Below are 72,089 nucleotides of genomic sequence, written 5' to 3'. Positions count from 1 at the left end.
CCATTCGGCGGCAGTATAGCACATTTTTGCAAATAAACTGTGTATGGGATCGCAGCTGTGATTGCATTAGTGTACAAACCAGGCCCTGTAACATTCACATTTCCTGCGCAGCATTTTCTCAGAATGATCTCTGGAAAATCAGGACTATCCTCAGAAGTTGGTTACAAACTGAAACATTATTTCTATAAATGTATTTGTTTTGCCCCCTACATAATCAGCACATGTGGCTAAATGTAATAGCCTCCAAGTTCCGGAGGTGTGTGAATTTTGTGAGAGTATGCCTGTTTTTTTTAAAGCAGCATTCATTTGTAAATGATTGCTGCTTAAAAAAAACAGGTAGACTCGCACAAGGACCTTATTCAGATACAGTTGCAGTTTTGCGATTTTAACAGAACTGCAACTGGCTGCGATCGCATGCGGGGGGGCGCCCAGCACAGGGGAAGGCTGCCCAGAATGCAAATACTCAGCAGCGATGCAATCGCAATGCAATGCAATTGCAATCGCATCACTGAGTTGTGGCTCCTACCTCCACAGTCTGGCTGTGAAGGCAGGCGCAGGGCGGCCATGTTTTCACTTGCAGCATCCGTGTGTAACGTCACGCGGCCACCCCCAAAAACAGCACCACCCTCCCCCCCGTTTTCCCCGCTATGCCGAGTCAATGCCCACCCACCGCCTGCTGCTGTCAATCATGTTGCGGATGCGACCGCAATATGCTAGTCCATGCATGCGCATTGCCGCCGATGCACTTTGTAGTACAGCACAGGTCAGGGAGTATATGAACGCATTGAATCTCCGTCTGCTGAATAAGGTCCAAAATTCCCGCACCTCCAGAACTCAGAGGCTATTACATTTAGACGATTGGATTTGCTAGCATACTTTATTTTTATAACATATGTGTCTAGTTATTATTAAACGTAGTGATAAGGCTGATTTTAAATCACTTCTTACTGTAATTTGCAACTAAAATTTTGTAAAGGCAGCTGAGCAATGATCAACTTCAATGGACATACAATACTATACAAGTGTGATACGGGATGTGTTCATGCGTGACACAGCTAGCCAGCTCATGCATGATGCATGTGTAGGCTTGGGGTTTTAGTACCACATAAGAAAGAAAGAAAGAAAGAAAGAAAGAAAGAAAGAAAGAAAGAAAGAAAGAAAGAAAGAAAGAAAGAAAGAAAGAAAGAAAGAAAGAAAGAAAGAAAGAAAGAAAGAAAGAAAGAAAGAAAGAAAGAAAGAAAGAAAGAAAGAAAGAAAGAAAGAAAGAAAGAAAGAAAGAAAGAAAGAAAAATATGTAAACCTGACATCAGCACTATTGCAGCAGGTACCCCCTTGAAGTACAGGGAAAAATATTACCACCAATAAAAACATCTATCTATGGAGATAGGGTTTTTGCCCTTTAATAAATAGACCCCAAAGTCTGATACAGGTTGAGTATCCCATATCCAAATATTCCGAAATACGGAATATTCCGAAATACAGACTTTTTTGACTGAGAGTGAGATAGTGAAACCTTTGTTTTTTGATGGCTCAATGTGCACAAACTTTGTTTAATACACAAAGTTATTAAAAATATTGTATTAAATGATCTTCAGGCTGTGTGTATAAGGGCCCTCATTCCGAGTCGTTCGCTCGGTAATTTTCTTCGCATCGCAGCGTTTTTCTGCTTAGTACGCATGCGCAATGTTCGCACTGCGACTGCGCAAAGTAATTTTGCTATGAAGATAGTTTTTTTACTCACGGCTTTTTCTTCGCTCCGGCGATCGTAGTGTGATTGACAGGAAATGGGTGTTACTGGGCGGAAACACGGCGTTTTATGGGCGTGTGAATAAAAACGCTACCGTTTCCGGAAAAAACGCGGGAGTGGCTGGAGAAACGGAGGAGTGTCTGGGCGAACGCTGGGTGTGTTTATGACGTCAAACCAGGAACGACAAGCACTGAACTGATCGCAGATGCCGAGTAAGTCTGAAGCTACTCTGAAACTGCTAAGTAGTTTGTAATCGCAATATTGCGAATACATCGTTCGCAACTTTAAGAAGCTAAGATTCACTCCCAGTAGGCGGCGGCTTAGCGTGTGTAACTCTGCTAAAATCGCCTTGCGAGCGAACAACTCGGAATGAGGGCCAAGGTATATATGAAACATAAATGAATTGTGTGAATGTAGACACACTTTGTTTAATGCACAAAGTTACAAAAAATATTGGCTAAAATGACCTTCAGGCTGTGTGTATAAGGTGTATATGTAACATAAATGAATTCTGTGCTTAGATTTAGGTCCCATCACCATGATATCTCATTATGGTATGCAATTATTCCAAAATACGGAAAAATACGATATCCAAAATACCTCTGGTCCCAACAGGGCCGGCTCCGGGGTTTGTGGCACCCCGGGCGGCTTAGGGGGCGTGGCTTTGTACAGGGGGCGTGGTCATTTACGCCCCCTGTACAGCTGAATTGATGTGCGGTGCGCGATGACGTCATCGCGCACCGCACAGCAAAGGTCCTCTCCACGAAGGGAAACTAGACGCGTAGCGTCTAGTTCCCTTCGTGGAGAGGGCCTTTGCTGTGCGGTGCGCGATGACGTCATCGCGCACCGCACAGTAAAGGACCTCTCCAGCAAGGGAAACTAGACGCGTACGCGTCTAGTTTCCCTTCCCAGCGGTGGCGGCCGGGGGCAGCGGGCAGCAGGGGGCACACACCAGCAGCGGATCTTGCCCTGGTGCGGCGCCCTCCGGAGGGCGCCCTGCGCCCTCCGGAAGGCGGCGCCCCGGGCAAAAGTACTGCTTGCCCGTGGCAAGATCCGCTACTGGGTCCCAAGCATTTTGGATAAGGGATACTCAACCTGTATTAAGGTCTTCTACATCACTATATAGTTCAAAACATATTGTAACTGACCTCAGCATTTGTGATGGCTGCTCTGCACTTAAAACCATCCATGCAACATTATCTTACTCACCTCTAATTACAGGCATCAATTATGATTCCAATACTTCAGACTCTAGAGGGCAGTATGTTACTTTCTATTATCTCAATCTCTTGCTCTCTCACGGTTTTCTACTCACACATTAGGCAGGGAATGTAAAATAGAATGTTTCTATTGGAAATACCTACAGTATAACTGACTATACCTTAGTGGGACTAATCAAACTCTAGAAAACCTGCACTCCTACTCAGTAGATGATCATCAGAACACATTTATATGCCATAGTAACTCACTAGTATGAAGAGAGAATTGGGAGATTGTGCGCTAATAGGGCTAACGGGCAGGAACTACATAAGAAAGCACTCTAGAACATGAAATAATTAAAAAAAAGCACTAAGAATGTTTATACATTCGGGCATAAAACCTATTTTCAAAGTTAAAATGGTTTAGAACCATTCTTAGATTTGTGTGATTTACTTCCAATAAATCTAAAATAATTCAAACTACTTCATATTTTGGGACAGAGTATTATGTTGTAGAATCTCTGCCAAAATGTAGACAACCTATGCCAAACCTATGCCAAAAAGTAGACTTTTCACCTGGAAACACAGAGTGGTTTCTGGAGTTCTTTCCTCTCCTTAACAGACTGCAAAAACTACCAGGTTACAGACACCAGGTTCAGTATGATTTACCGACGGTGATAATCCCGACAGTCACTGACCAACAGTCAAAATACCGACATTCAATATGCCAACATGTTCAAATGGCGACATAGTCAGAATACCGACATTTGAGATGCCGACATTTCAAAATACCGACATGAGTTTTCGGGGGGGGGGGGGGGATTTGTGTCAATGTGGACATAGATGGACATGGACACTGTGCAAGTGTACCGCGTCCCCTCGCATGGCTTCGGGCACGCTATTATATTCCCCTCCAGGTCCACTGGGATGGTAAAGTCTGAACAAGTCTGTTTTTGGCCAAAAATTCCTTATAAACGCATGACGGCATTTTGACATGTCAGCTTTTCAAATGTCGGCATTTTGAATATGTCGGTATAATAAATGTCGGTATTTTGACCGTGTCTGTATTTTGACTGTTGGTCAATGGCTGTCGGGATTATGACCATCGGTATTGTGTCCGTCTGTAAATCAACTGCTACCCTAGACACCATAGGGCCCAATTTCAGTAAGGATCGCATAAGCGATCCTTATTGCAGTTCCCGATTTTCACAAAACTGCGTGCATGCGCAGGACCCGTTCAGTACATCTGCAGAATGGGTCCTGCGTTCGCATCGCAGTGATGCAAATGCCTCTGCATGATTGACAGGTAGATGTCTTTGGGGAGAGGGACAGGAACGTCCGTCACTGGGGAAAACGAGGGTGCGTCACCCTTGTTTTCTGGGAGTGGTGAGGCCAAGGACTGTCGCATAAACAGTTTCCTTGGCCCCGCAAGCTGCACTGCGATGGCAAGGCTGAGTAAGCTCAGGCCTAATCAGCCTGCCAGCGCAGATGAACATCGTGACCGATGCTCATGTTCATTACAGATGCAATAGCATCGCCAGTGCTGTTTTAGCAGTGTAGGCCCCTGGGCAAAGCAGTGCACTGGGGCCCCTACCCATCCTCCAGGGGTAGGGGTGGGGGGTGCTATCAGCGGCAGCTTTGATGCCCCGCGGGCAGTAGGGAGTGTTCTCAGGGCCGGCAACAGAAATCTTGGGGCCCGTTACACTGATATCTCTGGGGCCCCCCTCCCCTCCGTCCCACTCCCTAAATATCCCTAACCTGCATGTGCCAATACAGGCATCACCAAATACAAGGCACTAGATTTGTGCATATACTGAAACACTACAATACATAGATGGAAAACACACAACAAAAGTGCACTGTGTCCGTTACTGGAGCACAAACACACTCATACACATACCTACATACATACACATCACATATACTGTATACACACACACACATACTGTGAAGCAGACATAGACTGTCCAGGAAGGACTCACTGTCACCACAGCTAGGGTGTCTCTCTCGTGTGTAGCACTGCGGGGAAGCTGCTGCAATCTTCTCCCTCCGAGTGTCACACACCAGTGGCCAGGCCGGCAGCGGGAGGTTGTGCACAGCTTCTGGACTGCTCCTCAGCGGAGGCAGGAGACAGGGAAGTGCCGGCGGGCCAGCGTCATGACGTCACAACGTTGGTGCCACGGTATGGGACCATACCAAGTGACAGGGTAAGGAGGGGGAGGCGCGGAAGGAGGTATTGCGGCTTCTGACTGGACACTTAATTTTTTAGGTGACTGGCAGCTGGGCAGGCATTCACTTCAAATAGGCAGTGCGTCCTATATTTTATTTCTCTGATTCATGGGGCCCCTCCAACCCTCGGGGCCCGGTACAGGTGTCCCCTTTGACCCCCCCTGTCGCCGGGCCTGAGTGTTCTATCTTCCGCTCAGCATGTAGAACTTGGGGCCTAATTCAGATCTGTTCGCTCGTTCGCATTTTTCGCTGCGCAGCGATCAGGTAACTACTGCGCATGCATATGCACCGCAATGTGCAGGCACGTCGTACGGGTACAAAGCAGCTCGTTGCTGTGAACTGGTTCTAGCGAAGAAAGCATTCGCACAGCCGATCGCAAGGAGATTGACAGGAAGAGGGCGTTTGTGGGTGGCAACCGACCGTTTCCTGGGAGTGTTTGGAAAAACGCAGGCGTGTCGAGGCGTTTGCAGGGCAGGTGGCTGATGTCAATTCCGGGCTCGAGTAGGCTGAAGTGATCGTAGTGGCTGAGTAAGGTAAGAGTTGCTCAGAAACTGCACAAACTGTTTTTGTACTGCTCGGCTGCACACGCGTTCGCACACTTGCAAAACTAAAATACACTCCCCTATGGGCAGCTTCTATCTGTTCGCAGCACTGCAAAAAATAGCTAGCGAGCGAACAGATCTGAATTAGGCCCTTGGAGCAGTAATTTCTGCTAATTACTCCTTTACTGCACAGATGGTGGGAGATGGGATGGGAGGGATAACACTAAACTGTGGAAGGAGGCAGTGGGCTGAGAGTTCCAGCTTTTGGAGAATACCCTCAGATAAACTGTAAGTCAGACAGAACCCAAAACATCTGGCTGGCAAGAGCAATTAACAGGCTGGGATGGGGACCACTGCTTTGAAGTCGTATATCTCAGGTTCCCCAGGGCACATTTTCAAAAATCTGCTTCCCGTGAAAAAAGGGGACACTCAGCTATCAGCCTAGTGCCCTTATAGTCCTTGGGCCCTTGGGTAACTGCCCATTGCACCCACACAAAAAGACGGAACTGGGCATCGCAAATGCAGGAAGGAGGCATACTTGCCTACCTGACCCTCTCCATGAGGGAGAAAATGCTCTGTTCCTGGACTTTCCTGGTAATGTATGATTGCCATCACCTGTGGTGAGCTAGTTAATTGATAAGAACGGTGTTTCATCACAGGTGATGGCAATCATACATTACCAGGAAAGTCCAGAAACACAACATTTTCTCTCTCATGGAGAGGGTCAGGTAGGCAAGTATGGAAGGAGGTGATATGCATTAATTGCAATTAGGGTTGCCACCTCTCCCGGATTTCCGGGGTTTCTCCAGGACTTGGTGGCAACCTTCCAGGAGGCTTTTCCCCTCTCCCAGATTCCGGGATTCTCCCGGAATAAGAGGACGCTGGGAGCATCTGATTACTTGCTAATTAATGTCCGTACTTTGCGCTCAGTTATGGCATGCAGCTGTAGTCCCAAGGCGTAATGAATAAATACATTGTTAGTGATCGCTTGGCGGCGGGCACATAAATGATGTGTCTGCATTTCAGTACTTTTGCCTCTAGTGTTTATTGTGCAGCATCCTATAGCACAGCCCTTTCCCAATCATGTGACTAGGCGGTTCTAAACATGAAACCAGTGGACGATGACGACTCATTATGTCGACCTTGCCGCGTGCACCGTGTTCCAGGTGGTTTAGCAGCATGTCCTCCGCCATGGCTCGTTTGTTCCTGCTGCCCGTCATGACCCAGGTCGATCTTCCGCAGGGGCCTGGCTTCCAAACGGGCACATAGTGGAATGTGCGCCACGGTAAGTTCCAAGTCCTGTCCCTCCTGCTGGATTCTGCCAGTAAGCCCTCAGGCCCTGTGCCTGGCAGTGCTGGTCCCCAGGGAAGTGAGTGTGGCGCTCAGCTAATGCTTTCCTGTACCTGCACACTGTCAGAGGCTGGTCACTGTGAAAGCTGCTGCTGCTGCTATGTTATATCATGTTACCAATGGCCATAAGCCGAGCTACCCTATGTTACTGATCTGCTGCTTGCTGACATTACTGCTCTGTTATCCCAGTCTGCACTACTTTCTCTTGACAATTGTCGCTTGCTCCCTGCATCCAAAACGTGGTGTATTTCTAATAAAATTTTGATATTTGATATTTACTATTTGATAAATAATAGTGATGTGCACCGGAAATTTTTCGGGATTTGTGTTTTGGTTTTGGATTCGATTCCGCGGCAGTGTTTTGGATTCGGAGGCGTTTTGGCAAAACCTCCCTTAAAATTTTTTGTCGGATTCGGGTGTGTTTTGGATTCGGGTGTTTTTTTTTCAAAAACCCCTCAAAAACAGCTTAAATCATAGAATTTGGGGGTAATGTTGATCCCATAGTATTATTAACCTCAATAACCATAATTTCCACTCATTTTCAGTCTATTCTGAACACCTCACACCTCACAATATTATTTTTAGTCCTAAAATTTGCACCGAGGTCGCTGGATGACTAAGCTAAGCGACCCAAGTGGTCGGCACAAACACCTGGCCCATCTAGGAGTGGCACTGCAGTGTCAGACAGGATGGCACTTCAAAAAATTAGCCCCAAACATCACATGATGCAAAGATAAATAAAAAATAAAAAAAGAGGTGCAAGATGGAATTGTCCTTGGGCCCTCCCACCCACCCATATGTTGTATAAACAGTAGAGATGAGCGGGTTCGGTTCCTCGGAATCCGAACCCGCCCGAACTTCATGTTTTTTTTCACGGGTCCGAGCGACTCGGATCTTCCCGCCTTGCTCGGTTAACCCGAGCGCGCCCGAACGTCATCATGACGCTGTCGGATTCTCGCGAGGCTCGGATTCTATCGCGAGACTCGGATTCTATATAAGGAGCCGCGCGTCGCCGCCATTTTCACACGTGCATTGAGATTCATAGGGAGAGGACGTGGCTGGCGTCCTCTCCATTTAGATTAGAAGAGAGAGAGTGAGATTGATTTTAAACAGAGACACTTGATTTACTGTGTCATGACTGAGGTTTTTGTGAACCCGGTGTAGTGAAGTCTGTGCGGGCGACTGGAGGATTATGTGAATACTACCACTGACCTGGTTTGGAAATGCTGTGGACTCTGGGTTTCCTCCGGTGACTGGGAAGAGGAACCGCAGCAGAGATGGCCGAATCTAGGTTCTCCTCATGCAGGATTAGGTCGGCAGACAGGAGGCATGCTGAAGGTCTCCTGAAAGACAGAACTGGAAAGGCACTGATGAATCAGTGAAGAATACCAGGTATAATTGTGCTAAAGGGCACGGGGTGCTTGGAGACACTGAGGTGCTTGCGGACACTGAGGTGCTTGCGGACACTGAGGTGCTTGCGGACACTGAGGTGCTTGGAGGCACTGAGGTGCGTGGAGGCACTGGGGTGCGTAGAGACACTGGGGTGCGTAGGGGTGCTGAGGCACGGAGGTGCTGGAAGCATGGAGGTACTGAGGCACGGAGGTGCTATGGCACGGAGGTGCTGTGGCACGGAGGTGCTGTGGCACGGAGGTACTGAGGCACGGAGGTACTGAGGCACGGAGGTACTGAGGCACTGAGGTGCTGAGTCACGGAGATGCTGAGGTGCTGGAAGCACGGAGGTACTGAGGCACGGAGGTACTGAGGCACGAAGATGCTGGAAGCACGGAGGTGCTGAGGCACGGAGGTACTGAGGCACGGAAGTACTGAGGCACGGGGGTGCTGGAAGCACGGAGGTACTGAGGCACGGAGATGCTGAGGCACGGAGGTACTGAGGCACGAAGATGCTGGAAGCACGGAGGTACTGAGGCACGGAGATGCTGGAAGCACGGAGGTGCTGAGGCACGGAGGTACTGAGGCACGAAGATGCTGGAAGCACGGAGGTGCTGAGGCACGGAGATGCTGAGGCACGGAGATGCTGAAGCACGGAGATGCTGGGAGCACGGAGGTGCTGGGAGCACGGAGGTGCTGAGGCACGGAGATGCTGAGGCACGAGGTACTGAGCCCTGGAGATCCCAACTACAACAGCAGTAAAACTGAAACACGACAGCTGTGGTTTTCAGGGGAGAACACGGAATTCAGTACTGTGCCTTTAAGACGAAACATTGTAGCTGTACCTTTACATTGAGACTCAGGGAAATGGTGAAATCCAATGGCAACACACAAGTAAACCAAACGGTAACAAGGGAGCAGAGTTTCCACAGGAACTTAGGTACAAAGGTTACCTTTAGGGAGCTCAGCTTAAGACCCACACAAGGCTGTATGTGACATAAGGAACTGGCCCAGATTACAACTCAGCCTCCTGATTTATACTTCCTGGTCCTTGATGATTGGTGGGCAGGATTAGGTGATGTCACTGTCATGTGACTACTCTAGCCAAGGCTGTGATGTAGAATGAGGCCTAGCAGGCCAAGAGAACACTGAAGCCTGGACTTCTGCAAAACACAGGATGCTTGCTTTTAGATTACTGAATTCAGCCTCACACAGGAGATCACCACAGGTGGAGCTGATTACCTATTACCTCTCAGGCAGAGAACTCAGGAAAACTGACAAGCTGTTTAACTCCGTGAGTGAAAAGACACAGGATCCAGGACAGATGGCAGGGGTAAGTCACCAAATATAAAACCTACAGTCAGGATTGTGACAGTATCCCCCTCTTCAAGGGTGGACTCCGGACACCCATCTTGAATCTTAGAGGAACTTGAGAAATTCATACAGAAGAATTTAGGACCTTCGTTGATGCAGATTCCAAAGGTTTAGGACTAAATTCTTTAACTACAGCGTTACTGAAAGTCTGTAAGTCATGGAACACAGGATCATTACTCTCAAAGAGCATGTTGGCCCACTCCAAAGCTCTTCCTCTGAATGCCAGGAACAGATATCGAGTAACGTTGGAAAGAGTTACTGCACCTAAAGGATCAGACTCCATCCGAGAGAGAAATTGTTCAACCAGAGCGGCATATTGCAATAAATCTCCATCAAAGTAAATAGGTGGAAAACCATCAGACGAAAGCTTAGAGGATGAAACTGAAGAAAGCTTTGGCTGGACGAGTAGGACTGGATTGGATCCGAGGATACTTGGATTGGCTGGAGCCAAAGGAGACGGACCAGGCTGGTCCTGGAGTATTGCTGGACCGGCTGGAACCGGGACGGACTGACCAGGCGGAGCCTGGAGTATTGCTGGACCGGCTGGAACCGGGACGGACTGACCAGGCGGAGCCTGGAGTATTGCTGGACCGGCTGGAACCGGGACGGACTGACCAGGCTGGGCCTGGAGTATTGCTGGACCGGCTGGAACCGGGACGGACTGACCAGGCAGGGCCTGGAATATTGCTGGACCGGCTGGAACCGGGACGGGCTGAGCCCTTTCTTCACAGGGCTGGGCTGAGGCAAGAGCCCCCACTTCACGGGGCTGGGCTGAGGCAAGAGCCCCCTCTTCACGGGGCTGGGCTGAGGCAAGAGCCCCCTCTTCACGGGGCTGGGCTGAGGCAAGAGCCCCCTCTTCACGGGGCTGGGCAGCACTCTGTAGAATCTCTGGCTGGGCAGCACTCTGTAGAATCTCTGGCTGGGCAGCACTCTGTAGAATCTCTGGCTGGGCAGCACTCTGTAGAATCTCTGGCTGGGCAGCACTCTGTAGACTCACTGGCTGGGCAGCACTCTGTAGACTCACTGGCTGGGCAGCACTCTGTAGACTCACTGGCTGGGCAGCACTCTGTAGACTCACTGGCTGGGCAGCACTCTGTAGACTCACTGGCTGGGCAGCACTCTGTAGACTCACTGGCTGGGCAGCACTCTGTAGACTCACTGGCTGGGCAGCACTCTGAAGACTCTCTGGGGCTGGACGCTCTGAAGACGCCCCTCCTGGGGCTGGACGCTCTGAAGACGCCCCTCCTGGGGCTGGATGCTCTGAAGACGCCCCTCCTGGGGCTGGACGCTCTGAAAACGCCCCTCCTGGGGCTGGACGCTCTGAAAACGCCCCTCCTGGGGCTGGATGCTCTGAAAACGCCCCTCCTGGGTCTGTGGACACGGACTCCTCTGTGACTGTAAATGGCTTGAACATTCTTCTCTGGACACCCAACTTGGGATAAGGTCTTTTAACCACCGGACCCCAGTCATAAATTTGAGTCTCTCTCAGAAGAGTAGCCTTCTTGATACCCCCGTCAGCAGCAGAAGAATCGGATACTGTGGATGACTTGTAGACATGAGCACTATGATACTGAGATTTGTCACTATTACCTGGCTTGCGAAGAATGCAGTCTTTAACAAAATGACCAGAATTTCCACAGTAAAGACAGAGATGTAGCTCCTTACGCCGCTGACGTTCAGCTTCAGAGAGCTTGGGCCGTGGATAGCTCTGATGAAAAACTTTCCCTTGCGCAGAGGAAGAGACTCTATTAACTGGATGGGACAAAACAGGATCAACAACGTTGGTAGTATTCCTGAGGAGATCAGGCATCACAGAGAGAATACTAGACAAAAGTTCTTGTAACTGTAGTAACATCTGGTAGAAAATCTGCAGTTGGTCAGGAGTCTTAGAGCAGAAGGTCATAGAATCTCTGGAGGACGAATTCCGCTGCAGACACTGTGCCAATCGATGCTGAGTCGACTCCAGACCTTCCAAGCGTCCTGCAATATTGCTTAGGAGGTCATGCGTCAGACTAACACTTTCGGCCGGGTCCATGTGCCAGTTCCTACTGTCATGACTGAGGTTTTTGTGAACCCGGTGTAGTGAAGTCTGTGCGGGCGACTGGAGGATTATGTGAATACTACCACTGACCTGGTTTGGAAATGCTGTGGACTCTGGGTTTCCTCCGGTGACTGGGAAGAGGAACCGCAGCAGAGATGGCCGAATCTAGGTTCTCCTCATGCAGGATTAGGTCGGCAGACAGGAGGCATGCTGAAGGTCTCCTGAAAGACAGAACTGGAAAGGCACTGATGAATCAGTGAAGAATACCAGGTATAATTGTGCTAAAGGGCACGGGGTGCTTGGAGACACTGAGGTGCTTGCGGACACTGAGGTGCTTGCGGACACTGAGGTGCTTGCGGACACTGAGGTGCTTGGAGGCACTGAGGTGCGTGGAGGCACTGGGGTGCGTAGAGACACTGGGGTGCGTAGGGGTGCTGAGGCACGGAGGTGCTGGAAGCATGGAGGTACTGAGGCACGGAGGTGCTATGGCACGGAGGTGCTGTGGCACGGAGGTGCTGTGGCACGGAGGTACTGAGGCACGGAGGTACTGAGGCACGGAGGTACTGAGGCACTGAGGTGCTGAGTCACGGAGATGCTGAGGTGCTGGAAGCACGGAGGTACTGAGGCACGGAGGTACTGAGGCACGAAGATGCTGGAAGCACGGAGGTGCTGAGGCACGGAGGTACTGAGGCACGGAAGTACTGAGGCACGGGGGTGCTGGAAGCACGGAGGTACTGAGGCACGGAGATGCTGGAAGCACGGAGATGCTGAGGCACGGAGGTACTGAGGCACGAAGATGCTGGAAGCACGGAGGTACTGAGGCACGGAGATGCTGGAAGCACGGAGGTGCTGAGGCACGGAGGTACTGAGGCACGAAGATGCTGGAAGCACGGAGGTGCTGAGGCACGGAGATGCTGAGGCACGGAGATGCTGAAGCACGGAGATGCTGGGAGCACGGAGGTGCTGGGAGCACGGAGGTGCTGAGGCACGGAGATGCTGAGGCACGAGGTACTGAGCCCTGGAGATCCCAACTACAACAGCAGTAAAACTGAAACACGACAGCTGTGGTTTTCAGGGGAGAACACGGAATTCAGTACTGTGCCTTTAAGACGAAACATTGTAGCTGTACCTTTACATTGAGACTCAGGGAAATGGTGAAATCCAATGGCAACACACAAGTAAACCAAACGGTAACAAGGGAGCAGAGTTTCCACAGGAACTTAGGTACAAAGGTTACCTTTAGGGAGCTCAGCTTAAGACCCACACAAGGCTGTATGTGACATAAGGAACTGGCCCAGATTACAACTCAGCCTCCTGATTTATACTTCCTGGTCCTTGATGATTGGTGGGCAGGATTAGGTGATGTCACTGTCATGTGACTACTCTAGCCAAGGCTGTGATGTAGAATGAGGCCTAGCAGGCCAAGAGAACACTGAAGCCTGGACTTCTGCAAAACACAGGATGCTTGCTTTTAGATTACTGAATTCAGCCTCACACAGGAGATCACCACAGGTGGAGCTGATTACCTATTACCTCTCAGGCAGAGAACTCAGGAAAACTGACAAGCTGTTTAACTCCGTGAGTGAAAAGACACAGGATCCAGGACAGATGGCAGGGGTAAGTCACCAAATATAAAACCTACAGTCAGGATTGTGACATACTGGAGCTTAGGAGTACTGTAGAGAGTGCAGAGTTTAGTAGTGACTGACCACAGTGACCACCAGACAGTGCAGTTTTATTTAATATAATCCGTTCTCTGCCTGAAAAAAACGATACACAGTGACTCAGTCACATACCATATCTGTGTGCACTGCTCAGCCCAGTGTGCTGCATCATCTATGTATATATCTGACTGTGCTCACACAGCTTATAATTGTGGGGGAGACTGGGGAGCAGTGCCAGTTATAGGTTATAGCAGGAGCCAGGAGTACATATTATTAAAATTAAACAGTGCACACTTTTGCTGCAGGAGTGCCACTGCCAGTGTGACTGACCAGTGACCTGACCACACTGACCACCAGTATAGTTAGTAGTATACTATATTGTGATTGCCTGAAAAAGTTAAACACTCGTCGTGTGACTTGTGTGGTGTTTTTTTTTTTATTCTATAAAAAACTCATTCTGCTGACAGTGTCCAGCAGGTCCGTCATTATATAATATATACCTGTCCGGCTGCAGTAGTGATATATATATATTTTTTATATCATTATTTATCATCCAGTCGCAGCAGACACAGTACGGTAGTTCACGGCTGTAGCTACCTCTGTGTCGGCACTCGGCAGTCCATCCATAATTGTATACCACCTACCCGTGGTTTTTTTTTCTTTCTTCTTTATACATACATACTACATCTCATTATCAACCAGTCTATATTAGCAGCAGACACAGTACAGTAGTCCACGGCTGTAGCTACCTCTGTGTCGGCACTCGGCAGTCCGTCCATAATTGTATACCACCTACCCGTGGTTTTTTTTTCTTTCTTCTTTATACATACATACTACATCTCTTTATCAACCAGTCTATATTAGCAGCAGACACAGTACAGTAGTCCACGGCTGTAGCTACCTCTGTGTCGGCACTCGGCAGTCCATCCATAATTGTATACCACCTACCCGTGGTTTTTTTTTCTTTCTTCTTTATACATACATACTACATCTCATTATCAACCAGTCTATATTAGCAGCAGACACAGTACAGTACGGTAGTCCACGGCTGTAGCTACCTCTGTGTCGGCACTCGGCAGTCCGTCCATAATTGTATACCACCTACCCGTGGTTTTTTTTTCTTTCTTCTTTATACATACATACTACATCTCTTTATCAACCAGTCTATATTAGCAGCAGACACAGTACAGTAGTCCACGGCTGTAGCTACCTCTGTGTCGGCACTCGGCAGTCCATCCATAATTGTATACCACCTACCCGTGTTTTTTTTTTCTTTCTTCTTTATACATACATACTACATCTCTTTATCAACCAGTCTATATTAGCAGCAGACACAGTACAGTAGTCCACGGCTGTAGCTACCTCTGTGTCGGCACTCGGCAGTCCGTCCATAATTGTATACCACCTACCCGTGGGTTTTTTTTCTTCTTTATACATACATACTACATCTCTTTATCAACCAGTCTATATTAGCAGCAGACACAGTACAGTAGTCCACGGCTGTAGCTACCTCTGTGTCGGCACTCGGCAGTCCATCCATAATTGTATACCACCTACCCGTGGTTTTTTTTTCTTTCTTCTTTATACATACATACTACATCTCTTTATCAACCAGTCTATATTAGCAGCAGACACAGTACAGTACGGTAGTCCGCGGCTGTAGCTACCTCTGTGTCGGCACTCGGCAGTCCGTCCATAATTGTATACCACCTACCCGTGGTTTTTTTTTCTTTCTTCTTTATACATACATACTACATCTCTTTATTAACCAGTCTATATTAGCAGCAGACACAGTACAGTAGTCCACGGCTGTAGCTACCTCTGTGTCGGCACTCGGCAGTCCATCCATAATTGTATACTAGTATCCATCCATCTCCATTGTTTACCTGAGGTGCCTTTTAGTTGTGCCTATTAAAATATGGAGAACAAAAATGTTGAGGTTCCAAAATTAGGGAAAGATCAAGATCCACTTCCACCTCGTGCTGAAGCTGCTGCCACTAGTCATGGCCGAGACGATGAAATGCCAGCAACGTCGTCTGCCAAGGCCGATGCCCAATGTCATAGTACAGAGCATGTCAAATCCAAAACACCAAATATCAGTAAAAAAAGGACTCCAAAACCTAAAATAAAATTGTCGGAGGAGAAGCGTAAACTTGCCAATATGCCATTTACCACACGGAGTGGCAAGGAACGGCTGAGGCCCTGGCCTATGTTCATGGCTAGTGGTTCAGCTTCACATGAGGATGGAAGCACTCAGCCTCTCGCTAGAAAAATGAAAAGACTCAAGCTGGCAAAAGCAGTAGCACCACAAAGAACTGTGCGTTCTTCGAAATCCCAAATCCACAAGGAGAGTCCGACTCCAATTGTGTCGGTTGCGATGCCTGACCTTCCCAACACTGGACGTGAAGAGCATGCGCCTTCCACCATTTGCACGCCCCCTGCAAGTGCTGGAAGGAGCACCCGCAGTCCAGTTCCTGATAGTCAGATTGAAGATGTCAGTGTTGAAGTACACCAGGATGAGGAGGATATGGGTGTTGCTGGCGCTGGGGAGGAAATTGACCAGGAGGATTCTGATGGTGAGGTGGTTTGTTTAAGTCAGGCACCCGGGGAGACACCTGTTGTCCGTGGGAGGAATATGGCCGTTGACATGCCTGGTGAAAATACCAAAAAAATCAGCTCTTCGGTGTGGAAGTATTTCACCAGAAATGCGGACAACAGGTGTCAAGCCGTGTGTTCCCTTTGTCAAGCTGTAATAAGTAGGGGTAAGGACGTTAACCACCTCGGAACATCCTCCCTTATACGTCACCTGCAGCGCATTCATAATAAGTCAGTGACAAGTTCAAAAACTTGGGCCGACAGCGGAAGCAGTCCACTGACCAGTAAATCCCTTCCTCTTGTAACCAAGCTCACGCAAACCACCCCATCAACTCCCTCAGTGTCAATTTCCTCCTTCCCCAGGAATGCCAATAGTCCTGCAGGCCATGTCACTGGCAATTCTGATGATTCCTCTCCTGCCTGGGATTCCTCCGATGCATCCTTGCGTGTAACGCCTACTGCTGCTGGCGCTGCTGTTGTTGCTGCTGGGAGTCGATGGTCATCCCAGAGGGGAAGTCGTAAGACCACTTGTACTACTTCCACCAAGCAATTGACTGTCCAACAGTCCTTTGCGAGGAAGATGAAATATCACAGCAGTCATCCTACTGCAAAGCGGATAACTGAGGCCTTGACATCCTGGGTGGTGAGAAACGTGGTTCCGGTATCCATCATTACTGCAGAGCCAACTAGAGACTTGTTGGAGGTACTGTGTCCCCGGTACCAAATACCATCTAGGTTCCATTTCTCTAGGCAGGCGATACCGAAAATGTACACAGACCTCAGAAAAAGAGTCACCAGTGTCCTAAAAAATGCAGCTGTACCCAATGTCCACTTAACTACGGACATGTGGACAAGTGGAGCAGGGCAGGGTCAGGACTATATGACTGTGACAGCCCACTGGGTAGATGTATGGACTCCCGCCGCAAGAACAGCAGCGGCGGCACCAGTAGCAGCATCTCGCAAACGCCAACTCTTTCCTAGGCAGGCTACGCTTTGTATCACCGGTTTCCAGAATACGCACACAGCTGAAAACCTCTTACGGCAACTGAGGAAGATCATCGCGGAATGGCTTACCCTAATTGGACTCTCCTGTGGATTTGTGGCATCGGACAACGCCAGCAATATTGTGTGTGCATTAAATCTGGGCAAATTCCAGCACGTCCCATGTTTTGCACATACCTTGAATTTGGTGGTGCAGAATTTTTTTAAAAACGACAGGGGCGTGCAAGAGATGCTGTCGGTGGCCAGAAGAATTGCGGGACACTTTCGGCGTACAGGCACCACGTACAGAAAACTGGAGCACCACCAAAAACTACTGAACCTGCCCTGCCATCATCTGAAGCAAGAAGTGGTAACGAGGTGGAATTCAACCCTCTATATGCTTCAGAGGTTGGAGGAGCAGCAAAAGGCCATTCAAGCCTATACAATTGAGCACGATATAGGAGGTGGAATGCACCTGTCTCAAGCGCAGTGGAGAATGATTTCAACGTTGTGCAAGGTTCTGATGCCCTTTGAACTTGCCACACGTGAAGTCAGTTCAGACACTGCCAGCCTGAGTCAGGTCATTCCCCTCATCAGGCTTTTGCAGAAGAAGCTGGAGACATTGAAGGAGGAGCTAACACGGAGCGATTCCGCTAGGCATGTGGGACTTGTGGATGGAACCCTTAATTCGCTTAACAAGGATTCACGGGTGGTCAATCTGTTGAAATCAGAGCACTACAGTTTGGCCACCGTGCTCGATCCTAGATTTAAAGCCTACCTTGGATCTCTCTTTCCGGCAGACACAAGTCTGCTGGGGTTGAAAGACCTGCTGGTGAGAAAATTGTCAAGTCAAGCGGAACGCGACCTGTCAACAACATCTCCTCCTTCACATTCTCCCGCAACTGGGGGTGCGAGGAAAAGGCTCAGAATTCCGAGCCCACCCGCTGGCGGTGATGCAGGGCAGTCTGGAGCGACTGCTGATGCTGACATCTGGTCCGGACTGAAGGACCTGACAACGATTACGGACATGTCGTCTACTGTCACTGCATATGATTCTCTCACCATTGAAAGAATGGTGGAGGATTATATGAGTGACCGCATCCAAGTAGGCACGTCACACAGTCCGTACTTATACTGGCAGGAAAAAGAGGAAATTTGGAGGCCCTTGCACAAACTGGCTTTATTCTACCTAAGTTGCCCTCCCACAAGTGTGTACTCCGAAAGAGTGTTTAGTGCCGCCGCTCACCTTGTCAGCAATCGGCGTACGAGGTTACATCCAGAAAATGTGGAGAAGATGATGTTCATTAAAATGAATTATAATCAATTCCTCCGCGGAGACATTCACCAGCAGCAATTGCCTCCACAAAGTACACAGGGTGCTGAGATGGTGGATTCCAGTGGGGACGAATTGATAATCTGTGAGGAGGGGGATGTACACGGTGATATATCGGAGGATGATGATGAGGTGGACATCTTGCCTCTGTAGAGCCAGTTTGTGCAAGGAGAGATTAATTGCTTCTTTTTTGGGGGGGGTCCAAACCAACCCGTCATATCAGTCACAGTCGTGTGGCAGACCCTGTCACTGAAATGATGGGTTGGTTAAAGTGTGCATGTCCTGTTTATACAACATAAGGGTGGGTGGGAGGGCCCAAGGACAATTCCATCTTGCACCTCTTTTTTCTTTTCTTTTTCTTTGCGTCATGTGCTGTTTGGGGAGGGTTTTTTGGAAGGGCCATCCTGCGTGACACTGCAGTGCCACTCCTAGATGGGCCCGGTGTTTGTGTCGGCCACTAGGGTCGCTTATCTTACTCACACAGTCAGCTACCTCATTGCGCCTCTTTTTTTCTTTGCGTCATGTGCTGTTTGGGGAGGGTTTTTTGGAAGGGACATCCTGCGTGACACTGCAGTGCCACTCCTAGATGGGCCCGGTGTTTGTGTCGGCCACTAGGGTCGCTTATCTTACTCACACAGTTAGCTACCTCATTGCGCCTCTTTTTTTCTTTGCGTCATGTGCTGTTTGGGGAGGGTTTTTTGGAAGGGACATCCTGCGTGACACTGCAGTGCCACTCCTAGATGGGCCCGGTGTTTGTGTCGGCCACTAGGGTCGCTTATCTTACTCACACAGTCAGCTACCTCATTGCGCCTCTTTTTTTCTTTGCGTCATGTGCTGTTTGGGGAGGGTTTTTTGGAAGGGACATCCTGCGTGACACTGCAGTGCCACTCCTAGATGGGCCCGGTGTTTGTGTCGGCCACTAGGGTCGCTTATCTTACTCACACAGTCAGCTACCTCATTGCGCCTCTTTTTTTCTTTGCGTCATGTGCTGTTTGGGGAGGGTTTTTTGGAAGGGACATCCTGCGTGACACTGCAGTGCCACTCCTAGATGGGCCCGGTGTTTGTGTCGGCCACTAGGGTCGCTTATCTTACTCACACAGTCAGCTACCTCATTGCGCCTCTTTTATTCTTTGCGTCATGTGCTGTTTGGGGAGGGTTTTTTGGAAGGGACATCCTGCGTGACACTGCAGTGCCACTCCTAGATGGGCCCGGTGTTTGTGTCGGCCATTAGGGTCGCTTATCTTACTCACACAGTCAGCTACCTCATTGCGCCTCTTTTTTTCTTTGCGTCATGTGCTGTTTGGGGAGGGTTTTTTGGAAGGGACATCCTGCGTGACACTGCAGTGCCACTCCTAGATGGGCCCGGTGTTTGTGTCAGCCACTAGGGTCGCTTATCTTACTCACACAGCTACCTCATTGCGCCTCTTTTTTTCTTTGCGTCATGTGCTGTTTGGGGAGGGTTTTTTGGAAGGGCCATCCTGCGTGACACTGCAGTGCCACTCCTAGATGGGCACGGTGTTTGTGTCGGCCACTAGGGTCGCTTATCTTACTCACACAGCTACCTCATTGCGCCTCTTTTTTTCTTTGCGTCATGTGCTGTTTGGGGAGGGTTTTTTGGAAGGGCCATCCTGCGTGACACTGCAGTGCCACTCCTAGATGGGCACGGTGTTTGTGTCGGCCACTAGGGTCGCTTAGCTTAGTCATCCAGCGACCTAGGTGCAAATTTTAGGACTAAAAATAATATTGTGAGGTGTGAGGTATTCAGAATAGACTGAAAATGAGTGGAAATTATGGTTTTTGAGGTTAATAATACTTTGGGATCAAAATGACCCCCAAATTCTATGATTTAAGCTGTTTTTTAGGGTTTTTTGAAAAAAAACACCCGAATCCAAAACACACCCGAATCCGACAAAAAAAATTCGGTGAGGTTTTGCCAAAACGCGGTCGAACCCAAAACACGGCCGCGGAACCGAACCCAAAACCAAAACACAAAACCCGAAAAATTTCAGGCGCTCATCTCTAATAAACAGGACATACACACTTTAACAAACCCATCATTTCAGCGACATGGTCTGCTACACGACTGTGGCTGAAATGACTGGTTGGTTTGGGCCCCCACCAAAAAAGAAGCAATCAATCACTCCTTGCACAAACTGGCTCAACAGAGGCAAGATGTCGACCTCATCATCATCCTCTGATTCCTCACCCCTTTCACTGTGTACATCCCCCTCCTTACAGAGTATTAATTCGTCCCCACTGGAATCCACCATCACAGGTCCCTGTGTACTTTCTGGAGGAAATTGCTGGTAAATGTCTCCACGGAGGAATTGATTATAATTCATTTTGATGAACATCATCTTCTCCACATTTTGTGGAAGTAACCTCGTACGCCGATCGCTGACAAGGTGACCGGCTGCACTAAACACTCTTTCGGCGTACACACTGGAGGGGGGGCAACTTAGGTAAAATAAAGCCAGTTTGTGCAAGGGCCACTAAATTGCCTCTTTTTCCTGCCAGTATACGTACGGACTGTCTGACGTGCCTATTTGGATGCGGTCACTCATCTAATCCTCCACCATTCTTTCAATGGTGACAGAATCATATGCAGTGACAGTAGACGACATGTCAGTAATCGCTGGCAGGTCCTTCAGTCCGGACCAGATGTCAGTTTTCGCTCATGACTGCCCTGCATAACCGCCAGCGGTTGGTTTAGAAATTTGATCCTTTTCCTGGCAGCTCCAGTGGCGGTAGAAAATGAAGGAGGAGCTGTTGGCGGGTCATGTTCCGCTTGACTTTACAAGTGTCTCACCAGCAGGTCTTTGAACATCTGCACACTTGTGTCTGCCGGAAAGAGAGATACAACATAGGCTTTAAACCTAGGATCGAGCACGGTGGCCAAAATGTAGTGCTCTGATTTCAACAGATTGACCACCCGTGAATCCTGGTTAAGCGAATGAAGGGCTCCATCCACAAGTCCCACATACCTAGCGGAATCGCTCCATTTTAGCTCCTCCTTCAATCTCTCCAGCTGCTTCTGCAAAAGCCTGATGAGGGGAATGACCTGACTCAGGCTGGCAGTGTCTGAACTGACTTCATGTGTGGCAAGTTCAAAGGGTTGCAGAACCCTGCACAACGTTGAAATCATTCTCCACTGCACTTGAGTCAGGTGCATTCCCCCTCCTTTGCCTATATCGTAGGCAGATGTATAGGCTTGAATGGCCTTTTGCTGCTCCTCCATCCTCTGAAGCATATAGAGGGTTGAATTCCACCTCGTTACCACCTCTTGCTTCAGCTGAGGGGGGGAATGTTCAGGAGTGTTTGCTGGTGCTCCAGTCTTCAGCACGCGGTGGCTGAATGACGAAAGTGGCCCGCAATTCTTCAGGCCACCAACAGTATCTCTTGCACGCCCCTGTCGTTTTTTAAAAAATTCTGCACCACCAAATTCATTGTATGTGCAAAACATGGGACGTGCTGGAATTTGCCCGCATGTAATGCACGCACAATATTGGTGGCGTTGTCCGATGTAACAAATCCCCAGGAGAGTCCAATTGGGGTAAGCCAAGCTGCGATGATGTTCCAGAGTTTCCGTAAGAGGTTGTCAGCTGTGTACCTCTTATGGAAAGCGGTGATACAAAGCGTAGCCTAGGAACGAGTTGGCGTTTGCGAGATGCTGCTGCTGGTGCCGCCGCTGCTGTTGGTGCTGCGGGAGGCAATACATCTACCCAGTGGGCTGCCACAGTCATATAGTCCTTAGTCTGCCCTGCTCCACTTGTCCACATGTCCGTGGTTAAGTGAACATTGGGTACAACTGCATTTTTTAGGACACTCTTTTTCTGACGTCTGTGTACATTCTCGGTATCGCCTGCCTAGTTCTCGGTATCGCCTGCCTAGAAAAGTGGAACCTAGATGGTATTTGGTACCAGGGACACACTACCTCAAGAAATTCTCTCTAACTAATGGCGGATACCGGACGCACGTGTAACACCAACACAGCTGTCAAGGCCTGAGTTATCCGCTTTGCAACAGGATGACTGCTGTGATATTTCATCTTCCTCGCAAAGGACTGTTGGACAGTCAATTGCTTACTGAAAGTAGTACAAGTGGTCTTCCGACTTCCCCTCTGGGATGATGATCAACTCCCAGCAGCAACAACATCAGCGCCAGCAGCAGTAGGCGTTACACTCAAGGATGCATCTGAGGAATCTCAGTCAGGAGAGGACTCGTCAGACTTGCCAGTGACATGGCCTGCAGGACTATTGGCGTTCCTGTCTAAGGAGGAAATTGCCACTGAGGGAGTTGGTGGTGTGGTTTGCAGGAGCTTGGGTACAAGAGGAAGAAGGGATTTAGTTGTCAGTGGACTGCTTCCGCTGTCACCCAAAGTTTTTGAACTTGTCAATGACTTCTGATGAATGCGCTCCAGGTGACATATAAGGGAGGATGTTCCTAGGTGGGTAACGTCCTTAACCCTACTTATTACAGCTTGACAAAGGCAACACACAGCTTGACACCAGTTGTCCGCATTTCTGTTGAAATAATTCCACACCGAAGAGGTGATTTTTTGGGTATTTTGACCAGGCATGTCAATGGCCTTATACATCCCACGGAAAACAGGTGTCTCCCCGGGTGCCTGACTTAAACAAACCACCTCTCCATCAGAATCCTCCTGGTCAATTTCCCCCTCAGCGCCAGCAATACCCATATCCTCATCCTGGTGTACTTCAACAGTGACATCTTCAATTTGAATGTCAGGAAATGTACTGTGGGTGCTCCTTCCAGCACTTGCAGGGGGCGTGCAAATGGTGGAAGGAGCCACCTCTTCCCGTCCAGTGTTGGGAAGGTCAGGCATCGCAACCGACACATTTGGACTCTCCTTGGGGATTTCTGATTTAGAAGAACGCACAGTTCTTTGCTGTGCTTTTGCCAGCTTAACTCTTTTCATTTTTCTAGCAGGCGGATGAGTGCTTCCATCCTCATGTGAAGCTGACCCACTTGTCATGAGGAACATAGGAGAGGGCCTTAGCCGTTCCTTGCTACTCCGTGTCGTAAATGGCATATTGGCAAGTTTACGCTTCTCCTCAGACGCTTTTAATTTAGATTTTTGGGGCATTTTACTGAACTTTTGTTTTTTGGGATTTTACATGCTCTCTACTATGACATTGGGCATCGGCCTTGGCAGACGACGTTGATGGCATTTCATCGTCTCTGCCATGACTAGTGGCAGCAGGTTCAGCACTAGGTGGAAGTGGATCTTGATCTTTCCCTATTTTACCCTCCACATTTTTGTTCTCCATTTTTTAATGTGTGGAATTATATGCCAGTAATATATCTGGAATTAGACGGCAGTAATGTCTGGAATTAGATACCACTAGATAGATACCAGATACCATGTGACTGGAATGATGATGACCTATGCACAGTGGCAGGACACTACCACAGCACCCTACAGCAGCAAGATGCAGCACAAGACACTGGACTTTTAGTCACCACAATGCAGCACTGACACTGAGCACAGATATTAAGCACTGTTCAGGATACTAGAAGTGACACGGAGCTGCAAGATACAGCAGTGGCCTGCTGTACTGTACTACTATATACTGGTGGTCACCACAATGCAGCACTGTACTACTATATACTGGTCACAACAATGCAGCAGATATTTAGCAATGATCAGGAGAATAGAATGGAGTCTGACACGGAGCTGCAAGATACAGCAATGGACTACTGTACTGTACTACTATATACTGGTGGTCACCACAATGCAGCACTGTACTACTATATAGTGGTCACAACAATGCAGCAGATATTGAGCACTGATCAGGAGAATAGAACTGAGTCTGACACGGAGCTGCAAAATACAGCAATGGACTACTGTACTGTACTACTATATACTGGTGGTCACCACAATGCAGCACTGTACTACTATATACTGGTGGTCACAATGCAGCACAGATATTGAGCACTGATCAGGAGAATAGAAGTGACACAGAGCAGAAAGATACAGCAATGGCCTACTGTACTGTACTACTATATACTGGTGGTCACCACAACGCAGCACTGTACTAGTATATACTGGTCACAACAATGCAGCAGATATTGAGCACTGATCAGGAGACTAGAACTGAGTCTGACACGGAGCTGCAAGATACAGCAATGGCCTACTGTACTGTACTACTATATACTGGTGGTCACCACAATGCCGCACACTGAGTACAGATATTGAGCTTTTCAGGCAGAGAACGTAGCCACGTCCTCTTCACTCAATCGACAATGCACGAGTGAAAGTGGCGGCGGCGCGCAGCTCTTTATATGGAATCCGAATCTCGCGAGAATCCGACAGCGGGATGATGACGTTTTCCCCCATTCGGGTTTTTCGTGTTAGGCGGAAAGAACCGAGGCTGCCTCGGACCCGTATAAACCACGTGAAGTTCGGGGGGGTTCAGATCTCGACGAACCGAACCCTCTCATCTCTAATAAATATGGTACATCATTTTATTTACATGAACATTGCTTGGTTTCGGGGGGGAAATTGGGGGGGTGTATCTCCAGGAATCGATGATGCATGCAGGGCCGGTGCAAGGTTTCTCGACACCCTAGCCAAAACTTCAGCCTGATCGTAACCCTGTCCCCTCTCCCCCCTTCCTGATCAAAACCACACACCAGTACCCATTCCCCAGCCCATCAAGCGAAAGTGTGTAGGAAGCATCTTAGAAGTTCAACAGCTAATGTCTGCATTAAGTTTAACATATAGTACCCACAGTAGTAGTGCCGCTTACATATAATACACACAGTAGTAGGGCCGCTTACATATAATACACACAGTAGTAGTGCCGCTTACATATAATACACACAGTAGTAGTGCCGCTTACATATAATACACACAGTAGTAGTGCCGCTTACATATAATACACACAGTAGTAGTGCCGCTTACATATAATACACACAGTAGTAGTGCCGCTTACATATAACACACACAGTAGTAGTTCTGCTTACGTATAATACACACAGTAGTAGTGCTGCTTACATATAATACACACAGTAGTAGTGCCGCTTACATATAATACACACAGTAGTAGTGCCGCTTACATATAATACACACAGTAGTAGTGCCGCTTACATATAATACACACAGTAGTAGTGCCGCTTACATATAATACACACAGTAGTAGTGCCGCTTACATATAATACACACAGTAGTAGTGCCGCTTACATATAACACACACAGTAGTAGTTCTGCTTACGTATAATACACACAGTAGTAGTGCTGCTTACATATAATACACACAGTAGTAGTGCCGCTTACATATAATACACACAGTAGTAGTGCCGCTTACATATAATACACACAGTAGTAGTGCCGCTTACGTATAATACACACAGTAGTAGTGCTGCTTACATACATGTCTCCATGTCCATCTGCAGCAGCATTCAGCCCCAGCACAGTTTGCTCTTCTTGTAATTTGTGGTGTGATGTTATGACATCACGCCACACATTGCATGCAAACAAGCCAAACAGGCTGGCGCTGCTGTGTTAGTGACACTGGCTGCCTGCTGACTATCTATGTGTGGCGCTGTGTGTAGTTAAGGTGAGCAGGCGGAGGTGGAACTGGGAGGGGGGGTAGGTTTAGGCACCACCAGGGAGGGTTAGAGTTAGGCTGCAGAGGGGAATGTTAGGTTTAGGCTACAGAAAGTGGGGTTAGGGGGCCAGGGGGGAAAGGTATACTTACCTTCCCCTGTCAGGATTCTAATCATCGGGATGCCGCGGTCAGTATTCTGACCGCCGGCATATTATACCCAACCCACCAAAAATGATCTATATAGATGTTATGAATGTCCAAATGAGTAACCAATGTGCTAATGAGCATGTCATTTAAATGAGATTTTCATTAGGTAAAACGGGTTCACAGTGCTCCAATCTCTACTCACAACATCTTACAAAGATGTATACAATAATATTAATTATCAATAGAAAACAAAACAAACTTAGCCGTTGAAAAACTTTTACATAAGTACTATGCACATGCCATCAGTATCAATATTACTGATAGTATCAAGGTTTGTTAATTCAAGGGTTAATAAGTCTCTACAGAAATCCCTAATTAGCATAGTGAATGATGTTGTGGGTGATGTGTTTTGGAGGGTCGTGGTCCTTGTCCCACAGCCGTCCCTACCAATTTGATGCTCTAAGTCTAAGCAATATTTTGGCTGGTGCCCCCTAGCACCGCCGCTAGTTCTGACTTTTACCCTGCACCCCTCTCCCAGCGCCATCACCCTTCACCCATAGCAGTTGCCAAGAGCACTGGTGCCCCCACCCCCTATATTTTAAATAAGACTAATGTGCGACTCCGTCACGCACGCCAAAAGAGAGGCATCTTCTTGCTAGGAAGGGGCGTGATACACAATAGTACCCCCAATTCAAATTATCCCACACAGTACTGCAACCTCATTCACATTATAACACATGATAGTGTCCCTTATTCAAGTTATGTCACACAGTAGTACCCCTTTACCTTATACACGTTACTCACAGCAGTGCCCCTTATTCACATTACACCACACCGTATTGCTCCTTATTCATATTACACCACACAGTAGTGCCCTTTCTACACATTATGCCACACAGTAGTGCACCTTATACACATAATGCCACACAGTAATGCCCCACACAAATGGCAAACATTATTAATGCCTTTATACACATAATGACACACATTTTGCCCTTAGACATATGCCCTTCAACACATAATGACAGACATAATACCGCTTACACATATGCCCCACATTATTAAATGCCCTTACACATAATACATATTATTACATATTATTAAATGCCCTTACACATACATAATGCCCCTTACACATATGCTGCACTTTATTATTGCCCGTATACACACTGTCACAAACCTGGGCTGAGAGGGTTGAGAACTCGGGGACTCTTCCGATGGTCGGGTGAAAGAACCGTAGTTGGGTCGGAATAGAGACGGCCAAATGTAAGTCTTCCTCATGCAGGACGAATAGCGAACTTAGTCCGTGAACGATGCTAGATGCACTGAATGAGGAATAAAACGAAGACTTGAGAATGGTGCTGGGGATCTCTGAATGAAGAAGTAAATGATGACTTGAGATCAAATGCTAAAGAACACTGAGCGAAGAGATGAGTGACCATTTGAGAACGATCCTGAAGAACACTGAACGAAGAGATGAGTGATGATTTGAGATCAATGCTGAAGAACACTGAACGAAGAGATGAGTGATGGTTTGAGAGCGATGCTGAAGAACACTGAACGAAGAGATGAGTGATGATTTGAGAACAATGCTGAAGAACACTGAATGAAGAGACGCTGGCAGCACTGGAGTCTGTGAGCCGAGGGTCTCACTTACAAGCCAGGAGCACTGGAGGCTGCGGGCAGAGAGACACACTGGAAAGTCTGTGAGCCGAGAGACACATGAGCCTGGGGGTAGCTAAACAGCGACGATACTCAGGCGCGGGGGCTTTGCCTGGCATCTCCATTTGAACTTCCCGCCCTCTTCTCATTGGCAGAGGGGCAGTGCTGACGTCACCAGCCCCCTTGCCCCCACGTGGTCAGACATGGCGGCGCCTATGGAGCCGGAGACCGCCCGCAGCAGCGTTACCCGCATGTAGGGAGCCTGGAGCCGGCGGGGGAAGAGGACGGCCCAGGGACCAGCTCACCCAAACCGGTAAGCCTTGTGGCCGCCGCTGCGCAGCCGTGACACACATAATGCCCCTTACACATATGCCCCACATTATTAATGCCTTTCTACACATGATTACACACATTTTGCCCCTAGACATATGCCACACATTATTAAATGCCCTTGTACACATAATGACAGACATAATGCCCCTTACACATATGCCCCACATGATTAAATGCTTTTATACACATGACAGACATAATGCCCCTTACACATATGCCCCACATTATTACATTTACTAAATGCCCTTATACACATGACAGACATAATACTGCTTACACATATGCCCCACATTATTAAATGCCTTTATACACATAACAGACATAATGGCCCTGCTACACAGCCAGTCTCTGTAACAATAACAATTGCAACCCCCTCCACACCACTTACCCAGCTGGGGGTATTAAACAGTCATGGTCCACGTAGGCTGAGCAGCTGGTCCGCAGCCAGTCACTCCACACACATAGGAGGAGTCCGGGACCTGGGAGAGCCGGGGAGGCAGCAGCAGCGGAGGCAGACATGTGCAAATCGCGTCCTCACACACCGTCGGCTCTGCAACACCTCCTAGATGGGCTCCACCTTGAAAATTTTCCGCCATCCACTGCCGGGTCACTCCCGCCGCTACCAGCATGGGGAGGGGGTGGGGGTGTAACATGCGGGATGCAATCGCGTGGGGGGTAAAATGCAGGATGCAATTGCGGGAGAAAGGGGGGGTAACATGCGGGAGGGTGCTGTCATGGTGCTGGGTGGGAATATGCAGAGTATTATCACGGAGGAGGGGAGGATTGCAGAAAGAGGTGCAGTGAGCAGACAGAGCTACAGAGAATAACATTTTACACAAGAGCCGCCCTGCTTATCGCCCGATGCATTATACACACAGTACTTACTGTCAGTGGTGGCTGTGCAGCATCCCTGAAGCTCAGCTGAGCTAAGGGAATAAAGGAAACATTCTATCATCGGCAGCGTGGAGCGCTGCCCTCCAGTGGCCAGCACTCATAGGCAGCTGCCTAAAGATGCCTAGTGGTGGCGCCGGCCCTGGATGCATGAGGTGGCAACCCTAATTGCAATCCTTACTGAGGGGGTAAGGTAATTCAGAGTTGATCGCAGCAGCAAATTTGTTAGCAGTTGGGCAAAACCATGTGCACTGCAGGGGTTGGGGTGTGTTCAATCTGAAATCTAAATTGCAGTGTAACAATAAAGCAGCCAGTATTTACTCTGCATAGAACCAATACAACCCACCCAAATCTAACTCTTTCTGCACATGTTATATCTGTCCCCCCTGCAGTGCACATGGGTCCTCATTCGGAGTTGTTCGCTCGCTAGCTGCTTTTAGCAGCATTGCACACGCTAGGCCGCCTCCCTCTGGGAGTGTATCTTAGTTTAGCAGAATAGCGGACGAAAGATTAGCAGAACTGCTACTAAATAATTCCTTGCAGTTTCTGAGTAGCTCCAGACCTACTCCTAGATTGCGATTACACCTCAGTCCGTTTAGTTCCTGGTTTGACGTCACAAACACGCCCTGCGTTTGGCCAGCCACTCCCCCGTTCCTCCAGTCACTCCTGCGTTTTTTACCTGGCACGCCTGCGTTTTTTAGCACACTCCCTGAAAATGTCTAGTTTCCGCCCAGCAACACCCACTTTCTCTAACGTCCTAGTGGATGCTGGGGACTCCGTAAGGACCATGGGGAATAGACGGGCTCCGCAGGAGACATGGGCACTTTAGAATTTAGGTGCTCTGGCTCCTCCCTCTATGTCCCTCCTCCAGACCTCAGTTTGAATCTGTGCCCGGACGAGCTGGGTGCTGTTCAGTGAGCTCTCCTGAGCTTGCTGTAAGAAAGTATTTTGTTAGGTTTTTTATTTTCAGGGAGCTCTGCTGGCAACAGACTCCCTGCATCGTGGGACAGAGGGGAGAGAAGCAGCCCTACTCTCTGCAGATAGGTCCTGCTTCTTAGGCTACTGGACACCATTAGCTCCAGAGGGATCGTACACAGGATCTCACCCTTGTCGTCCGATCCCAGAGCCGCGCCGCCGTCCCCCTCGCAGAGCCAGAAGACAGAAGCCGGGTGAGCATAAGAAGCAAGAAGACTTCGAAATCGGCGGCAGAAGACTCCAGTCTTCACTGAGGTAGCGCACAGCACTGTAGCTGTGCGCCATTGCTCCCACACACACCTCACATACTCCGGTCACTGTAAGGGCGCAGGGGGGGGGGGCGCCCTGGGCAGCAATTGGGACCTCTTTGGCAAAAGTTTAGCATATATACAGTTGGGCACTGTATATATGTATGAGCCCCCGCCAAGTAAATGTATATTTAAGCGGGACAGAAGCCCGCCGTCGAGGGGGCGGGGCTTCTTCCTCAGCACTCACCAGCGCCATGTTTTTTCTCCACAGCACCGCTGAGAGGAAGCTCCCCAGCCTCTCCCCTGCAGATACACGGTAGAAGAGGGTAAAAAGAGAGGGGGGGGGCACATAATTAGGTGCAAAAATCAATATAAACAGCTGCTACTGGGTTAACATTAAGTTACTGTGTTATTCCTGGGTTAATAGCGCTGGGGTGTGTGCTGGCATACTCTCTCTCTGTCTCTCCAAAGGGCCTTGTGGGGGAATTGTCTTCAGATGAGCATTCCCTGAGTGTGTGGTGTGTCGGTACGTGTGTGTCGACATGTCTGAGGTAAAAGGCTCCCCTAAGGAGGAGATGGAGAAAATGTGTGTGTGAGGGGTGTCTCCGTCGACAACGCCGACACCTGTTTGGATATGTGTAATTAAGTGCTAAGGTGAATTTATTGCACAAAAGATTAGAGAACAGACAGGGAATCTACCCATGTCTGTCCCTATGTCGCAGAGACCTTCAGAGTCTCTCAATGCTCACTATCCAAAATAATAGACACTGATATCGACACAGGGTCTGACTCCAGTGTCGACTACGATAATGCAAAGTTACAGCCAAAAGGGCAGGAAAGTATTCAATATATGATTATTGTAATAAAGATGATTTGCATATCACTGATGACTCATTTGTCCCTGACACAAGGGTACACATGTGTAAGGGGAAGAAAGCTAAGGTAAATTTCCCTCCTCTCATGATGAAAAAGAGCGGGAATCTCCAGACAAGAGACTGCAGTTTCCCACAAAGAATTCTCAGGGAGTATCCTTTCCCTACTAGGGCCAGGATACGATGGGAATCTTCCCCTAGGGTGTCACGTTTGCCCAAAAGGTAGCCCTGACTTAACAGCTATCCTCAGGGATCCTGCAGATAGCGTGCACATTCTGGTACACTACTCAGACCGGTGATTGTGTCGGCATGGGTTTATAGCGCTGTAGCAGCGTGGACAGGTACCTTATCAGCGGAGATTGACACCCTAGTATGTATATATATGTATATATATATCCTCCACTGCATAGATGCACTCTCCTTTTCAACATGTAGGGTGCGTCATTAATAGTCCCATATAGCGACCTCCAATATCTCCCAAAGCAAGTGCACTCACTACGTTTTCAATTCCAAGTTTCCACAGTTTATTTTATTCAATTCAATCTGCAGGTACAGTTGTATCACTTTAGTTCCTTTGTAAACATGTCCATATAGGAGTCAATACACCACTTCCAATTTACATCAATCCACCTTTGTTGTTCCTCTAGGGATACATAGATACTCTGAATATCTCCAAATATCCATATCAATGGTGTGGCTCCATTTGTTTATGGTTTTTACATGTTATGGATTCTTATGGTACATCATATCTTTTTTCTATGTCTGTCGACTTCGGCCGCTTTACGTGCCGTTAAAGACCCACATCTAGAACATACCAAAAAACAAATACATACTATTACAAACTTGCATGGATGTGTGTTAACACCAGCGGAATCACTACATCCTCTAGCTACCTGATCTGCCGAACTCCTCGGAGTGCGTTCCACCGTCCTGCGCATGTCAATACTCACAGCGGGAGTCCGGGCACTAAGTCCCGTCAATCCGGTCACATGGTACGCTTCTGCCACTCCCCTCATTAGGCCGCGTCCACCGCGTTTTACGTCATCATTAGATTCCTTATGCGGGTCACATGCGTTCCACTTCCTTCTCCCTTTATATTAAACTCAGCCTCCAGCTGAATATGCGATGTAATATCAATCTGGCTATTCTTTGCTATTTAATTTCACTGGTGATCACACATCCATACAATTACAAGTTACAATACACACCAACATTTAATATTAAAAACAATCAATTTCCTATTCTATTGATTAAAAACTACATTGTTGAATGGTGTATATCCTGGCGATATTTATCAAAGTGATATTCCCTTCCTCTAATGTTTTTATTACATGGCCCTCATCCTTAGCATCCAAGAAAGCATTTAAAATTTATATTTTCATTCATCCCCCTTGGGGCTATTGTGTCTAGATCATAGATCCATCTCGCTTCTCTCCTTAATAATTTCTGATCTCTATTGCCACCTCGTTCTAATGGCGGCTCATGATCTATTACCATGCACCGTAGAGATGCCACTGTATGAGACTTCTGTAAGAAATGCCGGGCCACTGGTTTATCACTTTTGCCCTCACTGATTGCTTCCCTAATTGATCTCCTATGGTTGGCCATTCTTTCTCTAAAGTTCCTTGTAGTCTTCCCTACATAGACCAAACTGCATGGGCAAATTAATATGTAAATCACAAATTTGGAAGTACAGGTGAGACGGTATTTAATTTCAATTTGTGCCCCTGAATGTGGATGAGAAAACGTCCTACCCGACATCATACCGCTGCACGTTGTGCATCCCGTGCAACGGTAACAGCCAAAACGATTTTTATTCAACCAAGTTCTTGTAGTTTTTTTATCAAAATTTTTGGTTGGTTTCATCAATAGCTGTTTTAAATTAGGACCTCTTTTAAAGGCTACCAATGGTTTTCCCAAAGTTTTCTTTAAATTCTTATCTGATTCTACTATAGGCCAGTGTTTTTTCACTGACTTACTAAATGCAGTGGCTTTTGTGTCAAACTGTTTCAACACTACAAACCTTTTATCATTTTTAACAGTTATTTTCTGCTCCTTCTCTTCCCAAATCTTCCATGCCCTTCTCAAGCATTTTTCTAAGACTTGTGGTGTATATCCCCTTTCCAAAAACCGTTCCTTCATTTCCTCCAGCTGTACCTGTGCTTTATCTATCTCCGTATTATTTCTCAAAACACGTACGAACTGGGACACCGGAAGGCCTTCTACCAGTGGTTTTGGATGATGGCTTGTACCAAATAGTATAGAGTTCCTATTTGTACTCTTCCTATATAATGTAGTTCCTAAACCTCCATTTGTTTTAAAAATGGTGATATCCAGGAACTCTATACTATCAACCTGTATGTTGCTAGTGAAACGAATAGGACTATCTAATAGATTTAAATCCTTTACCATTTCCTGGAAAAGGGCCTTTGTCCCTCTCCATAAAATTAAGATATCATCTATAAATCGAAAATAATGCAGCATGCTGGGACCGTATTTGGGATATATATGCGCTTCTTCGTACTCTGTCATAAATATATTTGCATATACCGGAGCCAAATTAGATCCCATCGCGGTCCCAGCACTCTGCATATAGTAGGATGTACCATATCTGAGATGATTGTTTTCCAAAACACTTAAAACCAAATCACAAACATATTCAATCGGTGGGCCATCAAAAATCACTTCAATCAATCTTTTTCTCACTGCCTCGACTCCCAACCCGTGTGGGATCAAGGTATAAAGTGAGACTACATCCAATGTGGCAAATAATATCTCATCTAATGGTCCCTCTATGTTTTTCAATTTTGAAAGAAGATGGGGCGTATCCTTAATATAACTTTTACTCTCCATTACCACAGGTTGGAGGAGAATGTCTACATATTGAGCAATTGGCTGTAGAACAGAGCCTCTTGCTGACACTATAGGCCTTCCTGGTGGAGCGCTAAGTGACTTGTGTATCTTTGGAATACTATAGAGAATTGGACAAGCTGGTTCATTTACTGTCAACAATTCTACCAGTTCTGTGTCCAACCAACCATGTTGGATACCCCTATCCAATAACATATCAATCTTTGATTTTATTCGTAACATGGGGTTATCTTTCACTTCCCTATAGGTTTTCACATCCGCCAATTGTTGTTTAATCTCACGATCATAATAATCATAGTCTAACACCACTATTGCTCCTCCTTTATCTGCCATCCTAATGACTATTTCGTCATTGTTTTGTAGTGAAGATAGTGCCTTCTTTTGATCCACACTCAGATTAAACCTGTAATGATGTTCCTTATTCATCTTATTATAATCCCCCTCAACCATACGCAAGAAAGTTTTTATACTTGCGTTGTTTGACTGGGGGTCAAATGTACTAGGCTTCCCCTTTAAGGATCTATATTTTCGCTCAATTTCCTCTTGGGGTTCTTTAAAGAACTCCTTCAACCTTAATTTTCTTCCTAATTTGTATAAATCAACCTGAGTGTCAAACGTGCTACCTATAAACGTTGGAACAAATGTGAACCCTAGTGCTAATACCGATAATTCTGTCTCAGTTAATGGATATTTTGATAAATTGAAGACATTGTTTTTTAACGCCTCCTTCTTCCCCTTCTTCCTCCCCCTCCTCGGGTGCGGCCTCTTTTTGCTCTTGTATCTATAGTGGGACCTTTGTCCATGTCCACCCCTAAAAAATTATCAGAGCCACTAGGTGGAAGTCCCTCTAGATGTTCTACTTCCGAGGAGGAACATGAGGAATCTACTGAATAAGGTTGTTTCTGTCTAAAATACCTCTGTTTTTGTCTGGGGTATTTAGCGTTTTCCCCACTTAACCATCTATAAACATTGTGATTTTTATAGTCATTTAATACTACATCCAACTTATTTCTCTTAAATGCTACTAGGTCCTTTCTGTACCGTTCTATATTCATAGATAGTTTCTCCATCCACTTTTCACCCACATCCTCATCTAATTTCGGTTGAAGCTGTGATTTAAAATCACCCAATTCTCCTTTTATTTTTTTGAGATCATTGCCCACCTCTTCAATCACCAGAAGTAATAAATCCATTGAACATTTGTTCAAAACACTGCACCATTTACTACAGAAAACTGGATTTGTTCGTCCAATTGTTGGTACGTTTTGGATTCTAAAACCTCTGGGGATTTTCTCTTGTCTGTAATAGTCTGAGAGGAACTGTCCATGTAAGACTAAGTCAACCTCTTTTTTGGACAATCTTAACAGTTTGTGATAAAGATCCAGTGTAGTCTCTGCTGGTAATGCCCCAAATTCCTCCTGAGCAAACAATACCTTCTCTGCATCATCATCTGTCAAACTTAGTTGTTTATTTTCTGCTTGTGCCAATAAGGCTTCATCCAAAAATCTATTACCCATTTGTGTCATTTTTATACAAGCAGGTAAATGCTCAATCTTATGCTCACAATTTTAGCAACTTAATACTCAATCTACCAATCATTGAGGTTACTCCAGGATTTTAAACCTTTCAACAATCTATAAAATACCATTAAAACATTTTTACATCACCACAGTCAGTGTTATTGCACATACGCCTGTAGAAAGAAATGATTCAAAAAAGTTAATCGATATTTCTTCTTCAATTTTGCTGGGGTGCATCTATATTAGACTTTAAATCCATCCAATATCCTCCACTGCATAGATGCACTCTCCTTTTCAACATGTAGGGTGCGTCATTAATAGTCCCATATAGCGACCTCCAATATCTCCCAAAGCAAGTGCACTCACTACGTTTTCAATTCCAAGTTTCCACAGTTTATTTTATTCAATTCAATCTGCAGGTACAGTTGTATCACTTTAGTTCCTTTGTAAACATGTCCATATAGGAGTCAATACACCACTTCCAATTTACATCAATCCACCTTTGTTGTTCCTCTAGGGATACATAGATACTCTGAATATCTCCAAATATCCATATCAATGGTGTGGCTCCATTTGTTTATGGTTTTTACATGTTATGGATTCTTATGGTACATCATATCTTTTTTCTATGTCTGTCGACTTCGGCCGCTTTACGTGCCGTTAAAGACCCAAATCTAGAACATACCAAAAAACAAATACATACTATTACAAACTTGCAGGGATGTGTGTTAACACCAGCGGAATCACTACATCCTCTAGCTACCTGATCTGCCGAACTCCTCGGAGTGCGTTCCACCGTCCTGCGCATGTCAATACTCACAGCGGGAGTCCGGGCACTAAGTCCCGTCAATCCGGTCACATGGTACGCTTCTGCCACTCCCCTCATTAGGCCGCGTCCACCGCGTTTTACGTCATCATTAGATTCCTTATGCGGGTCACATGCGTTCCACTTCCTTCTCCCTTTATATTAAACTCAGCCTCCAGCTGAATATGCGATGTAATATCAATCTGGCTATTCTTTGCTATTTAATTTCACTGGTGATCACACATCCATACAATTACAAGTTACAATACACACCAACATTTAATATTAAAAACAAATCAATTTCCTATTCTATTGATTAAAAACTACATTGTTGAATGGTATATATCCTGGCGATATTTATCAAAGTGATATTCCCTTCCTCTAATGTTTTTATTACATGGCCCTCATCCTTAGCATCCAAGAAAGCATTTAAAATTTATATTTTCATTCATCCCCCTTGGGGCTATTGTGTCTAGATCATAGATCCATCTCGCTTCTCTCCTTAATAATTTCTGATCTCTATTGCCACCTCGTTCTAATGGCGGCTCATGATCTATTACCATGCACCGTAGAGATGCCACTGTATGAGACTTCTGTAAGAAATGCCGGGCCACTGGTTTATCACTTTTGCCCTCACTGATTGCTTCCCTAATTGATCTCCTATGGTTGGCCATTCTTTCTCTAAAGTTCCTTGTAGTCTTCCCTACATAGACCAAACTGCATGGGCAAATTAATATGTAAATCACAAATTTGGAAGTACAGGTGAGACGGTATTTAATTTCAATTTGTGCCCCTGAATGTGGATGAGAAAACGTCCTACTCGACATCATACCGCTGCACGTTGTGCATCCCGTGCAACGGTAACAGCCAAAACGATTTTTATTCAACCAAGTTCTTGTAGTTTTTTTATCAAAATTTTTGGTTGGTTTCATCAATAGCTGTTTTAAATTAGGACCTCTTTTAAAGGCTACCAATGGTTTTCCCAAAGTTTTCTTTAAATTCTTATTTGATTCTACTATAGGCCAGTGTTTTTTCACTGACTTACTAAATGCAGTGGCTTTTGTGTCAAACTGTTTCAACACTACAAACCTTTTATCATTTTTAACAGTTATTTTCTGCTCCTTCTCTTCCCAAATCTTCCATGCCCTTCTCAAGCATTTTTCTAAGACTTGTGGTGTATATCCCCTTTCCAAAAACCGTTCCTTCATTTCCTCCAGCTGTACCTGTGCTTTATCTATCTCCGTATTATTTCTCAAAACACGTACGAACTGGGACACCGGAAGGCCTTCTACCAGTGGTTTTGGATGATGGCTTGTACCAAATAGTATAGAGTTCCTATCTGTACTCTTCCTATATAATGTAGTTCCTAAACCTCCATTTGTTTTAAAAATGGTGATATCCAGGAACTCTATACTATCAACCTGTATGTTGCTAGTGAAACGAATAGGACTATCTAATAGATTTAAATCCTTTACCATTTCCTGGAAAAGGGCCTTTGTCCCTCTCCATAAAATTAAGATATCATCTATAAATCGAAAATAATGCAGCATGCTGGGACCGTATTTGGGATATATATGCGCTTCTTCGTACTCTGTCATAAATATATTTGCATATACCGGAGCCAAATTAGATCCCATCGCGGTCCCAGCACTCTGCATATAGTAGGATGTACCATATCTGAAATGATTGTTTTCCAAAACACTTAAAACCAAATCACAAACATATTCAATCGGTGGGCCATCAAAAATCACTTCAATCAATCTTTTTCTCACTGCCTCGACTCCCAACCCGTGTGGGATCAAGGTATAAAGTGAGACTACATCCAATGTGGCAAATAATATCTCATCTAATGGTCCCTCTATGTTTTTCAATTTTGAAAGAAGATGGGGCGTATCCTTAATATAACTTTTACTCTCCATTACCACAGGTTGGAGGAGAATGTCTACATATTGAGCAATCGGCTGTAGAACAGAGCCTCTTGCTGACACTATAGGCCTTCCTGGTGGAGCGCTAAGTGACTTGTGTATCTTTGGAATACTATAGAGAATTGGACAAGCTGGTTCATTTACTGTCAACAATTCTACCAGTTCTGTGTCCAACCAACCATGTTGGATACCCCTATCCAATAACATATCAATCTTTGATTTTATTCGTAACATGGGGTTATCTTTCACTTCCCTATAGGTTTTCACATCCGCCAATTGTTGTTTAATCTCACGATCATAATAATCATAGTCTAACACCACTATTGCTCCTCCTTTATCTGCCATCCTAATGACTATTTCGTCATTGTTTTGTAGTGAAGATAGTGCCTTCTTTTGATCCACACTCAGATTAAACCTGTAATGATGTTCCTTATTCATCTTATTATAATCCCCCTCAACCATACGCAAGAAAGTTTTTATACTTGCGTTGTTTGACTGGGGGTCAAATGTACTAGGCTTCCCCTTTAAGGATCTATATTTTCGCTCAATTTCCTCTTGGGGTTCTTTAAAGAACTCCTTCAACCTTAATTTTCTTCCTAATTTGTATAAATCAACCTGAGTGTCAAACGTGCTACCTATAAACGTTGGAACAAATGTGAACCCTAGTGCTAATACCGATAATTCTGTCTCAGTTAATGGATATTTTGATAAATTGAAGACATTGTTTTTTAACGCCTCCTTCTTCCCCTTCTTCCTCCCCCTCCTCGGGTGCGGCCTCTTTTTGCTCTTGTATCTATAGTGGGACCTTTGTCCATGTCCACCCCTAAAAAATTATCAGAGCCACTAGGTGGAAGTCCCTCTAGATGTTCTACTTCCGAGGAGGAACATGAGGAATCTACTGAATAGGGTTGTTTCTGTCTAAAATACCTCTGTTTTTGTCTGGGGTATTTAGCGTTTTCCCCACTTAACCATCTATAAACATTGTGATTTTTATAGTCATTTAATACTACATCCAACTTATTTCTCTTAAATGCTACTAGGTCCTTTCTGTACCGTTCTATATTCATAGATAGTTTCTCCATCCACTTTTCACCCACATCCTCATCTAATTTCGGTTGAAGCTGTGATTTAAAATCACCCAATTCTCCTTTTATTTTTTTGAGATCATTGCCCTCCTCTTCAATCACCAGAAGTAATAAATCCATTGAACATTTGTTCAAAACACTGCACCATTTACTACAGAAAACTGGATTTGTTCGTCCAATTGTTGGTACGTTTTGGATTCTAAAACCTCTGGGGATTTTCTCTTGTCTGTAATAGTCTGAGAGGAACTGTCCATGTAAGACTAAGTCAACCTCTTTTTTGGACAATCTTAACAGTTTGTGATAAAGATCCAGTGTAGTCTCTGCTGGTAATGCCCCAAATTCCTCCTGAGCAAACAATACCTTCTCTGCATCATCATCTGTCAAACTTAGTTGTTTATTTTCTGCTTGTGCCAATAAGGCTTCATCCAAAAATCTATTACCCATTTGTGTCATTTTTATACAAGCAGGTAAATGCTCAATCTTATGCTCACAATTTTAGCAACTTAATACTCAATCTACCAATCATTGAGGTTACTCCAGGATTTTAAACCTTTCAACAATCTATAAAATACCATTAAAACATTTTTACATCACCACAGTCAGTGTTATTGCACATACGCCTGTAGAAAGAAATGATTCAAAAAAGTTAATCGATATTTCTTCTTCAATTTTGCTGGGGTGCATCTATATTAGACTTTAAATCCATCCAATATCCTCCACTGCATAGATGCACTCTCCTTTTCAACATGTAGGGTGCGTCATTAATAGTCCCATATAGCGACCTCCAATATCTCCCAAAGCAAGTGCACTCACTACGTTTTCAATTCCAAGTTTCCACAGTTTATTTTATTCAATTCAATCTGCAGGTACAGTTGTATCACTTTAGTTCCTTTGTAAACATGTCCATATAGGAGTCAATACACCACTTCCAATTTACATCAATCCACCTTTGTTGTTCCTCTAGGGATACATAGATACTCTGAATATCTCCAAATATCCATATCAATGGTGTGGCTCCATTTGTTTATGGTTTTTACATGTTATGGATTCTTATGGTACATCATATCTTTTTTCTATGTCTGTCGACTTCGGCCGCTTTACGTGCCGTTAAAGACCCAAATCTAGAACATACCAAAAAACAAATACATACTATTACAAACTTGCAGGGATGTGTGTTAACACCAGCGGAATCACTACATCCTCTAGCTACCTGATCTGCCGAACTCCTCGGAGTGCGTTCCACCGTCCTGCGCATGTCAATACTCACAGCGGGAGTCCGGGCACTAAGTCCCGTCAATCCGGTCACATGGTACGCTTCTGCCACTCCCCTCATTAGGCCGCGTCCACCGCGTTTTACGTCATCATTAGATTCCTTATGCGGGTCACATGCGTTCCACTTCCTTCTCCCTTTATATTAAACTCAGCCTCCAGCTGAATATGCGATGTAATATCAATCTGGCTATTCTTTGCTATTTAATTTCACTGGTGATCACACATCCATACAATTACAAGTTACAATACACACCAACATTTAATATTAAAAACAAATCAATTTCCTATTCTATTGATTAAAAACTACATTGTTGAATGGTATATATCCTGGCGATATTTATCAAAGTGATATTCCCTTCCTCTAATGTTTTTATTACATGGCCCTCATCCTTAGCATCCAAGAAAGCATTTAAAATTTATATTTTCATTCATCCCCCTTGGGGCTATTGTGTCTAGATCATAGATCCATCTCGCTTCTCTCCTTAATAATTTCTGATCTCTATTGCCACCTCGTTCTAATGGCGGCTCATGATCTATTACCATGCACCGTAGAGATGCCACTGTATGAGACTTCTGTAAGAAATGCCGGGCCACTGGTTTATCACTTTTGCCCTCACTGATTGCTTCCCTAATTGATCTCCTATGGTTGGCCATTCTTTCTCTAAAGTTCCTTGTAGTCTTCCCTACATAGACCAAACTGCATGGGCAAATTAATATGTAAATCACAAATTTGGAAGTACAGGTGAGACGGTATTTAATTTCAATTTGTGCCCCTGAATGTGGATGAGAAAACGTCCTACTCGACATCATACCGCTGCACGTTGTGCATCCCGTGCAACGGTAACAGCCAAAACGATTTTTATTCAACCAAGTTCTTGTAGTTTTTTTATCAAAATTTTTGGTTGGTTTCATCAATAGCTGTTTTAAATTAGGACCTCTTTTAAAGGCTACCAATGGTTTTCCCAAAGTTTTCTTTAAATTCTTATTTGATTCTACTATAGGCCAGTGTTTTTTCACTGACTTACTAAATGCAGTGGCTTTTGTGTCAAACTGTTTCAACACTACAAACCTTTTATCATTTTTAACAGTTATTTTCTGCTCCTTCTCTTCCCAAATCTTCCATGCCCTTCTCAAGCATTTTTCTAAGACTTGTGGTGTATATCCCCTTTCCAAAAACCGTTCCTTCATTTCCTCCAGCTGTACCTGTGCTTTATCTATCTCCGTATTATTTCTCAAAACACGTACGAACTGGGACACCGGAAGGCCTTCTACCAGTGGTTTTGGATGATGGCTTGTACCAAATAGTATAGAGTTCCTATCTGTACTCTTCCTATATAATGTAGTTCCTAAACCTCCATTTGTTTTAAAAATGGTGATATCCAGGAACTCTATACTATCAACCTGTATGTTGCTAGTGAAACGAATAGGACTATCTAATAGATTTAAATCCTTTACCATTTCCTGGAAAAGGGCCTTTGTCCCTCTCCATAAAATTAAGATATCATCTATAAATCGAAAATAATGCAGCATGCTGGGACCGTATTTGGGATATATATGCGCTTCTTCGTACTCTGTCATAAATATATTTGCATATACCGGAGCCAAATTAGATCCCATCGCGGTCCCAGCACTCTGCATATAGTAGGATGTACCATATCTGAAATGATTGTTTTCCAAAACACTTAAAACCAAATCACAAACATATTCAATCGGTGGGCCATCAAAAATCACTTCAATCAATCTTTTTCTCACTGCCTCGACTCCCAACCCGTGTGGGATCAAGGTATAAAGTGAGACTACATCCAATGTGGCAAATAATATCTCATCTAATGGTCCCTCTATGTTTTTCAATTTTGAAAGAAGATGGGGCGTATCCTTAATATAACTTTTACTCTCCATTACCACAGGTTGGAGGAGAATGTCTACATATTGAGCAATCGGCTGTAGAACAGAGCCTCTTGCTGACACTATAGGCCTTCCTGGTGGAGCGCTAAGTGACTTGTGTATCTTTGGAATACTATAGAGAATTGGACAAGCTGGTTCATTTACTGTCAACAATTCTACCAGTTCTGTGTCCAACCAACCATGTTGGATACCCCTATCCAATAACATATCAATCTTTGATTTTATTCGTAACATGGGGTTATCTTTCACTTCCCTATAGGTTTTCACATCCGCCAATTGTTGTTTAATCTCACGATCATAATAATCATAGTCTAACACCACTATTGCTCCTCCTTTATCTGCCATCCTAATGACTATTTCGTCATTGTTTTGTAGTGAAGATAGTGCCTTCTTTTGATCCACACTCAGATTAAACCTGTAATGATGTTCCTTATTCATCTTATTATAATCCCCCTCAACCATACGCAAGAAAGTTTTTATACTTGCGTTGTTTGACTGGGGGTCAAATGTACTAGGCTTCCCCTTTAAGGATCTATATTTTCGCTCAATTTCCTCTTGGGGTTCTTTAAAGAACTCCTTCAACCTTAATTTTCTTCCTAATTTGTATAAATCAACCTGAGTGTCAAACGTGCTACCTATAAACGTTGGAACAAATGTGAACCCTAGTGCTAATACCGATAATTCTGTCTCAGTTAATGGATATTTTGATAAATTGAAGACATTGTTTTTTAACGCCTCCTTCTTCCCCTTCTTCCTCCCCCTCCTCGGGTGCGGCCTCTTTTTGCTCTTGTATCTATAGTGGGACCTTTGTCCATGTCCACCCCTAAAAAATTATCAGAGCCACTAGGTGGAAGTCCCTCTAGATGTTCTACTTCCGAGGAGGAACATGAGGAATCTACTGAATAGGGTTGTTTCTGTCTAAAATACCTCTGTTTTTGTCTGGGGTATTTAGCGTTTTCCCCACTTAACCATCTATAAACATTGTGATTTTTATAGTCATTTAATACTACATCCAACTTATTTCTCTTAAATGCTACTAGGTCCTTTCTGTACCGTTCTATATTCATAGATAGTTTCTCCATCCACTTTTCACCCACATCCTCATCTAATTTCGGTTGAAGCTGTGATTTAAAATCACCCAATTCTCCTTTTATTTTTTTGAGATCATTGCCCTCCTCTTCAATCACCAGAAGTAATAAATCCATTGAACATTTGTTCAAAACACTGCACCATTTACTACAGAAAACTGGATTTGTTCGTCCAATTGTTGGTACGTTTTGGATTCTAAAACCTCTGGGGATTTTCTCTTGTCTGTAATAGTCTGAGAGGAACTGTCCATGTAAGACTAAGTCAACCTCTTTTTTGGACAATCTTAACAGTTTGTGATAAAGATCCAGTGTAGTCTCTGCTGGTAATGCCCCAAATTCCTCCTGAGCAAACAATACCTTCTCTGCATCATCATCTGTCAAACTTAGTTGTTTATTTTCTGCTTGTGCCAATAAGGCTTCATCCAAAAATCTATTACCCATTTGTGTCATTTTTATACAAGCAGGTAAATGCTCAATCTTATGCTCACAATTTTAGCAACTTAATACTCAATCTACCAATCATTGAGGTTACTCCAGGATTTTAAACCTTTCAACAATCTATAAAATACCATTAAAACATTTTTACATCACCACAGTCAGTGTTATTGCACATACGCCTGTAGAAAGAAATGATTCAAAAAAGTTAATCGATATTTCTTCTTCAATTTTGCTGGGGTGCATCTATATTAGACTTTAAATCCATCCAATATCCTCCACTGCATAGATGCACTCTCCTTTTCAACATGTAGGGTGCGTCATTAATAGTCCCATATAGCGACCTCCAATATCTCCCAAAGCAAGTGCACTCACTACGTTTTCAATTCCAAGTTTCCACAGTTTATTTTATTCAATTCAATCTGCAGGTACAGTTGTATCACTTTAGTTCCTTTGTAAACATGTCCATATAGGAGTCAATACACCACTTCCAATTTACATCAATCCACCTTTGTTGTTCCTCTAGGGATACATAGATACTCTGAATATCTCCAAATATCCATATCAATGGTGTGGCTCCATTTGTTTATGGTTTTTACATGTTATGGATTCTTATGGTACATCATATCTTTTTTCTATGTCTGTCGACTTCGGCCGCTTTACGTGCCGTTAAAGACCCAAATCTAGAACATACCAAAAAACAAATACATACTATTACAAACTTGCAGGGATGTGTGTTAACACCAGCGGAATCACTACATCCTCTAGCTACCTGATCTGCCGAACTCCTCGGAGTGCGTTCCACCGTCCTGCGCATGTCAATACTCACAGCGGGAGTCCGGGCACTAAGTCCCGTCAATCCGGTCACATGGTACGCTTCTGCCACTCCCCTCATTAGGCCGCGTCCACCGCGTTTTACGTCATCATTAGATTCCTTATGCGGGTCACATGCGTTCCACTTCCTTCTCCCTTTATATTAAACTCAGCCTCCAGCTGAATATGCGATGTAATATCAATCTGGCTATTCTTTGCTATTTAATTTCACTGGTGATCACACATCCATACAATTACAAGTTACAATACACACCAACATTTAATATTAAAAACAAATCAATTTCCTATTCTATTGATTAAAAACTACATTGTTGAATGGTATATATCCTGGCGATATTTATCAAAGTGATATTCCCTTCCTCTAATGTTTTTATTACATGGCCCTCATCCTTAGCATCCAAGAAAGCATTTAAAATTTATATTTTCATTCATCCCCCTTGGGGCTATTGTGTCTAGATCATAGATCCATCTCGCTTCTCTCCTTAATAATTTCTGATCTCTATTGCCACCTCGTTCTAATGGCGGCTCATGATCTATTACCATGCACCGTAGAGATGCCACTGTATGAGACTTCTGTAAGAAATGCCGGGCCACTGGTTTATCACTTTTGCCCTCACTGATTGCTTCCCTAATTGATCTCCTATGGTTGGCCATTCTTTCTCTAAAGTTCCTTGTAGTCTTCCCTACATAGACCAAACTGCATGGGCAAATTAATATGTAAATCACAAATTTGGAAGTACAGGTGAGACGGTATTTAATTTCAATTTGTGCCCCTGAATGTGGATGAGAAAACGTCCTACCCGACATCATACCGCTGCACGTTGTGCATCCCGTGCAACGGTAACAGCCAAAACGATTTTTATTCAACCAAGTTCTTGTAGTTTTTTTATCAAAATTTTTGGTTGGTTTCATCAATAGCTGTTTTAAATTAGGACCTCTTTTAAAGGCTACCAATGGTTTTCCCAAAGTTTTCTTTAAATTCTTATTTGATTCTACTATAGGCCAGTGTTTTTTCACTGACTTACTAAATGCAGTGGCTTTTGTGTCAAACTGTTTCAACACTACAAACCTTTTATCATTTTTAACAGTTATTTTCTGCTCCTTCTCTTCCCAAATCTTCCATGCCCTTCTCAAGCATTTTTCTAAGACTTGTGGTGTATATCCCCTTTCCAAAAACCGTTCCTTCATTTCCTCCAGCTGTACCTGTGCTTTATCTATCTCCGTATTATTTCTCAAAACACGTACGAACTGGGACACCGGAAGGCCTTCTACCAGTGGTTTTGGATGATGGCTTGTACCAAATAGTATAGAGTTCCTATCTGTACTCTTCCTATATAATGTAGTTCCTAAACCTCCATTTGTTTTAAAAATGGTGATATCCAGGAACTCTATACTATCAACCTGTATGTTGCTAGTGAAACGAATAGGACTATCTAATAGATTTAAATCCTTTACCATTTCCTGGAAAAGGGCCTTTGTCCCTCTCCATAAAATTAAGATATCATCTATAAATCGAAAATAATGCAGCATGCTGGGACCGTATTTGGGATATATATGCGCTTCTTCGTACTCTGTCATAAATATATTTGCATATACCGGAGCCAAATTAGATCCCATCGCGGTCCCAGCACTCTGCATATAGTAGGATGTACCATATCTGAAATGATTGTTTTCCAAAACACTTAAAACCAAATCACAAACATATTCAATCGGTGGGCCATCAAAAATCACTTCAATCAATCTTTTTCTCACTGCCTCGACTCCCAACCCGTGTGGGATCAAGGTATAAAGTGAGACTACATCCAATGTGGCAAATAATATCTCATCTAATGGTCCCTCTATGTTTTTCAATTTTGAAAGAAGATGGGGCGTATCCTTAATATAACTTTTACTCTCCATTACCACAGGTTGGAGGAGAATGTCTACATATTGAGCAATCGGCTGTAGAACAGAGCCTCTTGCTGACACTATAGGCCTTCCTGGTGGAGCGCTAAGTGACTTGTGTATCTTTGGAATACTATAGAGAATTGGACAAGCTGGTTCATTTACTGTCAACAATTCTACCAGTTCTGTGTCCAACCAACCATGTTGGATACCCCTATCCAATAACATATCAATCTTTGATTTTATTCGTAACATGGGGTTATCTTTCACTTCCCTATAGGTTTTCACATCCGCCAATTGTTGTTTAATCTCACGATCATAATAATCATAGTCTAACACCACTATTGCTCCTCCTTTATCTGCCATCCTAATGACTATTTCGTCATTGTTTTGTAGTGAAGATAGTGCCTTCTTTTGATCCACACTCAGATTAAACCTGTAATGATGTTCCTTATTCATCTTATTATAATCCCCCTCAACCATACGCAAGAAAGTTTTTATACTTGCGTTGTTTGACTGGGGGTCAAATGTACTAGGCTTCCCCTTTAAGGATCTATATTTTCGCTCAATTTCCTCTTGGGGTTCTTTAAAGAACTCCTTCAACCTTAATTTTCTTCCTAATTTGTATAAATCAACCTGAGTGTCAAACGTGCTACCTATAAACGTTGGAACAAATGTGAACCCTAGTGCTAATACCGATAATTCTGTCTCAGTTAATGGATATTTTGATAAATTGAAGACATTGTTTTTTAACGCCTCCTTCTTCCCCTTCTTCCTCCCCCTCCTCGGGTGCGGCCTCTTTTTGCTCTTGTATCTATAGTGGGACCTTTGTCCATGTCCACCCCTAAAAAATTATCAGAGCCACTAGGTGGAAGTCCCTCTAGATGTTCTACTTCCGAGGAGGAACATGAGGAATCTACTGAATAGGGTTGTTTCTGTCTAAAATACCTCTGTTTTTGTCTGGGGTATTTAGCGTTTTCCCCACTTAACCATCTATAAACATTGTGATTTTTATAGTCATTTAATACTACATCCAACTTATTTCTCTTAAATGCTACTAGGTCCTTTCTGTACCGTTCTATATTCATAGATAGTTTCTCCATCCACTTTTCACCCACATCCTCATCTAATTTCGGTTGAAGCTGTGATTTAAAATCACCCAATTCTCCTTTTATTTTTTTGAGATCATTGCCCACCTCTTCAATCACCAGAAGTAATAAATCCATTGAACATTTGTTCAAAACACTGCACCATTTACTACAGAAAACTGGATTTGTTCGTCCAATTGTTGGTACGTTTTGGATTCTAAAACCTCTGGGGATTTTCTCTTGTCTGTAATAGTCTGAGAGGAACTGTCCATGTAAGACTAAGTCAACCTCTTTTTTGGACAATCTTAACAGTTTGTGATAAAGATCCAGTGTAGTCTCTGCTGGTAATGCCCCAAATTCCTCCTGAGCAAACAATACCTTCTCTGCATCATCATCTGTCAAACTTAGTTGTTTATTTTCTGCTTGTGCCAATAAGGCTTCATCCAAAAATCTATTACCCATTTGTGTCATTTTTATACAAGCAGGTAAATGCTCAATCTTATGCTCACAATTTTAGCAACTTAATACTCAATCTACCAATCATTGAGGTTACTCCAGGATTTTAAACCTTTCAACAATCTATAAAATACCATTAAAACATTTTTACATCACCACAGTCAGTGTTATTGCACATACGCCTGTAGAAAGAAATGATTCAAAAAAGTTAATCGATATTTCTTCTTCAATTTTGCTGGGGTGCATCTATATTAGACTTTAAATCCATCCAATATCCTCCACTGCATAGATGCACTCTCCTTTTCAACATGTAGGGTGCGTCATTAATAGTCCCATATAGCGACCTCCAATATCTCCCAAAGCAAGTGCACTCACTACGTTTTCAATTCCAAGTTTCCACAGTTTATTTTATTCAATTCAATCTGCAGGTACAGTTGTATCACTTTAGTTCCTTTGTAAACATGTCCATATAGGAGTCAATACACCACTTCCAATTTACATCAATCCACCTTTGTTGTTCCTCTAGGGATACATAGATACTCTGAATATCTCCAAATATCTATATCAATGGTGTGGCTCCATTTGTTTATGGTTTTTACATGTTATGGATTCTTATGGTACATCATATCTTTTTTCTATGTCTGTCGACTTCGGCCGCTTTACGTGCCGTTAAAGACCCACATCTAGAACATACCAAAAAACAAATACATACTATTACAAACTTGCATGGATGTGTGTTAACACCAGCGGAATCACTACATCCTCTAGCTACCTGATCTGCCAAACTCCTCGGCGTGCGTTCCACCGTCCTGCGCATGTCAATACTCACAGCGGGAGTCCGGGCACTAAGTCCCGTCAATCCGGTCACATGGTACGCTTCTGCCACTCCCCTCATTAGGCCGCGTCCACCGCGTTTTACGTCATCATTAGATTCCTTATGCGGGTCACATGCGTTCCACTTCCTTCTCCCTTTATATTAAACTCAGCCTCCAGCTGAATATGCGATGTAATATCAATCTGGCTATTCTTTGCTATTTAATTTCACTGGTGATCACACATCCATACAATTACAAGTTACAATACACACCAACATTTAATATTAAAAACAAATCAATTTCCTATTCTATTGATTAAAAACTACATTGTTGAATGGTATATATCCTGGCGATATTTATCAAAGTGATATTCCCTTCCTCTAATGTTTTTATTACATGGCCCTCATCCTTAGCATCCAAGAAAGCATTTAAAATTTATATTTTCATTCATCCCCCTTGGGGCTATTGTGTCTAGATCATAGATCCATCTCGCTTCTCTCCTTAATAATTTCTGATCTCTATTGCCACCTCGTTCTAATGGCGGCTCATGATCTATTACCATGCACCGTAGAGATGCCACTGTATGAGACTTCTGTAAGAAATGCCGGGCCACTGGTTTATCACTTTTGCCCTCACTGATTGCTTCCCTAATTGATCTCCTATGGTTGGCCATTCTTTCTCTAAAGTTCCTTGTAGTCTTCCCTACATAGACCAAACTGCATGGGCAAATTAATATGTAAATCACAAATTTGGAAGTACAGGTGAGACGGTATTTAATTTCAATTTGTGCCCCTGAATGTGGATGAGAAAACGTCCTACCCGACATCATACCACTGCACGTTGTGCATCCCGTGCAACGGTAACAGCCAAAACGATTTTTATTCAACCAAGTTCTTGTAGTTTTTTTATCAAAATTTTTGGTTGGTTTCATCAATAGCTGTTTTAAATTAGGACCTATAAAAATCACAATGTTTATAGATGGTTAAGTGGGGAAAACGCTAAATACCCCAGACAAAAACAGAGGTATTTTAGACAGAAACAACCCTATTCAGTAGATTCCTCATGTTCCTCCTCGGAAGTAGAACATCTAGAGGGACTTCCACCTAGTGGCTCTGATAATTTTTTAGGGGTGGACGTGGACAAAGGTCCCACTATAGATACAAGAGCAAAAAGAGGCCGCACCCGAGGAGGGGGAGGAAGAAGGGGAAGAAGGAGGCGTTAAAAAACAATGTCTTCAATTTATCAAAATATCCATTAACTGAGTCAGAATTATCGGTATTAGCACTAGGGTTCACATTTGTTCCAACGTTTATAGGTAGCACGTTTGACACTCAGGTTGATTTATACAAATTAGGAAGAAAATTAAGGTTGAAGGAGTTCTTTAAAGAACCCCAAGAGGAAATTGAGCGAAAATATAGATCCTTAAAGGGGAAGCCTAGTACATTTGACCCCCAGTCAAACAACGCAAGTATAAAAACTTTCTTGCGTATGGTTGAGTGGGATTATAATAAGATGAATAAGGAACATCATTACAGGTTTAATCTGAGTGTGGATCAAAAGAAGGCACTATCTTCACTACAAAACAATGACGAAATAGTCATTAGGATGGCAGATAAAGGAGGAGCAATAGTGGTGTTAGACTATGATTATTATGATCGTGAGATTAAACAACAATTGGCGGATGTGAAAACCTATAGGGAAGTGAAAGATAACCCCATGTTACGAATAAAATCAAAGATTGATATGTTATTGGATAGGGGTATCCAACATGGTTGGTTGGACACAGAACTGGTAGAATTGTTGACAGTAAATGAACCAGCTTGTCCAATTCTCTATAGTATTCCAAAGATACACAAGTCACTTAGCGCTCCACCAGGAAGGCCTATAGTGTCAGCAAGAGGCTCTGTTCTACAGCCAATTGCTCAATATGTAGACATTCTCCTCCAACCTGTGGTAATGGAGAGTAAAAGTTATATTAAGGATACGCCCCATCTTCTTTCAAAATTGAAAAACATAGAGGGACCATTAGATGAGATATTATTTGCCACATTGGATGTAGTCTCACTTTATACCTTGATCCCACATGGGTTGGGAGTCGAGGCAGTGAGAAAAAGATTGATTGATGTGATTTTTGATGGCCCACCGATTGAATATGTTTGTGATTTGGTTTTCTCTGACGTCCTAGTGGATGCTGGGAACTCCGTAAGGACCATGGGGAATAGCGGCTCCGTAGGAGACAGGGCACATCTAAAGAAAGCTTTAGGATCACCTGGTGTGCACTGGCTCCTCCCCCTATGACCCTCCTCCAAGCCTCAGTTAGATTTTCTGTGCCCGACGAGAAGGGTGCACACTAGGGGCTCTCCTGAGCTCTTTGTGAAAGTTTTAGTTTAGGTTTATTATTTTCAGTGAGACCTGCTGGCAACAGGCTCACTGCATCGAGGGACTAAGGGGAGAAGAAGCGAACTCACCTGCGTGCAGAGTGGATTGGGCTTCTTAGGCTACTGGACATTAGCTCCAGAGGGACGATCACAGGTTCAGCCTGGATGGGTCACCGGAGCCGCGCCGCCGGCCCCCTTACAGAGCCAGAAGAGCGAAGAGGTCCGGAAAAATCGGCGGCAGAAGACTTTCCTGTCTTCAGATAAAGGTAGGCGCACAGCACCGCAGCTGTGCGCCATTGCTCTCATTCACACTCCGGTCACTGAGGGTGCAGGGCGCTGGGGGGGCAGCGCCCTGAGACGCAATAAATCGATAGAAAACCTTTAATGGCTAAAATAAATGCATCACATATAACTCCTGGGCTATATGGATGCATTTAACCCCTGCCAAAACATACAAGAAAACGGATGATAAGGACGCCGAGAAAGGGGCGGAGCCTATCTCCTCAGCACACTGGCGCCATTTTCCCTCACAGCTCAGTTGGAGGGAAGCTCCCTGGCTCTCCCCTGCAGTCACTACACTACAGAAAGGGGTTAAAAAAGAGAGGGGGGCACAAATTAGGCGCAGTATAAACAATACAGCAGCTATAAAGGGAAAAACACTTATATAAGGTTATCCCTGTATATATATAGCGCTCTGGTGTGTGCTGGCAAACTCTCCCTCTGTCTCCCCAAAGGGCTAGTGGGGTCCTGTCCTCTATCAGAGCATTCCCTGTGTGTGTGCTGTGTGTCGGTACGTTTGTGTCGACATGTATGAGGAGAAAAATGATGAGGAGACGGAGTAGAGTGTCTGTAATAGTGTTGTCACCCCCTGGGGGGTCGACACCTGAGTGGATGTACTGTTGAAATTGCGTGACAGTGTCAGCTTTGTATAAAAGACAGTGGTTGACATGAGACAGCCGGCTACTCAGCTTGTGCATGTCCAGACGTCTCATACAGGGGCTCTAAAGCGCCCGTTACCTCAGATACAGACGCCGACACGGATACTGACTCCTGTGTCGACGGTGAAGAGACAACCGTGATTTCCAATAGGGCCACACATTGCATGATTGAGGCAATGGAAAAAGTTTACACTCTTCTGATAATATAAATACCACCAAAAAAAGGGGTATTATGTTTGGTGAGGAAAAACTTCCTGTAGTTTTCCTGAATCTGAGAAATAAAATGAGGTGTGTGATGATGCGTGGGTTTCCCCCCGATAACAATTGATAATTTCTAAAAAGTTATTGGCAGTATACCTTTTCCCGCCAGAGGTTAGGGTGCGTTGGGAAACACCCCCTAGGAGGGATAAGGCGCTCACACGCTTGTAAGAACAAGGGCTCTACCCTCTCTTGAGATGGCCGCCCTTAGGGATCCTGCTGATAGAAAGCAGGAGGGTATCCTAAAATGTATTTACACACATACTGGTGTTATACTGCGACCAGCAATCGCCTCAGCCTGGAGGTGCAGTGCTGGGTTGGCGTGGTCGGATTCCCTGACTGGAAATTTGATATCCTAGATAAGGACAGTATATTATTGCCTATAGAGCAATTAAAAGATGCATTTCTATATATGCATGATGCACAGCGGAATATTTGCCGACTGGCATCAAGTATAAGTGCGTTGTCCAATTATACCAGTAAAGTGGTCAGGTGATGCGGATTCCAAACGGCATTTGGAAGTATTGCCTTAAAAAAGGGGATGTACCCCAGGTCGCCTCTCAAAATAAGACGCCGTATTATCAGGCGCAGTCCTGGTTGGCAAGCGGACAAAAGGGTTCCTCTTTTCTGCTCGTGACAGAGGGAGAGGAAAATGGCTGCAGAGATCAGCCAGTTCCCAGGAACAGAAACCCTTTTCCGCCTCTGCCAAGCTCTCAGTATGACGCTAGGGCTTTACAAGTTCAGGCACGGTGGGGGCCCGTTCTCAATGAATTTCAGTGCGCAGTGGGCTCACTCGCAAGTAGACCCCTGGATCCCTCAGGTAATATTTCAGGGGTACAAATTGGAATTCGAGACGTATTCCCCTCGCCGTTTCCAAAAGTCTGTTTTACCGACGTCTCCCGCTGACAGGGAGGCAGTTTTGGAAGTCATTCACAAGCTGTATTCCCAGCAGGTGATAATTAAGGTACCCCTCCTGCAACAGGGAATGGGGTATTATTCCACACTATTGTGGTACCGAAGCCAGACGGCTCGGTGAGACCGATTTTAAAATCTAAAATCTAAAATCTTTGAACACTTACATACAGAGGTTCAAATTCAAAATTGAGTCACTCAGAGCAGTGATTGCAAACCTGGAAGAAGGGGACTACATGATGTCTCGGGACATCAAGAATGCTTACCTTCATGTCAAAATTTACCCTTCTCACCAAGGGTATCTCAGGTTATGGTACAGAACTGTCACTATCAGTTCAGACGCTGCCGTAGGGATGGTCCACGGCACCCCGGGTCTTTACTGATGTAATGACCGTAATGATGATATTCCTTCGAAGGAAGGGAATTTTAGTTATCCCTTACTTGGACGATTCCCTGATAAGGGTGAGATCCAGGGAACAGTTGGAGATCGGTGTAGCACTATCTCAGGTAGTGTTGCGGCAGCACGATTGGATTCTCAATATTCCAAAATCGCAGCTGGTTCCGACGACTTGTCTTCTGTTCCTAGGGATGATCCTGGACACAGTCCAGAAAGAAGGTGTTTCTCCCGGAGGAGAAAGCCAGGGAGTTATCCGAGCTAGTCAGGAACCTCCTAAAACCGAACCAAGTCTCAGTGCATCAATGCACAAGGGTTCTGGGTAAAAATGGTGGCTTCCTACGAAGCAATCCCATTCGGCAGATTCCACGCAAGACTTTCCAGTGGAACCTATTGGACAAATGGTCCGGGTCGCATCTTCAGATGCTTCAGCGGATAACCCTGTCACCAGGGACAAGGGTATCCCTCCTGTGGTGGTTGCAGAGTGCTCATCTTCTAGAGGGCCGCAGATTCGGCATTCGGGACTGGGTCCTGGTGGCCACGGATGCCAGCCTGCGAGGCTGGGGAGCAGTCACACAGGGAAGGAATATCCAGGGCTTATGGTCAAGCCTGGAGACATCACTTCACATAAATGTCCTGAAGCTAAGGGCCATTTACAATGCTCTAAGCTTAGCAAGACCTCTGCTTCAAGGTCAGCCGGTGTTGATCCAGTCAGACAACATTACGGCAGTCACCCACGTAAACAGACAGGGTGCCACAAGAAGCAGGAGGGCAATGGCAGAAGCTGCAAGGATTCTTCGCGGGGCGAAAAACCATGTGATAGTACTGTCAGTAGTTTTCATTCCGGGAGTGGACAACTGGGAAGCAGTTTTCCTCAGCACGACCGCCACCCGGGAGAGTAAGGACTTCACCCAGAAGTCTTCCACATGATTATAAACCGTTGGGAAAAATCGACAGGTATTGCGCCACGTCAAGGGACCCTCAGGCAATAGCTGTAGATGCTCTGGTAACACCGTGGGTGTACCAATCAGTGTATGGGTTCCCTCCTCTGCCTCTCATACCCAAGGTACTGAGATTGATAAGATGGAGAGGAGTAAGCACTATATTAGTGGCTCCGGATTGGCCAAAAAGGAAGTGGTAACCGGAACTTCAAGAGATGCTCACGGAGGATCCGTAGCCTCTACCTCTAAGAAGGGACCTGCTCCAGCAAGGACCTTATCTGTTCCAAGACTTACCGCGGCTGCGTTGACGGCATGGCGGTTGAACGCCGGATCCTGAAGGAAAAAGGCATTCCGGATGAAGTCATCCCTATCCTGATCAAAGCCAGGAAGGATGTAACCGCAAAACATTATCACCGCATTTGGCGAAAATATGTTGCGTGGTGCGAGGCCAGTAAGGCTCGACGGAGGAAATTCAACTGGGTCGATTCCTACATTTCCTGCAAACAGGAGTATCTATGGGCCTGAAATTGGGGTCCATTAAGGTTCAAATTTCGGCTCTGTCAATTTTCTTCCAAAAAAGAACTAGCTTCAGTCCCTGAAGTTCAGACATTTGTTAAAGGGGTACTGCATATACAGCCTCATTTTGTGCCTTCAGTGGCACTTTTGGGATCTCCAGGTGGTTTTTGGGTTCCAAAAGTCACATTGGTTTGACCCACTTAAATCTGTGGAGTTAAAATATCTCACAGAAAAAGTGGTCATGCTGTTGGCTCTGGCCTGGGCCAGGCGCGTGTCAGAATTGGTGGCTTTATCCTGTAAAAGCCCTTATCTGATTTTCCATTCGGAAAGGGCGGAATTGAGGACTCGTCCTTAGTTTCTCCCTAAGGTGGTTTCAGCGTTCACCTGAACCAAACCTATTGTGGTGCCTGCGGCTACTAGGGACTTGGAGGACTCCAAGTTGCTAGACGTTGTCAGGACCCAAAAAAAAATAAAAAAAATATATATGTTTCCAGGACGACTGGAGTCAGGAAATCTGACTCGCTGTTTATCCTCTATGCACCCAACTAGCTGGGTGCTCCTGCTTCTAAGCAGACTATTGCTCGTTGGATTTGTAGTACAATTCAGCTTGCACATTCTGTGGCAGGCCTGCCACAGCCAAAAATCTGTAAATGCCCACTCCACAAGGAAGGTGGGCTCATCTTGGGCAGCTGCCCGAGGGGGCTCGGCTTTACAACTTTGCCGAGCAGTTACTTGGTCAGGAGCAAATACGTTTGTAAAATTCTACAAATTTGATACCCTGGCTGAGGAGGACCGGGAGTTCTCTCATTGGGTGCTGCAGAGTCATCCGCACTCTCCCGCCCGTTTGGGAGCTTTGGTATAATCCCCATGGTCCTTACGGAGTTCCCAGCATCCACTAGGACGTCAGAGAAAATAAGAATTTACTTACCGATAATTCTATTTCTCGTAGTCCGTAGTGGATGCTGGGCGCCCATCCCAAGTGCGGATTGTCTGCAATACTGGTACATAATTATTGTTACCAAAAAAATTCGGGTTATTGTTGTATTGAGCCATCTTTTCTAGAGGCTTCTCTATTATCATGCTGTTAACTGGGTTCAGATCACAAGTTGTACAGTGTGATTGGTGTGGCTGGTATGAGTCTTACCCGGGATTCAAAATCCTTCCTTATTGTGTATGCTCGTCCGGGCACAGTATCCTAACTGAGGCTTGGAGGAGGGTCATAGGGGGAGGAGCCAGTGCACACCAGGTGATCCTAAAGCTTTCTTTAGATGTGCCCTGTCTCCTGCGGAGCCGCTATTCCCCATGGTCCTTACGGAGTTCCCAGCATCCACTACGGACTACGAGAAATAGAATTATCGGTAAGTAAATTCTTATTTTAAGTGTTTTGGAAAACAATCATTTCAGATATGGTACATCCTACTATATGCAGAGTGCTGGGACCGCGATGGGATCTAATTTGGCTCCGGTATATGCAAATATATTTATGACAGAGTACGAAGAAGCGCATATATATCCCAAATACGGTCCCAGCATTCTGCATTATTTTCGATTTATAGATGATATCTTAATTTTATGGAGAGGGACAAAGGCCCTTTTCCAGGAAATGGTAAAGGATTTAAATCTATTAGATAGTCCTATTCGTTTCACTAGCAACATACAGGTTGATAGTATAGAGTTCCTGGATATCACCATTTTTAAAACAAATGGAGGTTTAGGAACTACATTATATAGGAAGAGTACAGATAGGAACTCTATACTATTTGGTACAAGCCATCATCCAAAACCACTGGTAGAAGGCCTTCCGGTGTCCCAGTTCGTACGTGTTTTGAGAAATAATACGGAGATAGATAAAGCACAGGTACAGTACAGCTGGAGGAAATGAAGGAACGGTTTTTGGAAAGGGGATATACACCACAAGTCTTAGAAAAATGCTTGAGAAGGGCATGGAAGATTTGGGAAGAGAAGGAGCAGAAAATAACTGTTAAAAATGATAAAAGGTTTGTAGTGTTGAAACAGTTTGACACAAAAGCCACTGCATTTAGTAAGTCAGTGAAAAAACACTGGCCTATAGTAGAATCAGATAAGAATTTAAAGAAAACTTTGGGAAAACCATTGGTAGCCTTTAAAAGAGGTCCTAATTTAAAACAGCTATTGATGAAACCAACCAAAAATTTTGATAAAAAAACTACAAGAACTTGGTTGAATAAAAATCGTTTTGGCTGTTACCGTTGCACGGGATGCACAACGTGCAGCGGTATGATGTCGGGTAGGACGTTTTCTCATCCACATTCAGGGGCACAAATTGAAATTAAATACCGTCTCACCTGTACTTCCAAATTTGTGATTTACATATTAATTTGCCCATGCAGTTTGGTCTATGTAGGGAAGACTACAAGGAACTTTAGAGAAAGAATGGCCAACCATAGGAGATCAATTAGGGAAGCAATCAGTGAGGGCAAAAGTGATAAACCAGTGGCCCGGCATTTCTTACAGAAGTCTCATACAGTGGCATCTCTACGGTGCATGGTAATAGATCATGAGCCGCCATTAGAACGAGGTGGCAATAGAGATCAGAAATTATTAAGGAGAGAAGCGAGATGGATCTATGATCTAGACACAATAGCCCCAAGGGGGATGAATGAAAATATAAATTTTAAATGCTTTCTTGGATGCTAAGGATGAGGGCCATGTAATAAAAACATTAGAGGAAGGGAATATCACTTTGATAAATATCGCCAGGATATATACCATTCAACAATGTAGTTTTTAATCAATAGAATAGGAAATTGATTTGTTTTTAATATTAAATGTTGGTGTGTATTGTAACTTGTAATTGTATGGATGTGTGATCACCAGTGAAATTAAATAGCAAAGAATAGCCAGATTGATATTACATCGCATATTCAGGACGGTGGAACGCACGCCGAGGAGTTCGGCAGATCAGGTAGCTAGAGGATGTAGTGATTCCGCTGGTGTTAACACACATCCATGCAAGTTTGTAATAGTATGTATTTGTTTTTTGGTATGTTCTAGATGTGGGTCTTTAACAGCACGTAAAGCGGCCGAAGTCGACAGACATAGAAAAAAGATATGATGTACCATAAGAATCCATAACATGTAAAAACCATAAACAAATGGAGCCACACCATTGATATGGATATTTGGAGATATTCAGAGTATCTATGTATCCCTAGAGGAACAACAAAGGTGGATTGATGTAAATTGGAAGTGGTGTATTGACTCCTATATGGACATGTTTACAAAGGAACTAAAGTGATACAACTGTACCTGCAGATTGAATTGAATAAAATAAACTGTGGAAACTTGGAATTGAAAACGTAGTGAGTGCACTTGCTTTGGGAGATATGTATATATATAGATATATATATTAAAGATGCTGTCTTAAGATATATATATATATATATATATATATTAAACATGCCCAAAGAGACATTAGTCTACTGGGTTCTAGAGTCAACGCTATGTCGATTTCTGCTTGACGTGTCCTGTAGAATATGCAATGGACAGGTGATGCCGACTTAAGAGGCATATGGAAGGCTAAGGATTGTGTGGAGAAGGGATCTCGGACCTGGTCTCCACAGCTATAGCTGGTAATTCTGATCTTTTGCCTTATATTCCTGCACAGCCTAGGAAAGCAAGACATTATCAAATGCAGCCTTTCGAACACAGAGAAACAAGAAAGTCCGAGGTGCGTCCTTTCTTGCCAGAGGCAGGGGCAGGGGAAAGAAGCTGCACAACACAGCTAGTTCCCAGGAACAGAAGTCCTCCCAGGCCTCTACAAAATCCACCGCATGTCGCTGGGGCTCCACAGGCGGAGCTAGGCCCGGCGGGGGCACCTCTTCGTAATTTCAGCCACAAGTGGGTTCACCCCCTGTTGGATCCCTGGGCAATAGATATTGTGTCTCAGGGATTCAAGCTGGACTTTGAGGAGATGCCCCCTCACTGACGGCCCTGCCGGCTTCCCCCCACGAGAGGGAAATAGTGTTAACTGCAATTCACAAATTGTATCTTCAACAGGTGGTGGTCAAGGTTCCCCTCCTTCAACAAGGAGGGGGTTATTATTCGACCATGTTGTAGTCCCGAAACCGGACGGTTCGGTCAGACCCATATTGAATTTAAAATCCCTGAACATATACCTGAAAAGGTTCAAGTTCAAGATGGAATCGCTAAGAGCGGTTATCGCAAGCCTGAAAGGGGGAGATTTTATGGTGTCTCTGGACCTGAAGGATGCATACCTTCATGTCCCCATTTATCCACCTCATCAGGCGTACCTCAGAATTGCGGTACAGGATTGTCATTACCAATTTCAGACGTTGCCGTTTGGTCTCTCCACGGCCCCGAGAATATTCACCAAGGTAATGGCGGAAATGATGGTGCTCCTGCGGAAGCAAGGTGTCACAATTATCCCGTACTTGGACGATCTCCTCATAAAAGCGAGATCTAGAGAGCAGTTGCTGAACAGCGTATCACTTTCTCTGGAAGTGTAACGGCAACATGGCTGGATTCTATATATTCCAAAGTCACAGTTGGTTCCTACGGCTCATCTGCCTTTCCTAGGCGTGATCCTAGACACAGACCAGAAAAGGGTTTATCTCCCGATAAAGAGGGCTCAGGAGCTCGTGACACTGGTCAGGAATCTATTAAAACCAAAACAGGTGTCAGTGCATCACTGCACTCGAGTCCTGGGAAGGATGGTGGCATCATACGAGGCCATTCCCTTCGGCAGGTTCCATGCGAGGACCTTCCAATGGGACTTACTGGACAAGTGGTCCGGATCACATCTTCAGATGCATCGGTTAATCACCCTGTCCCCCAGGGCCAGGGTGTCACTCCTGTGGTGGCTGCAGAGTTCTCACCTTCTAGAGGGACGCCGATTCGGAATTCAGGACTGGGTCCTGGTGACCACGGACGCTATCCTCCGAGGGTGGGGAGCAGTCACACAGGGAAGAAATTTCCAAGGTCTGTGGTCAAGTCAAGAGACTTGCCTTCACATCAACATCCTGGAACTAAGGGCCGTATACAACGCCCTACGTCAAGCGGAGCACTTGCTTCGCGACCAACCGGTTCTGATTCAGTCAGACAACATCACCGCAGTGGCTGAGGTGAACCGTCAAGGCGGCACAAGGAGCAGAGTGGCGGGGGCAGAAGCCACCAGAATTCTTCGCTGGGCGGAGAATCACGTAAGCTCTGTCTGCAGTGTTCATCCCGGGAGTGGACAACTGGGAAGCAGACTTCCTCAGCAGACACGACCTCCACCCGGGAGAGTGGGGACTTCATCAGAAAGTCTTCACAGAGATCACATATCGGTGGGAACTGCCACAGGTGGACATGATGGCATCCCGCCTCAACAAAAAACTACAGAGGTATTGCGCCAGGTCAAGAGACTCTCAAGCAATAGCGGTAGACGCCCTGGTGACACCGTGGGTGTTCCAGTCGGTCTATGTATTTCCTCCTCTTCCTCTCATTCCCAAGGTGTCACGTCTGGCAGGGTTTGAGGATCCGGCAGCTGAGATTTGCCCGAGGAGGTAGCAGGCTGTGAATGAACCAGATGAGGGGGCTGGATATAGTTCCTTCGCATGGGACACGGAGCAATGAAGAACATAGGCGGGGTTTGAGAGTCAATGGAAAGTATTTATTATGTACAGAGTTGAGGTAGGGAACTGAGGCTGAAGCACAATGGTTAAAGACGTGGCTGGAGGTGAAGAACTGCGGACTGTGATTTGAAAGACGAGACTGTAGATGATGAACTATGGAACTGTGGATGGTAGTTGAAAACGTGGCTGGAAACAAGGACAGTGGACTGTGGTTTGGAAAACGAGGCTTGAAGATAATAATCTGCAGGCTGTGGTCAGTGGTACAAAGGCGTGGCTGGTGAAGGAGATCTGTGGAGTGTGGCTTGAAAGACGAGGCAGAAGACCCGGGGCCGACTGTGCCCAAAGAGTTTTACTGGACCGGGTTTTCCAGGAGCGCTTCCACAGGCAGTAGCAGGCAAGAAACGGCAGGGCTGCAGCAGCAACAGAGAGCCGACCAAGCAGGATCAGGAGGAACCAAGAGACAGCAGGAATCCTGGGAGCACAGGCTAAAGCACCTACAACAGGGTTGTAACTTGAAGCACTGGCATCCCTGTCCTAAACCAGCCCCCTTTAATAGGGAGAGCTTCCCCTGGATTGGCTGGAAGAAACAGGAAACAGGAACTATGCTTAAAACTTGGTCTCCAACATGGCGGCGCCCAGTAATGCAGACCATTTTGCAAAGCCACATTGCTCACTGCCCCTGGTCTCCAAGCAACGGTTCAGCAAGAGCGACCCGCTGTAGCGGCGTACCGCCGCCACGAGCGGACCCCCTCACCTCCGCTACTGCTGCCCACGGATCCGGCGCAGCAGCCCACCTCCGCCGCTGCCCGCACAACGCCAAGGAATCCAGCCCCGCGACCCCAGCATACCGGTAAGACTCCGGACGCTGACAGTACCCCCCCTTTTGCGGGTGGACTCCGGACACCTATGTGGTTTAGTTGGAAACTTGGCATGAAATGTCCGAAGAAGTCTTGGAGCATGGACATCCTCTGCATCTACCCAAGATCTCTCCTCTGGCCCATACCCTTTCCAATCGACAAGGTACTGGATGCGACCATAACGTCTGCGAGAATCGAGGATCTTGTGAATCTCAAATTCATCTCCATGTGCTGATTGGATCTTGGGTGATTTAGGCAGAGCGGCTCTGAACCGCTAAGTACCAGTGGTTTTAAGAGAGAAATATGAAATGCATTAGGAATTCTTAACTGCGGAGGTAATTTCACTTTGTAAGCCACAGGATTCAACACTCTTTCGATTGGGTAAGGCCCAATAAATCTGGGAGCAAACTTTTTCGTAGGAACCTTTAATCTTAGGTTACGTGTTTAAACCCAAACCCGATCTCCTACCTTAAGGCTTGGTACAGCTTTTCGTTTCAGATCTGCATAGGTCTTATATCTCTTGGATGTCTTGAGCAAAGTCTTGTGAACTTGTTTCCAGGCTTCAGTAAATTGACGAAGTGTTGACTCTGCGGCCGGAACCTCGAGCGTAGGCAGAAGTTGGAAGTCAGGAACCCTTGGATGGTAACCATAATTAATGAAGAATGGAGAAGATTTTATGGCAGTGATAAAGATTGTTATGGGCAAATTCTGCGAACGGGAGGAAGTCCAGCCAGTCGTCCTGTGAGGAGGACATGAATAAACGCAGAAAAGTCTCCAGATCCTGGTTCACTCTCTCTGTTTGACCATCCGTTTGAGGATGATATCCTGAGGAGAAGTTTAATTTCACGCCAAGAGCAGAACATAGGGATCTCCAAAACCTGGCCACAAATTGAGGACCTCTATCAGACACGATCTCCTGGGGTAGACCATGGAGTCGAAAGATCTCTGCTATAAACAATTTTGCCAACTGGGATGCAGATGGAAGATTAGCCAGAGGAACAAAGTGTGCCATTTTAGAGAATCGGTCAACTATGACCCATACGGTGTTCCGCCCACCAGACATAGTTAAATCTGTAATAAAGTCCATAGAAATATGCGTCCATGGTCTTAGTGGTACCGGCAAAGGATGGAGTAACCCGGCTGGTGGACCTTTGGGTCTTTTATGCTGGGCACATTTTGGACAGGCAGCTACGAATTCCTGAACGTCAGTCCTGAGATGAGGCCACCAGTAGGAGCGTTGAATGAATTTAAGTGTCTTATGACCGCCTGCATGGCCCATGAAGGAGGAGGAGTGAGCCCATGTAAGAAGTTTTTTGCGAAGATTTGGTGCAACGAAGATCTTCCCTGGAGGAGGAAGTGGAGAGGTATTAGTTGCAGAAAAAGAGGTGGATTCCAGGATAAATTGCTCTTTTGAACGGTCAGAGGGTTCTTCTGAACTTAGGGAGCGAGATAATGCATCTGCCTTTTTGTTGAGGGAACCTGGTCTGTAACTGAGTTTAAAATTAAAACGGGTAAAGAAGAGTGCCCATCTTGCTTGGCGTGGGTTCAGACATCGGGCTGACTGTAGATACAGGAGGTTCTTGTGATCCGTGGTCACCGAAATTGGATGCTGCGCTCCCTCCAACAAATACCTCCACTCCTCAAAGGCCAGCTTAATTGCCAGTAATTCCTGTTCCCCAATAGCGTAATTCTGTTCAGCGGGGGAGAATCTTCGCGAGAAGAATGCACAAGGATGGACCTTCTTGTCCTCGAAAAGCTGGGATAATACTGCTCCTACTCCTACAGTAGAGGCATCAACCTCCACCAAGAACGGACGGCTGAGATCGGGTTGATGAAGAACTGGAGCAGTCGTGAAGGCCTCCATTAAAGATGAAAAAGCTTCCAAAGCCTCCGGAGACCACTTGGCAGGATCAGCTCCCTTCCTAGTTAATGCGGTTATAGGAGCTATGACAGAAGAATAATTTTGAATGAATCTTCGGTAGAAGTTAGCAAACCCCAGGAAACGTTGAATTCCTTTAAGGGTAGCTGGAAGTGCCCAATCCTGAATCGCCTGGACTTTAGCGGGGTCCATCTGTAACCTCTGCCCTGAAAGAATGTAACAGAGGAATGGAATCGTTGGTACTTCAAAGGTGCACTTCTCTAACTTACAGAATAACCGATTCCTTTGTAAACGAGTTAACACTTCTTTGACTTGTTCCCGGTGGGCCTTCAGATCCCTAGAAAAAATGAGGATGTCATCCAGATACACTACCAAGCAGTCATAGAAGAGATCTCTGAAGATTTCGTTAACGAACTCTTGAAAGACGGCTGGGGTGTTGCATAGGCCAAAAGGCATTACCAGGTATTCGTAATGGCCGTCGCGGGTATTAAATGCCGTCTTCCATTCGTCCCCTGGGCGAATACGTATAAGATTGTAGGCCCCCCTTAAGTACAACTTAGTAAATACAGTAGCTCCTTTAACACGGTCGAACAGTCCTGGAATCAGAGGTAACGGATATCTGTTCTTAATTGTCATGTCATTGAGGCCTCTATAGTCAATACAGGGCCGCAACCCCCCATCCTTCTTTTTGACAAAGAAAAACCCTGCTCCGGCCGGAGATGTAGAAGACCTGATGAACCCTTTCTCCAAATTCTCCCGTATATACTCCGACATGGTCTGTGTCTCGGGAAGTGAGAGAGGGTAAATTCGACCTCGGGGAGGAGTCTTACCGGGTACTAGCTCAATGGGACAATCCCAAGTACGATGCGGAGGCAAGGTGTCCGCCCCATGCTTACTGAAAACATCTTGAAAAGATTGGTACTCCACACGAAGGCTGGAAGGGTTGGAAGAACAGAGAGGTCTAACTGAAGGTAAACAGTTCTGAAAGCAGTCTTGTTCCCAAGAGAGAACATCCATAGTTTGCCAATCTATGTGGGGATTGTGTCTGATTAACCATGGAAACCCTAGGATTAGTTCATGAGAGGCTTTAGGAATTACAAGGAAAGAGATTTTTTCTGAATGGATTACTCCGACCTTCATCTTGAGAGGAATAGTACGAAAGGATATAATACCCTCTGGGATATAACTTCCATCCACTGCGGTAACAGAAATGGTACGATCCAAAGGAACCGTTTGTATTCCAGATCGTTTGACCAGAGCTGACGTAATGAAGCTTTCGGCGGCTCCGGAGTCGAGTAGTGCAGTGATGAGAAGAGAAGAAGAAGGGAGCTCCAATTGGGTTAACAGGACAGACTCTTTCTTGGTATGTAATTCTGAGAATTCTCCTAGCTTGACCTCTCCAGCACAAACTAGGAGCGGGCGTTTCCTGGACGTAGACTGCAAGTTTTAACAAAGTGATCAGATGCACCACAATACAGGCAGAAGTTCCCTTGTCGCCGTCTCTGACGTTCTTCATTGGAGAGGTGGGAGCGATTAATCTGCATGGGTTCTTCCACAGTTGGTGATGATGGTGTTGGTGGAAGAACAACTCTAGGCTTAGGGCGATCTGACCGCAACCTCTCCATACAGCGTTCTCTGTACCTCAGATCTAACTTATTGCATAAAGAAATTAGTTTATTCAACTTATCAGGTACGTCCTGAGTTGCGAGGTCATCTTTGATCTTTTCGGAGAGACCGCTCCAGAAAGCTGCAATGAGAGCCTCCTCGTTCCAGTTCAGTTCTGAGGAAAGGGTGCGAAACTGGATCACGTACTGACTGACCGTACGCGTGCCCTGACGCAGGCGCAGGATCTCCAATGAGGTGGCAGAAGTCCTGCCCGGTTCGTCGAAGATTCTTCGAAAGGTGGCCATGAATTCTGGATAGTTAGATAAGATGGGATCCATCCTCTTCCACAAAGGTGAAGCCCATTCCAACGCTTGCCCGGTAAGTAAAGAAATTATAAAGGCTACTTTGGTTCGTGCTGATGGGAAGTTGGCCGACTGTAGTTCGAACTGGATTTCGCACTGGTTAAGAAACCCGCGGCATTGTTTTTGATTCAAATCAAATTTACTGGGAGGTGGCAAATGCAACCGTGGAAGTGGTACTGGTACAGGAGGAAGCAGGACCGGACATGCCAATGTGGGAGCAGCTGTAGATACTTGAGGTGCCGTCATGGCAACACAGAGAGAATCGAGACGTTCGGACAAACTCTGCATGAACTGCACGATTTGAGATTGTGTGACCTCCTGCTTACTTAAGCGAGACCAGATATCTGCAGTTGAATCCCCTCCTGAGGCCTGATCACCCGTCGAATTCATTGGGCCAGTGCTTACTGTCACGTCTGGCAGGGTTTGAGGATCCGGCAGCTGAGATTTGCCCGAGGAGGTAGCAGGCTGTGAATGAACCACATGAGGGGGCTGGATATAGTTCCTTCGCATGGGACATGGAGCAATGAAGAACGTAGGTGGGGTTTGAGAGTCAATGGAAAGTATTTATTATGTACAGACTTAAGGTAGGGAACTGAGGCTGAAGCACAATGGTTAAAGACGTGGCTGGAGGTGAAGAACTGTGGACTGTGATTTGAAAGACGAGACTGTAGATGATGAACTGTGGAACTGTGGATGGTAGTTGAAAACGTGGCTGGAAACAAGGACTGTGGACTGTGGTTTGGAAAACAAGGCTTGAAGATAATAATCTGCAGGCTGTGGTCAGTGGTACAAAGGCGTGGCTGGTGAAGGAGATCTGTGGAGTGTGGCTTGAAAGACGAGGCAGAAGACCCGGGGCCGACTGTGCCCAAAGAGTCTTACTGGACCGGGTTTTCCAGGAGCGCTTCCACAGGCAGTAGCAGGCAAGAAACGGCAGGGCTGCAGCAGCAACAGAGAGCCGACCAAGCAGGATCAGGGGGAACCAAGAGACAGCAGGAATCCTGGGAGCACAGGCTAAAGCACCTACAACAGGGTTGTAACTTGAAGCACTGGCATCCCTGTCCTAAACCAGCCCCCTTTAATAGGGAGAGCTTCCCCTGGATTGGCTGGAAGAAACAGGAAACAGGAACTATGCTTAAAACTTGGTCTCCAACATGGCGGCGCCCAGTAATGCAGACCTTTTTGCAAAGCCACATTGCTCACTGCCCCTGGTCTCCAAGCAACGGTTCAGCAAGAGCGACCCGCTGTAGCGGCGTCTCGCCGCCACGAGCGGACCCCCTCACCTCCGCTACTGCTGCCCACGGATCCGGCGCAGCAGCCCACCTCCGCCGCTGCCCGCAAAACGCCAAGGAAGCCAGCCCCGCGACCCCAGCGTACCAGTAAGACTCCGGACGCTGACACAAGGTGCTGAGGATAATAAGAAAAGGAGGAGTGAGAACAATCCTCATTGTTCCAGATTGGCCACGAAGGACCTGGTATCCAAATCTGCAAGAAATGCTCACAGAAGACCCGTGGCCTCTTCCTCTAAGACAGGACCTGTTGCAACAGGGGCCCTGTCTGTTCCAAGTCTTACCGCGGCTGCGTTTGACGGCATGGTGGTTGAACGCCGGATCCTAGCAGAAAAGGGCATTCCGGAAGAGGTCATTCCTACGCGGATAAAGGCTAGGAAGAATGTGACAGCTAAACTTTATCACCGTATATGGCGAAAATGTTTCTTGGGTGATGCCAGGAATGATCCTACAGAGGTATTCCAGCTGGGCCGTTTCCTTCACTCCCTACAGTCAGGAGTGAATTTGGGCCTAAAATTGGGCTCCATTACGGTCCAGATTTCGGCCCTATCCATTTTCTTGCAAAAAGTGTTGGCTTTCTCTACCAGAAGTTCAGACGTTTGTAAAGGGAGTGCTGCATATTCAGCCTCCTTTTGTGCCTCCAGTGGCACCTTGGGATCTTAACGTGGTGTTAAGTTTCCTGAAATCACACTGGTTTGAACCACTTAAAATGGTGGAGTTAAAATATCTCACGTGGAAGGTGGTCACGCTATTAGCCTTGACTTCGGCTAGGCGTGTGTCAGAATTAGCGGCTTTGTCACATAAAAGCCCCTATCTGGTTTTCCATATGGATAGAGCAGAATTGCACAATTTCTGACAAAAGTGGGGTCATCTTTTCATATGAACCAACCTATTGTGGTGCCTGTGGCTACTCGTGACTTGGAGGATTCCGAGTTACTGGATGTGGTCAGGGCTTTGAAGGTTTATGTAGCCAGAATGGCTAGAGTCAGGAAAACGGAGTCGCTGTTTATCCTGTATGCATCCAACAAGCTGGGTGCTTCTGCTTCAAAGCAAACTATTGCTCGCTGGATCTGTAACACGATTCAGCAGGCTCATTCTGCGGCTGGATTGCCGCTGCCAAAATCAGTTAAAGCCCATTCCACTAGGAAGGTGGGCTCTTCTTGGGCGGCTGCCCGAGGGGTCTCGGCATTACAACTATGCCAAGCTGCTACTTGGTCAGGTTCAAACACTTTTGCAAAGTTCTACAAGTTTGATACCCTGGCTGATGAGGACCTATTGTTTGCTCAATCGGTGCTGCAGAGTCATCCGCACTCTCCCGCCCGTTTTGGGAGCTTTGGTATAATCCCCAGCATCCACTAGGACGTTAGAGAAAATAAGATTTTACTTACCGGTAAATCTATTTCTCGCAGTCCGTAGTGGATGCTGGGCGCCCGTCCCAAGTGCGGACTTCTTCTGCAATACTTGTATATAGTTATTGCTGCAATAAGGGCTATGTTATTGTTGCATCAGGGTTGAACTGATGCTCTGTTGTTGTTCATACTGTTGACTGGGTAAGTTTATCACAAATTATACGGTGTGATTGGTGTGGCTGGTATGTATCTTGCCCTGGATTACCAAAATCTTTTCCTTGTACTGTCAGCTCTTCCGGGCACAGTTTCTCTAACTGAGGTCTGGTGGAGGGACATAGAGGGAGGAGCCAGAGCACACCAGAATCTAAATTCTTTCTTAAAGTGCCCATGTCTCCTGCGGAGCCCGTCTATTCCCCATGGTCCTTACGGAGTCCCCAGCATCCACTACGGACTACGAGAAATAGATTTACCAGTAAGTAAAATCTTATTTTCTGTCAATCACACTACGATCACTCGAGCGTGGAAAAAACGTTGCTCGAACTTGTGTAAATCTACTAAGTTTTGTGTTAAAATACTTAGCGCATGCGCACTGCGTACCATGCGCATGCGCATTTTCCACCTAATCGCTCCGTTGTGAAAAACGGCAACGAGCGAACAACTCGGAATGACCACCATGGTTTTGCCCAACTGCTAACAAATTTGCTGCTGCGATCAACTCTGAATTACCCCCTGAATTAGGCCCAACGTTCCCTAGGTGGGAGTGCGTGGATCTGCTTTCCCCTGGTTGCCTTGTATTTAATTTTTTTTTTTTAAATATACATTTAATATGACATGCAGAAATTTTACCTACAGAAAACAACTAATAAATCAATTAACTATCATCATGACAAGTACTGTAGCTTAAAATACTGACAACTAGCACATTAGAAGAAAATAAATTCATGACGTTGGGTTTATTCTGATAGTGCTAATTTATCCAACCGCGTGCTGTCATTATTCATTAGATGTGCAGACACGTTTGCAGCAATGTAAGCATAGAAATAAAAGCCGCTATATTTAGATTTGCATTGATGTTGGAAGCGATCGCTTTAAGCTCTTTAGTGTGCTGTGTTCTATGCATTAATTATGTGCTGGTCTATTTCAAACTATTGCAAATGATCAATGTCATTATATATTTCAGGCATGTCCCACATCAAATAGGTTGTGATCGACTTTCACGTATAAAAACTAACATTATTATTTAACAATTTCTTCCCACCACCATTTCTGCTTTATATAAAAGTGTGTTCAGCTAAACGTTTGGTATAACATAGAAATAAATTAAAACCTTTTAGAAATAAGACCTAATAAGTTTTAAAATAACGTGCACCTAGTTCACATTATGAGGCAGATTTATTAACATTCTTTTTACTAAAATAATGTGCATTACTGTAGTATCACCTGAATGTATTAATGGGCTTTTGGATCAGTTTTCGTGAAAAACTGCTCCAAACCCTATAATTCTCTCTTCTTTTTTTTTTAGCAACCAGGTCGCATTACCCATACTTATAATATAATAATATATAATATATAATAATATTATAAGAAAAAAATAAAATAAAAAAATACTGCAGTGAGCCCTGTGATAATAACACTATCTTCAGATAGCGTATTCAAAAGGCCCACTGCGATATGCTGTCTCCTACACAGCTTTCTCTGCCTGCAAATAGAGAAAGCTATGCAGGGACTTGGCCAGTGTGATCAGCTCTGTATGTCGGATGGACACACAGGCTTACTGTGTAAAAAGAAATAAATCATACTTGCCAGATCCAGAGACCAGTGATCGGTGCTCCGATGAGTATGAGCTGCGGTAGGCGGTTGCGGAGCATGGGGGGGTAGTTTGTCTTGACAGTGGTGGTGCCTGGTGTCAGCAATGTTGGCAATATTTTCATGAAAAAATACCCAGAAAATGCTGCAGAGTAGCATCGCCGGGACAAAGCTTTCTCTCAAGCTCTGTCCGTGTATGCGATAACTGATACATCTATGCAATGTAATCAATTATCGCATTGTGATTGGGCCGATATTATGACATCCGCATCATGAGATGTAGATTGTGATAAATCGGCCCCTTAGTCACACAGTGCCCCTGTTAACATTAAGCCACATCATAGTGCGCCAGCACACATTATGCCATATCCTCCAGTTCACATTATGCCACACAGTGCCCCAGTTCACATTATGCCACACAGTGCCCCCAGTTCACATTCTGTACCTACACATGCCCCTCAGAGCAAACCACACAGCTGTTAATCAGTGGGCAGTAGTTTGCAGAATGTAGTAGTTTTCAGACTGTCCCTGTCTCTACTCAATAATAGTGTATTGAATGCAGCATTGTTCTACCCAACAGTGTCCAGTCGCAATAAACACCTTGGACATGCCTAATATATACATATAACAATCTAAATTAATACAACAACCTTATGTTGCCACTTGCTGCAGGAAACCCAGGGGCACAAACAAATCCTCATCTGCATGGCTGTTTTGTTCTTGCTCAAGAACAATTATATACCTGGCCCACATCTTCTGAAGAAACCATTGGAGCATTCTGCTTGGACTCTTCTTTCTCAGAGCACTTTGTGATAGTTGATCGTATTGTATAGTATATACTTTGGGTAAGTACTGTATATAATATTTACTGGTCCAACGTAGAGACAAAAATGGAGGTATTCTGAGTCTGACTGGCGCCAAAGAGGTACAAAATATGATAAAAGATCTGGATACAATCATACTTGCATTTATAGCATCACACTTAGACTACTGCAATGCTCTCTACTTGGTTCTCTCAGCAAAAGAATTGCACCGCTTGCAGCTACGCAGCTGCCAGTCTATTAACCAACCAGCCCCGTTTCAGCCAGATAACACCCATTCTCTACTCCTTCCACTGGCTGCCTGTAAGATGGCAAACTGTTTTCAAGATTGCCTTAAAGACTTTCAGAGCCCTACATGACCAGGGCCCAAGGTACCTTAAACAGCTTCTGATTCCGTACTGTCCCACTCAAGTACTGCGAACGTCAAATGAAGGACTTTTAGCAGTACCTAGAATCTCCCATAATTCATCTGGGGATCGAGCTTTTAGCCATGCAGCTCCCACTCTATGGAACTCTCTTCTCCGCACAGTGCGAGAGGCCCCTACTCTAGAATCCTTCAAAAACAGACTTAAGACTTTCCTGTTTACTCAGCATTTCACTAATGTCCCTTTAGTTCCTAAAAAAAATACAAATGCTTAGCTCTCTTTCCCGTTAAGCTAATTTTACATTTTGTGTTTTAAATACAAATGTAAAGCACTTTGAGTCAAATTGAGCGAAAAGTGCTATAGGAATAACATTATTATTATTATTAGTAGTAGTAGTAGTAGTAGTAGTAATAATATTAATAAAACTATAATTATTATTAATAATAATAATACTAATAATAATAATATTAATGATAATATTGTTCTGGTCGTACTGGACAGAGCGGGTCATTCCGGAATGATCGTAGCTGTGCTAAATTTAGCACAGCTACGATCATTCACACTGACATGCAGGGGGACGCCCAGCACAGGGCTATCCCGCCCCGCATGTCAGTGTCGCCCCCCCCCCCCGCAGAAGTGCAAAGGCATCGCACAGCGGCAATGCACTTCAAGAGTAGC

The sequence above is a fragment of the Pseudophryne corroboree genome, chromosome 4 (genome assembly GCF_028390025.1).
Source record: "Pseudophryne corroboree isolate aPseCor3 chromosome 4, aPseCor3.hap2, whole genome shotgun sequence".
NCBI lineage: Eukaryota > Metazoa > Chordata > Amphibia > Anura > Myobatrachidae > Pseudophryne > Pseudophryne corroboree.
The sequence above is the reverse complement of the archived record's forward strand: the minus strand, read 5'-3'. Positions refer to the sequence as shown.